At 37.3% G+C, this 64,058-nt stretch overlaps 2 protein-coding genes across 2 annotated transcripts; both read left to right on the top strand.

The window, feature by feature from the left end:
- Positions 1–13,985: 13,985 nt before the first annotated feature.
- LOC129281895 (phosphatidylinositol 3,4,5-trisphosphate 3-phosphatase and dual-specificity protein phosphatase PTEN-like) lies at positions 13,986–45,332 on the top strand. The gene is made up of 8 exons (XM_054917825.2): positions 13,986–14,088; positions 25,513–25,557; positions 29,036–29,210; positions 33,263–33,370; positions 34,916–35,116; positions 37,593–37,697; positions 41,113–41,340; positions 42,793–45,332. The coding sequence occupies exons 1-8, from the start codon at positions 14,027–14,029 to the stop codon at positions 42,961–42,963; spliced, it is 1,095 nt and encodes a 364-aa protein (XP_054773800.1). The 5' UTR covers positions 13,986–14,026; the 3' UTR covers positions 42,964–45,332.
- Positions 17,953–18,846, top strand: LOC129284040 (uncharacterized). The gene has a single exon (XM_064113597.1). It carries the CDS (start codon positions 17,953–17,955, stop codon positions 18,844–18,846), a length of 894 nt encoding a protein of 297 aa, XP_063969667.1.
- Positions 45,333–64,058: the final 18,726 nt, after the last annotated feature.

Below are 64,058 nucleotides of genomic sequence, written 5' to 3'. Positions count from 1 at the left end.
ATTTAAATCAAGTTTTATTTTACAAAACCGTCTTTTTGTGCCTGGAAACACTATGAGGTACCGATCAATGTACAGATGTAATGTGTAGTCCTATATTGCACAAGTACTTGTACCTGTATGTAAAATCACATTATGGCATGCACATGTGTTTTTACAACAAGGTGTATGTTGTACACATGTTGGGCATGCCAAGTGTGCAACCATAAAAAGTGAAATTTAGCATGGCAGGCCTGGGTGGACCCTTATACATTATATTACGTCACAGAAATTTTAAGCTTGTTGACAGCTAGTAACTACATGTAGCTACATGATTCAAATTCAATTCGGTTTTATTCAACAATACTCATCAAAAAGTCTGGAGACTAACAATGTGAGTTTACAATTAAAACAAAACACATAACAGAGAAAATAAATAAATATAACCAATTACAAAAGGGGGAGAAAAATCGCATATATTATTTGTGTGTAAAACTGCAATACCAGTATAACAAGATCTACTGATCTTCCTGTAGCTAGTGACATGTAAGCCTGTAATATATTAGCATGTAATAGGCATGCAGGGAAGTTTTCAAGCAGTCTTTTAGCAAGCGTGTTTGCTGGCTTTAAATTGCTTGTCAATCACCCATTAAGTCAGCCACTGGCTAGTGGCTAATCAATTTGCTGGTTACGTACTTGTAGCTTGCAGCATGGTTAAATTTTAGTATAACTATAAGTACACTGCAAAATCTCCGGTGTTGATTTAACACCAGCCTGGAATCTACATGTATATGTCCACACCAGAGAAGTGTTAAACAACACCAGTTTCGTTTTGGTCTAACACCAGATAGGTGTTTATACGACACCAATTGGTATTAAAACAGCATCGGTTTGATTCCAAACTGGTGTTGTTTCAATACTTCTCTGGTGTGGACATATATAGATTCCTGGGGGGAGGGTACTCGACCAAAACAATAGTGGGTATGTGCCGCGGGCGAGACAAAAAACAAGGGCCTTGGAGCGGGCTTATTGTAAAAAGGAGGGTCCTCGGAACGGGCTTCGGAACTACAATGTTTTTGAAAACGGGGGTCCTTGGAACGGGTCGCCTGCATGTGAGTGCGTATGCATCCCTATGGAACGTGCATGCAGCTAGCCCGGGGGTGCCGGGTGCGCTAGCGCAGAGGCGATGGTCGGACAGCGCTCTGCGACCGCTTTTCACCAAAATTGTGGCTCATTGTAGCAGATCAATGCGACCGTAACGGCGTAACAGAAAATATGCGAAGCTTTGGAGCGGATTTCTTCTTTTTTCTCGATAAGAAGAAAATGCTATGCTTTGGAGCGGCTTTCTTTGTTCTTTTGCTCAATAAGACAAAAATGCTATGCCTTGGAACGGAAATTTGAGTATAAAAATAGGGGTCCCCTCCACGGCACATACCCACTATGCATTATATACTGAGTGCCCCCCTCCCCCCCCCCCCCCCCCCCCCCGGTATAGATTCCGGGCTGGTGTTAACACTGGAGTTTTTGCAGTGTACATACATGTAATTGTATTGATTGCAAACCTTGTAAAAAATATATAGGTCTACAATCAATTGTAAATATTAATTGTATCTCAATTTAATACCAGGTAGGCTTAATCTTGATATTTTACATCCCTGGGGGCCGTTTCATAAAGCTGTTCGTAAGTTAAGAGCCACTTTAAGAACGACTGGTGAACCCTTCTTACGCGCTAAACCATCGCCAATTCAATATACCATTTACCACAAGAAAGGATCACCAGTCGTTCTTAAAGTAGCTCTTAACTTACGAACAGCTTTATGAAACACCCACCAGGTACACTAAGGGTGTGTTCAATATCGATTTTCAAATTTAAACAGTAACATGAATCATGATTGAAAACTCAATTCGAAAGTATCAAACACGATCAGCGGTGCACCGTTCAGTGTCAAAAACATAAAGCCGTTTATATGTTGATTGTCTTAAATTTCACGCTTTTGTTAGCGCAGCTTTAGTGCTCAATTTGACCCATCACAAAAAAAGGTCAGTTTTGGCACCTGTTTGTCTAGGCTTCTACTGCGAGAGCACATTTAAAGACGTTTCAAAATGCAATTGTGTTCAATGCCGCATTCGCAATGCTCAAAACGCATCTTTTTTTACTTTTAGGTTTTCCTAGGAATCATGATTTGAAAGATGTTTATTTTAACGACCGGGAATGGAGGACATTGAACACATCCTTTGTTTCTCATTTTACCCGCGTTTTGTAATCACGTTTTCAATCATGTTTCATGTTGCCGTTTAAATTTTGAAACTGCCATTGAACACACCCTAAAACTACATAGCTGAACAGATGCAAAATCATACAGTATGCTTTAGGTCGAGGTGTCTATAAACTAAAGTGTACACTTCAACAACAAATATGAGATTCCCGTAATTAAAGTACAGTGTAGGTAGATGCATTATGTTTTCTCAAACACCCTTAGTATTCCATGATAATAAACTTGGTTTGTGGGAAAGCTAAATGCCTAGTTGCTTATCAGTGAAAACATTGTCAAGCAATTTATTTATTTATCTGTTGAGATAATCTTGACTTCTTTATCTTGCACATTAATACAGTAAGTAAACTTCACTTTACAAGTACATGTACACCCCTTTCCCATCTACAGCCTTTCGGCTATAAACCCAAATATTATTATGGCAAGGCGAAAAGGTGATTCAGGTGGGTGTTTCATAAAGCTGTTTGTAAGTTCAGAGCGACTTTAAGAATGACTGGTGATCTTTTCTTGTGGTAAATGGTATATTCATTGGCGATGGTTTAGCGCGTAAGAAATGTTCTTAAAGTCGTTCTTAAAGTCGCTCTTAACTTACAAACAGCTTTATGAAATGGCTTCTGGGTTTGACCAGAGCTGGCCGAAAACTGGTAAAGGGTACGAAGCTTTTGGCCTGCCAAAATCCAAAGTCACACATTCATACATGTATGTGTTGGCAGTTGCTATGGGTTTTGGCTGGCAGTATTTTGTTTGTAGCCACTTGGTTGATTAGCACTTCATCACCATTTCGCATCATAACCAGTTGGTCTAATATTCATTTCAATTTCATTCATTATTATTGTTATTAAAACTTAGAACCAATTAGAGTTTAGACCAAATGGTATATGGACTAAATGGCTATTGGACCAACTGGATATTAGATGAAATGGTTAGTGGACGAATTGGAAATAAACCGATGAAGTACATTAGCCAGTGAGTACATGTAGGATGGGTGAGACCAAAAGGTATTAGACAAATTGGGTTTAGAGATCAAGTGGCAATGAACTCCCCCCAAAATTGCAATGGTGCAAAGTTCCTGGCCGGTCTAGATCTTTTTGGCGGGCCAAAGTCTTGAGCTCAATGAGAAAGGGGTATCTGATGGTTCTGACTGTCAGTCATTGAAACTTGTTGTATCTTGCTTGAAAGCAAAATGATTAGACACTGTTAGCCAACCTCTGAAGAAAAATTGCTCTTATCATACTATCTACTTTGTGGGTCAGTACAGCTTGGGGCCACAATCACTCATCTTTCTTCCTACTATAGGCGGTTTGAAACCGCCTCGATCACAAGAATCCCCGTTAAATTACGAGAACATTTTTAGGCTAAAAAATACCCATTAATTATTCCTGCATTCACACCGCCCCAAAACATACCCTTCGGGTTAAATTCCTGAAGTTAGGAGCATGCGCAGTATGGTCTAATAAGCAGGCAAGGCGAGAGATTCAAAACCACTAGCCCAGCAGCCACCCACGGCGCCCGCGCCCAACAACACGCTGGGCTAAAAGTTCCCGTAAATTGCTTTCACATTGCCAAAATACCTGCGACCTTGGGAAAATCCCCGCGAAAGTTCTCGTAATTTCGCCAAGTACCTACTATTTAGCGGGTATTTTCTTTCGGGGAAATTACGCGTAGTTTGCTTTCACATTACCAAAATACCTGGTATTTTCTGATCGGGGTAAATTTCCCGATCAGAGAATACCTGGAACTGATGAACTTCGAGGCGGTCTGAAACCACCTTATGTATCTCTCTCTTTTCATCAGGCAGTTCTATTTCTTTTAATAGCAGTAATTACATATTCGCAAATTATGTACATCATAATCATATGTATTTTCTGTTCAATGCATGCTTTAGAAAGTTAGAACTTACAATGTAGGAGTGTTCTAACGTACATTGTTGCTTGGAGTTGGAGGTTAAAGTAATCAACAATATATTTTTATCTCTTTGAAAATGTTAGAAAAGTAACTTGTCAAAGTTGTACAATTTACATGTATTGTAGTGTTACCAGTGTTGTGGGAGACAAAGTGGAATTTTTTTGTGAACTATCATCAAACTTTCCCATCGAATTTGACATATTTTTGTGGGAAAATACTTGTGACCATCATCACCAGATTCTTTGGATTATGGTTCTCTGCACTGCACTGGATATAAACAGCCAAGATGAATACGAAAGTGATAGAGAGGACGGACAATATCAAGGCATTGGAAGTAAACATTAAAGGTCAAGTCCACCCAAGAAAAACGATGATTTGAATAAATAGAGAAAAATCAAACTAGCATAATGCTGAAAATTTCATCAAAATCGGATGTAAAATAAGAAAGTTATGAAATATTAAAGTTTCGCTCATTTTTCACAAAATAGTTACATGCTACATGTACATGCACAATTTAGTCACATGCGAATGAGAGAATCGATGATGTCACTCACTCACTATTTCTTTTGTTTTTTATTGTTTGAATTATACAATATTTCAATTTTTACAGATTTGACAATAAGGACGAACTTGACTGAACCATGAAATATTGATAAACAATGGTAATTCCACATGATAAGGGAGAAATGAAACTTTGTTTCACAGGATAATGATGAGAAAAAATTAGAATATTTAGTATTTCATTTAATACAATACAAAAGAAATAGTGAGTGAGTGATGTCATCAGTTCCCTCATTTGCATACCGACCGGGATGTGCATATAACTGTTTTGTGAAATCAAGCAAAATTTTAAAATGTCATAACTTTCTTATTTTACATCCGATTTTGGTGAAATTTTCAGTGTTATGCTTGTTGGATTTTTCTCTTTTTATTCAAATCAACTTTTTGTTGGGGTGGACTTGGAATTGGTCATGGATGGAGGATAAAGATTACTGGAGATTTTTGCCCCTGCCCGCAAAAATTCATGTTTTTTGGAGGACACTTAGTGGCATCCCTGTATGTAATGGCATCAAAATAAAAAGCTTAACCAATGGTTTTAAATGATTTTGAATATTGAGCTTATTTTGGAATTGTAAATTGATATTCTATGAAACTTTGGCAAACAGTAAAATACTTTATCAGATTTCTCTGATCAGATGCTTTCAAATTTCAGGTCACTGGGTCATTTCAGGTCATTTGTCTTCGATAAATTTAGATGTATAAAAATTGATGATTGTTTTGATTGGATAAAGCTGAAATTTGATCAGGTCATATTTACGAAATAAGACTGTCTTTCCTTCAATATGATGCTCATGCAGTGACATTTTTTTTTTGGTGGGGGGGGGGGTGGGGGAAATGGAGATAGTTTGATGGCTCAAAATACAGAAGATTTCTAAAGTATAGGTTCTTACCATATAATTTAAAAGGAGGAAGTCAATTCATCCCATCTTTATTTATGTTTTTAATCTACATTTGTGCACATTTGTTATAAATTAGTCAAATGCACGTTGTAGACTGATGTTTCGAGATTAGAAATTCTATTCTATCCCATTATAGAAATGAACAGTGTACATATATACAAACCTGCAATAAATGTAGGTCAGAGTTTGTATATAGATGTTCATATTGCTGGTTCAGTGTTCATTGACATGCCAATTCCTTTTTGTGCACTAGTACAAAGGTATTTTTGTACAGTAATTATTGATGTGTGGGTTTGACTTTTGTCCACGATGCTCTCGGGAACGATGGTCATAGAAATAGACTTATCAAGAGACCCCCAATGAGAGTGAATTTCCTATTCTGATGGAAGAAGGACGAGATGACATCTTCAGTACTGACGCTCGCTCCATGAATCTCAACAATTGATCGGGGTAAATTTAGCACACTGGGATGAGTGACTACGTCATTGGTGTCGTGGGTCCTTACGTGAACGCTTCCGCGTCACCGAGCAGTGCATGGCTGACAACCCAAAGTTGAGAGGACATGTTCCTTTGACTGCCTGAAATTATATCTCGCTCTCCCCCATCCAACACTCCCTTGTTCTCACTTTCCCTTCTTTACCCCTTTTTCCCTTTCCCTCACTTTGAACGCCTCCTCTCTCTCCTGCCCATTCCCCTACTCTTCCATCTGTTCTTCTCTCCCTCCCCATCTTACTCCCTTTTCTTTCTCCTTTATTACTCCCTTTCCATCTCTCATACATGTATATGTACCCCCCCTACCTTCCCCTTTCACTTACCCCCCCCCCCCCTTCTCTCTGTTTACCCTTCTCTGTTCTTTTCTTTTGTCTGTTTCTCTCTTTCTCTCTATCATCATTTCCTTTCAGGCCTTACTACCTTTTCCCATCATTTTCCCACTACATTTTAAATACAATGTATTAAATAAATAGTGTACCATTTTCCCCTTCCTGTACCATTTTCCTCTGTATACACATGTATGTAGAGTACCGGTACTGTACATGTGTACCTGTATGTACATTCTCTCTTCATGATCCTCTCTACGGGTCACTCACCATATTTGTAGCATTCACTTGTCAATAGGTCAGGAATCCAAATTCAAAATTATTTCTTTCAAATAATTTTGCTTTTGGTGAACATTCAAAGAACCATTGTCAATATGTACATGTACAGTGTGAGTGTGGGACCAGGATTTGTATGTCGGGCTGAAAAAAACCATGGGAGTGAAATTCAATTAGGGTGGAAATGGGTCCTATTACTTTCAAGCGCTAGCGTGACTTACACTCATGAACCTACATGTACATGGAAGTTATTCATGCGTGTATTACATGTACTTGTTCCCCATTTATTCATTGTCCCTTTGTGCCGTTTCGAGATTAGAGAGGCAGTGGAGACTGGTATAAAAGTAAATAATTTATGATATTAAATAGTAGCATATCTGTTTTTATAATTGATGTTCCTTCTTGCATATTATACATGTAGCTACATGTACACTACAGGCCTATGTACCTGTTGAAGACCAATTTTACCATTTGGCCTTTTTGTTTCTGCTCATCTCCTTTTTTTTTTGGGGGGGGGAGAGTTACACACATGTATGGAAATTAATGGGTTTGTTTTACCCCAAAGGAAGAGCAAGCACGGTATACTGTAGTTTTGAAACAGACATCTGACATTGGGGGGGGGGGGGGGCGGGGTTGATCCATTAAAAACCACTAAAAATTGTTTGAAGTACATAACGTGTATCTATGTGTGAACCAATAAAAATTTGTTCAATTGATTCTAGCTCAATTATTTTTTTACTTATTTGTTTTAATAGTCATAGGTGTTTGAATTGTGATCATTGGAGATAAGCAGCAAAGTTTTATTGAGTGATGGCTTTTGATCCCACTTACACATTTTAAATTCTTTTTTTTTTAAATATATAATCCGTGTTACACCAGAGTGCAATAAAACTATGCAAATATATGGAACATTGAAAAGACCCTTTTACACCAGCTCAAACAGTATTCGAAAACCTACTGTATGTGTATTTTACTGACAGTGACTGAATGTTGGCATTTATTTCAATATGTGGTGAATAAAATGCATGACTATATTACTTTATATGTCACAGCATGAAAATAATGAAATTCACATTACTGTACATGTACAATCAGAATTAAATGATCAAAATACCGTATGTAAAAAAGTTTTTTTTTTAGTGGGCTCTGACACAGCACAAATCTGTGAAGTTAGTGCGAACATTTCTATATTCGCACTAACTTATCATCTTCTCAGTGATCTTGTTTGACAAATTTGCTCTCAGCCAATCATATGCAAGGATTTCAGTGGCTTATAACAACACTCCCCCTGGAAGGTCAAGCATAATGCTCACATGATATAAAGCATGTCCAGACTTGTTTCATTTGGATTGAGTGGCATAAACCTGTACATATTTCAATATGAGGAGCAATATATGAAGACCTCTCTCTATTAAAGAAGATTATGTAAAAGATGTTTAAGATATCTAATATTAAATTTAATATCAAGGCCATTATTCAAATTCGAAATCACTTTATTGTGATTCAATCTCTCCATCAGAATTATGTAACACAAAATTGCAATTCTAAAATGAGTAGGAGAAGGCGGGATAAGTTGTGACACTTTTTGCGTTTTGCATGTTAGAATTGATATGATTAATAATCTTTTAGAAATAAGTACCTTGCCTTAAAATTTAATTCTTCTGAATATTTTTCACTTATATATAACTTTCTACCCCCACACTCAAAGTCATTGTCACCTTTGAAAAAAGCGATATGGCTCAACTTGCCCTACTGGGGGGTAAGTTGAGCCACCTTCTGGGGTAAGTTTAGCCACAAAAAATATGTACAAAATGTATGGGGGAAGAACCAGAATGTCTTTTCACCTGCTGATTCTCTATAAGTACTAACATCCTCTAAGAGGAGAAGAACAGTCAGGTAAATTTGCTCCTTTCTGCCTGCATATCAATGGCTTTTTGAGGTTTGTTTGTTTTTTATGCTCAAAGTACCCCGCCTTCCCCTACATGTAGGCCTACATTTCAGTCCCGGGGGGGGGGGGGGGGGGGCATTCAGTATATAATGCATAGTGGGTATGTGCCGCGGAGGGGACCCCCATTTTTACACTCAAATTTCCGTTCCAAGGCATAGCATTTTTGTCTTATTGAGAAAAAGAACAAAGAAAGCCGCTCCAAGGCATAGCATTTCCTTCTTATCGAGAAAAAAGAAGAAAGAAATCCGCTCCAAAGCTTCGCATATTTTTCGTTACGCCGTTCCGGTCGCATTGATCTGCTACAATTTTGGTGAAAAGCGGCCGTAGAGCGCTTTTCGACCATCGCCTAAGTGCGAGCGCACCCGGCTGAGGCCGCGCTAGCTGCGTCATGCACGATTGCCCGTTCCATAGGGATGCATACACACTCACACGCTGGCGATCCGTTCCGAGGACCCCCGTTTTCACAAACATTTGTAGTTCCGAAGCCCGTTCCGAGGACCCTCCTTTTTACAATAAGCCCGCTCCAAGGCCCCCGTTTTTTGCCTCGCCCGCGGCACACCCCTACCACTATTTTGGTCGAGTGCCCCCCCCCCCCCGGGATTTCAGTCCTGGCAGTGAGCCTTCAAGTAGGCAAAGATTGTTTTTAATTGCCTTAGAACCACTGTCAGCAAGGGGGGGGGGGATCTTGATGGTACTGTAGCAAGGCAGATGAGATGGGCACCAAAGCAATCGTCTTCATCGCCTTGGCCCTTGGGTTATAAATGCCACTGCCGTACAACCGTATAGGATGCTATTCATGGGGGGGGGGTGTACATGTATTGCAGAGCGATGCCCCCTTCCCCCCATGAATAGAATGTTGGAGTGGATCTACATGTATGCCAGGAGTTAAAAGATAAATACCAGGGGGCCGTTGCATAAAGCTGTTCGTAGGTTAAGAGCGACTTTAAGAACGACTGGTGATCCTTTCTTACGCGCTAAACCATCGCCAAATGTATATACATTTACCACAAGAAAGGATCACCAGTCGTTCTTTACGTCGCTCTTAACTTACGAACAGCTTTATGAAACACCAACCAGTTGTGGTAAACTACATGTATCTCAAAATGAGTTTGAATAGAATCAAATGAAATGACCACCCAAGTGTTTGTATGTATGAATAAAAAATATATGCCAAATGACTCTGGAAAAAATGTGAAAGTGCTGAGAAATGAGCAAAATAAGCAAGGAATTTCCCATAAAATATTGGGTATTTTTCCAAACAATATTAATATAATACACTGTCCCACATATGCCTTTTTGTGTTAGTGATCATCAGAATTAAATTTTCCACTGAGATATCATGTTTTCACAAAGAAGTTTATTTCAATGTATGGGATTTGAGATCTATGATTAAATGGTTGCAATTGAACTTGACTTTAAAGGACAAGTCCACCCCAACAAAAAGTTGATTTTAATAAAAAGAGAAAAATCCAACAAGCATATCACTGAAAATTTCATCAAAATCGGATGTAAAATAAGAAAGTTATGACGTTTTAAAGTTTCGCTTAATTTCACAAAACAGTTATATGCACATACTTGCTGGTATGAAAATGAGGAGACTATGATGTCATCCACTCACTATTTCTTTTGTATTTTATTATATGAAATATGAAATATTCTAATTTTCTCCTAATTGTCAAGTGATACAATGATTAATTCCTCCCTGAAAATGTGGTACATGTATTAGCATTGTTTAATACTATATGGTTCAGTCAAGTTGGTCCTTATTATCAAATCTATAAAAAATGAAATATTGTATAATTCAAACAATAAAAAACAAAAGAAATAGTGAGTGATGGACATCATCAACTGACTCAGCTAGTTGTGCATATCACTGTTTTGTAAAAATAAGCGAAACTTTAAAATGTCATAACTTTCTTATTTTACATCCGATTTTGATGAAATTTTCAGCACTAGACTAGTTTGATTTTTCTCTATGTATTCAAGTCAGCATTTTCCTGGGGTGGACTTAACCTTTAAAGACTTTCTCACAAAATAATTGTTTGCTGCAACTACCTTCTATACCTTTAACGCTAGCAATGATACAGTACATTCCATGGACATACATGTAATATTGAACCTGTATGCAGTACATTGAACAACATAAAGAACTGATGATGGATCTGCATTGGACATATCTGTATAAAAAAAAGGGTTTTGTCAGGACAGCTTCCCTTTTGTGCTATGATTTGTTTACTTTATTAACAGGAAACAATACATGTAGTAGAGTATAGGTGGTGGTTTAAAACCACCTCGATCACAAAAACCACCTCGATCACAATAATCCCTGTTAAAGGAGAATGAAACCTTTGGAACAAGATAGCTTGTGTGAAAACAGAAAAATCAAAGAAACAGCTCAACAAAAGTTTGAGGAAAATCGGACAAATAATGAGAAAGTTAGGAGCATTTTAATATTGCGATCACTAATGCAATGGAGATCCTCAAATTGGCAATGCGACAAAGATGTGTGATGTCACTTGTGAACAACTTTCCCTTTGATGGACTATAAAATACCCTTGAATTGTCTCTCTCTGCTTTTTCTTGTGGTGATGCAAACTCTTTATCCATGATGTACAACAACTCTCCCCATTACTTTAGTATATATATTTCACTTAAATTGCCTCTTTTATCACATCTATCAGTAGATCATGTGTTCTTTCTATAGGAGGGCATGTAATACAGATTTTTAAAGAATACATCATGGATAAAGAGTTTGCATCACCACAAGAAAAAGCAGAGAGAGACATTTCGAGGGTATTTTATAGTCCATCAAAGGGAAAGTTGTTCACATGTGACATCACACATCCTTATCGCATTGCCAATGGGAGGATCTCCATAGCATTAGTGATTGCAATATTAAAATGCTCAGAACTTTCTCATTATTTGTCCGATTTTTCTCAAACTTTCTTTGTTCTTATTCTTTGATTTTTCTGTTTTCGACACAAGCCTACTTATTCCAAAGGTTTCATTACCCTTTGATTATTATTATTATCACATTTACTCCGCCCCAAAAACACCCTTCGGGATAAGTTCCTGAAGTTACTAGCATGCGCCGTAATGTCTGATAAGCAAGCGAGACACAAGATTCAAAATCGCCAGCTCAGCAGCCACCCACGGCGCCCGAGCCCAACTATACGCTTGGCTAAAAGGTCCGTAATTTGCTTTCACACTGCCAAAACACCTGCAACCTTGGAAAAATCCCTGAAAGAGTTCTTGTGGTTATTTTCTGTTTGGGAGGTTTCGCATCATTTGCTTTCACACTGCCAAAATTACCTGGTGTTTTCTGATTGGGGTAAATTTCCCGATCAGAAAATACCTAGAACTGACGAACTTTGAGGCGGTCTGAAACCACCTTATGAGGAACTGAATGTGGAACCACCACACACATGTATCCAGAGTTCATCATTATTATACCAGTTAAAGGGAAAAGGGGGAAGTAAATAAAGAAAGGAGAGGATACATCTGGTGCAAGGCACATTCAAGAAAGAACATGCTATTCATAAAATTGTTGGGGTCTCTATTCGTTGGGATTGTAAATCATGTGCCTTGTCTCCTACATTGTAGGTACTCTACTCAGACCACGCTGCTCACGCTCATGACTTTTATGCTTTTCACACTGTAATTCCTTATAAACCCCATACTATTTTTTTTTCGATTCACACTGTCTTTCTTAACCCCATACTATTTGCTTAGCCGGGGTTAACGCCTATCACACAGCTCATGAATATTGATGATTTTACCATACAGAGTACGTGCAATTTCGACTTCTGTGATTGGCTAATGCCCCACTTTTCCTTAGCCCTGTTTCGTTTCACACTGCATCTCTTAGCACCGCAATAAGTAGGCTAACCCTGCTTTTTTGCAGGGCCAGTACCGTACTATTTACCGTGCTAGCCCACTTTGCTAAAATGTAGTGTGAAAACGAAGTGGGCTAAGCTTAACCCCGGGAAATTGGTGGGGCTAAGACCTCCCCCCCTTAGCCTCACCAATTTCCCGGGGTTAAGGAAAAAAAGTGCAGTGTGAAAAGCATATTAGAGAACCTACCCAGGAAGGGTCTTTTGGGGCGGATATGATTGCAGAATATAGTAATTGGGTATTTTTGTAAGGCCTGAACAAGATCTTTTAAATTTACAGGTGCTTTGGTGATGGACTTGTTCTGAAAACACCCTTTACATGTGGTATGTTATTTAAAAAAAAACACTAATAAACTACGCAAAGTCGTGTTAATTCTGATCTTTCTGTGTATCCCTATTCTGATCCTATGGTAAAGTAAATCCAAATTTATATACCTGTTGAAATGGCAAAGTATGAATTAAGAAAATTTCCTAAATTTGAAGGATAACATGAAACATTTTTTGTACACGTAATTGACACTCTTTTCGTGAACACTTTGAATATTAAAGGTTTTAAACAGCAATAAAGGACAAGTATTGAATTGCATATGTGTCAGGGGATTGTTTTTAATATTGTGGGGATGTCTTTGCCATCAGCCCAGGGAATTGTTACATCGATCAATGAGACTATACATGTGTGTAGATCATACATTTCTTTTCGTAGGCTTATTGCATCACTGTACTGGCACTAGGTCACTTCAAGGGTGACTCACAGAGCACTAGCCACTTACTAATATTGCCTTATTTCCCAGGTAATAGACAGACTTCTCTTCTTTGTCTTCTTATTCACACTATAGAACGCACAATGGCAACTTTTTTTTCAGTTCACACTAGGCCTGAGTCATTACGCTTTAAATGTTTTATGCTATTGATAAACGGGTGGTTAGGGTTTGGCGGGCGGTGTTTAAAAAAAATCCTTCCCCAAAGTTACTGAACTGGAATGCCAGTACATTTCAGTCCCATATGTAGACATTCATGTTAGTAGATCACAGAAAAGGGAATATTCTTCATTTTCTTGATAGTTTCCAAATAAATCTAAACATTCAAGGAAATGTATGGGAAAGTGGTAGCCATATCATGGATGTAAAAATGTGAAATGTGAAATTTCAGCAACTCTTTAGAAAGGTTTTTATTTTGATTATTATTCTTTTCATCCATTCAAACCGTAAGAATACGGGAATAAAAAGTTTATGCTTTTAATAGTTGTTTGAAGAGACCTAGTGCAGACCTAGAAATTAATTATGGTGATAACTAGTGGGCAAAATTTACAGGAAATAATATTGTATGTGGGCTGGTTGAGAGTGGGAGTAGTACATGTACATGCAGGTCATTATGAAATGTTGAGTAATAAATGTTTTTTTTATTGTATGTAAATTATATCATTACATTTTCCTGAACTGGAGATTTTCTCACAGATATTTATCCCAATATTATAGCCATGGGTTTTCCTGCAGAGAATCTGGAAGGAGTCTACAGGAACAAATTAGAAGATGTCGTTAAGTAAGTATCGATTTTAAAAGCAACTCCATTCTTTATCTTTTTTTAAATATAGGCCTACTCTGTAAATTACAGGTTAGTTCTGATCTTGTGATATAAATTTTTTTCTAAGACAATCATAAAAGTTCCATTACATGTACACTGTAGTTGAATATACAACAGGTTTGAAATGTGCACATTTGATATTATCTCTTATCACATTGATATTAAAGTTCATTCATCCCTACCTCATGCCTACTGGGGGAAGGGAGGGGAGTGGGTTCATGTAGATGGGACCATTAAGAAAATCTGGCATGAATGTTTCGCCTTAAACTTTTCAGATACAGTATACATACATGGTATTCACAAATCGGGCGTGAAAGTTTTAGCCCAAATTTTCAGATAAAGTATACATGTATCTAGTGCTGTAACGCACAAGGAAAAACCCGACTCGTACCGTCCCGTATAATCCAATGATTTGCAGGCGGGACCCGCTGACCCGTCGGGTTTGAACCCGGGGTTTGAATTGCATAATATAGGTCTACCACGTGTGCTCACTCAAGGAAAGAAGAAGATGTCAGTGATTTTTAATTCCTTATAAAAATTGTTATAAGCCAATCAGCTCCAAGGATTTCAGCGGCTTGTAACAGTGTCAGTGAAAGCAACTGCTTGTTCCATTTAAGGCTCTCCTGTTCACCTAAAATGTACATTGTTGTGATCTCGATCAATATCAACAGTACATGGAACCCTCCCTATATTGCACTGACCATTCACATATGATATTGTATTTTGTATTATCATTGCATGGTTAACCTCCATGTATATAGAGAAGGGATTGCTGTCTTTGAGGTGTCATAAACCTGCCTTTTGAAGAAATCCTACACCCTGCTCATGCTATTATCATTAATGTTTCACTTTCGATATAACAGCCATAAGTACATTTACAACCAAGGACCCGTGTCATAAAGACTGCCAACCATTGTAACTTTGCCATTATTGTAACTACCATGGATACCTGGATTGTGATTGGCTGCTGAACCCAACTACCATGGTAGTTACCGTATTACAGCAAAGTAACTCTTGTGAAAACGGCCCCTGGCTGATCCAAAATTTAAAGGATGCAGTCAGTAGGATTTACACAAGATGGTCGTAATTAGCTATCTCATTATTCTGCTGTGCACTGTATGTAGAATATTGATTTTTTTTAAAATATAAAGTTCTTGTTCGTGGCAGATTTAGGGGCAACTGTTGAAAAGATTGTCATCCTAAAGCATTCCATTTTGCAAATTTTAGGGGTAATTTTGGCTGTCATGAGGGCAAAATCATCCTTTGCTCTCATTCGGCATGTGAATGTGAATTTATTTATTTACATTTTCTCATCTATCAAGAGTATTTGAAAGTTATCACGCTAGTATTTTTTTTCATCTCTTTCACATCTTGAATATACATGTAACATTATTTCACTGCATATGAACAGGCTACAATATCGTTGTAACCGTTTCTGGATCATGAATGGAATTGCTAAAGGGAATCCTAGGGGAATGATTTTTTTAAAATTTATTTTAAATTTTTTTTATCTAATGTAACATCCCAGAATTAAATAGTGTAATACTGCCAATGTATTGTAATTTTGGTTATAACTTGTAATATGTATTGCATGTAGTTTGGTATAATCTACACTGGGCAGTATCTGAATAGAGTTTTCTTAGAATAATCCATGACTAATTCCCTCTGTCCAGTGCAGAGATTGTTCTGTACACTTCGCTATTGGAAAGAGAAAGTATAAAGTCTTAAAGTCATCTCATAGGAATGTTGTGGTCACCTGTGGAAGGGTGGAGGCAGAGAGAATCTGAATGAAGAAGATTGTATCCTATTCATTCCATCTCACACCACCTTTGAGACAACATCTAGAGAGAAGACATCTTAATATATTTTCAACACTTGATTTTTCCATGTCGAATCCAATCCATTAGGGGTAAGTTGAATCCCAATTCACATTTTAAATAATGATATTTATAAATGTTTTACTTTGATCATTGTTGTTTAATATGGATCAAGAATAGCATAATATATTTTTGTTCTCTAAATATTTAGGATAAGTTAGTACTTTTTCTGTGAGATATATCTATGTTCAATTTCGTTTTGATCCTTTAAATGTGTTTTCTATTTCTTTTGTTATGAATGTTCCTTAATGTAGTATTTGATATACATGTGCTACATTTGATTTGATTTCATATGTTGTGTTAAGACAAAGGTCTAGAAGTATTTTATCGAACATGATTCGCGTGGATATTTTGTATTAATTACTCTAATTGAGGTTTACATAATTCCGTTGATTTAAATAATCCAATCATGCTTCATAAACTTCTTTGTTCGTATTTCTTGGAGGAGAAATGGTATTATTGTTGTGTTTTACTAAAAGTAACATTTGTTATTTTATCGGTATTATTGTGCTAAATAATATTAGTTTCATCTAATAATTTCTGTAGGGTCAGAAATTGACTTTATTTGCTTAGCATTATATTTATATCCAAAATGATTATGTTAGATTCATCTGTAGATATTCATACTTTGCATTGATGTTTGCGTAGTTTAAGTTTATAAGAAACTTAGTACCTTTAAGGCTGTTGCTAGGCGACAGACAGCATTCTGATACATATTGGGGCTGTTGGCCAGTTGCATCATTCATAGTAGTTGGCAGTGTGACGTCATGAATCACGGCACATGCTGCAGAAGTTCTGTGGAGCTTCATGGTCATTGTTTAGGTTAGGGGTGATAGGGTCACTCAGGAATGTAGTTTTATTGTCTAGGGACTAGCCCTGTTCACACTGAAACAACTTGTTTTTTAGTTGCACTGTACTTTGAGGAGTACTAGGGTCTGTTCATATTGTAGATTTAATCTGATTTAATTATTAATCCGATTTAACTTTAGTCTGGTTTAACTTTAATCTTTTACTTGTATTTCAAGTTAGGGTTTTGTTTTTCATAATTCATTATTGATATCAGCTTGAAGTATTTGAGTTCATTTTAATGAAATTCTTTTTGACAATCATCATGTTCTATTTATCATTACATATATTCATTTAATCATTCATGTTATCTTATAACTTAATATATAATTTCTTTGATGTTTATTCTTTGTATCTCTTTCCTTCTTCTCATTTTCTCTCTATTCTATTATACGTTTATATAACGCCTTATTTTGTCGTGTTATTGCATATTGGTTGAGTGAAACATGTAATGTGATGATAGTAGAGTCGAGCTACCAGCTTACTACTTTTATTACTGATTGTTGTATTGAAACTCTTGATGTATATGACAATTTATGATTCTTTATTTTCTATTGTTTTCCAGGGTTTTTGTTATTCTTCTAAATAAAGTATGACATCAAAAGAACCTGGACCGCAAATTCTGAGTCGTTCTTAATCTCAATTTTGTGTGTCACATTAATGGCGTAGTCGGCAGGATGTCTACGTAACCCCCTATGGAGTAAGACGAAGAGGATGCTGATCATCATTTGAGAGACCGTATCCGATCTTGGAGAGGCTGGACTCTTGAGGACTCTGAAGGACAGAACAGGATGTGTGCTAGCAGCTACCCCCAGGATCAGAACTGACGGACCAAGCGGATTAACGTTAGAGCAAGTGACTGATCAGAAGCAAGTCAGGAGACGTGTGAAATATACCGAGAGCGGACATTGGAAAAACAACGAACGGACAATGAACATTAATGAAGAAGACTATTATATGGGACTATGAATAGTGCATCAACGTGATCATTGTGATTTATGTCATACGTGTAAACTCTCAGCTTACCTGATCTATTAATGTGATATATATAGCTGTATTTTTCGATAGATCTCCCTTCTGTGCATCACAGGGTTTAGGTATGGATGTGCAGGAGCTCAAAGAGGAAATTGAGGCGCTGAAGGCGGCACTGAAGGCCAGAGAGGTGAAGGCGGATGAGACTGGGAAGGTGGAAGCTGCCAGGCCAGTCTACGTAGCTCCAGGAAGGCGCCTGGAGGTCTTCGCGGGTAGGCCTACTCGCCAATCTGACCAGGGAGTCCATGATTGGGTAGCCAGTGTCAGGGCCCAGCTAGAGCTCAGAGGCATCAAGGGGAAGGAAGCAGCGGCTTTCATCCGAGAATACCTTGAAGGTGATGCCAGGAGGGAGGTAAGCGGGAGGGGAGAATATATAAAAGATGACCCTGAATCGATCTTCTCTGTATTAACCAAAGTCTTTGGTGACGGAAATTCACTGCTAAGGCTCCAACAGAGCTTTTACTCATTCGAACAGGGACCTTCTTTTGACCTTCTGAGCTGCTCACTACAGTTGGTAGACCTGTTCGACAGAATGGTTCAGCTGGATCCTACTCTCAAGGTCCAGCGCGAGCCATCTCTGAAGAGCAGGTTTGCCGAGGCAGTGAGGGATGAGGCTCTAAGGAGGGAGCTGAGGAGGCTTAATATAGAGTCTCCGCAGCTTTCTTTCTTTGAGCTTCGAGATAGGGCTCTGGAGTGGCTAGGACCAGTCCAGACAAAACGGAAGGACGCTTCGGTGAGGACCATGGTTGTGGACCCGGAAGTGATGGAGCTGCTGAAGAAACAGGCCGAGCAGATGGAGCAGCAGCAGAAACAACTGGACAAGATTAATGCGATCTTGTCCAGGCGTCAACCCCGGAAGACTCCACCTGGTGATGGGAAATGTTTCAATTGCGGCGAAAAGGGGCATTTCCAGAAGGACTGTAGAAAGCCAAAGAAGGAGAACCCAGATTTAAACGGGTAACTCCCACCGTCAAGAGCCTGACGGTGGGTTGGTCAGTTGACGGCTCAATTCTCTTACAGAGAGCAGTAGGAGATTGTCCCGAGGTCATCCTCGACCTTGGATCCGCAAGATGTGTCAGGTGCTTGATAGACACAGGAGCACAGGTATCGACTGTGACTGAGGCATTTTTCAGGAAATACCTCAGCCACGAGTCGATGGTAGATGTGTCTAGCATCCTCAGCATCAGCGGGGCCCAAGGACTTACAATCCCCTACTGTGGATACGTCGAACTGACAGTTCGGGTGCTTGGAAGGAGCTTTCACAACATGGGCTTCCTTGTTGTGAGGGACCCTCCCAAAGCATTGAGTGATAGAAAGAGGCGAGTCCCTGGAGTGATCGGTTCGAATGTCTTGAGAGACATGCGGCATGAACTGCGCAACGAGCTTGGGGAGGATTTCCTAGATAAGTTCAAGGGTGAGAGAGACGCTACTTGGGCTAGTGTCTTGGCCTTGTATGAGGAAATCTCCTGCGTGAACCTCACGACCAAGCTTGGTGGGCTGGGTAGAGTTGCCGGGACGGGACCAGTATTGCTCCAGGGAAGGTCTCTGCAGACATTGCAGGTTTCGGTAAGGCCTGCAAGGAGGGGGGAGATTCGTACTGTGATTGTCGAGGAAATCCAAGGAGAACATCTCCAGCCTGGCATCAAGGTAATATCTTCCTTCCTCCAGGTGTCCGAGAATGGCCTAGTGAATGTCCCTGTGTTGAATCTATCAAACAGAGACATTTACATTCATCCAAGGACACCAATAGGGATCGTCAGCGATGCTTCTGAAGTCAACCGACAGGCAAGGCAATCAGCAGTCTGGGTTGAAGAGCATCGACAATCCTCATCTCCTGTGGTCGAACAAATACTTCAGAGGATGCAGCTAGGAGACATCTCCAAGGAGCAGCATAGAGCTCTTGAGGAGCTCATAGGGAAGTATCTGGACGTCTTCAGTCAAGATGAGGATGACATCGGCCTATGTACAGACGTGGAACATAGAATCTATACAATGGATGATGTTCCCGTCAAGGTCCCACATAGGCGGATCCCACCGCATCATTGGCAAGAGGTAAGGGACTACCTGAAACAATATCTTGACAAGGGTGTCATCAGGGAATCGTCAAGCCCTTATGCAGCCCCGGTGGTTCTGGTGAGGAAAAAGGATGGCAAGCTGAGGTTATGCGTTGACTATCGCGCTCTTAACACTAAGACGCATAAAGACGCGTATCCTCTGCCAAGGATCGAAGAGGCATTAGAAGCATTGAGAGGAGCTCGCTTCTTCTGCAGCTTGGATCTTGCCCATGGATTCCATCAGATCCCGGTAGCTGAGAGGGATATCCAGAAGACGGCTTTCCGTGTTGGTACTGGTGGGTTGTATGAATTCGTAAGGATGCCTTTCGGTTTATGCAATGCACCAGCTACCTTCATGAGGCTAATGGATAAGGGGTTCGGTGACCAGAACTTCCAGACGATTCTGACTTACCTGGATGACATTCTTGTGTTCGGACGAGACTTCGATGAAACCCTTCGAAGGCTCGAGATGGTCCTTGGACGTCTTCGAAAGATGAACCTGAAAGTCAAGGTCGAGAAATGTCACCTCTTCAAAAGGAAACTCAAATATTTGGGTCATATGGTTGAAGAGGGGGGCATCTCTCCTGATCCAGACAAGGTAAGGTCCATCCAGGAGTGGAAGACTCCCGAGAACGAAACCGAACTCCGGTCATTCCTTGGACTGGCCGGGTATTATCGGAGGTTCGTTCCCCGATTTGCGACTATTGCGGCACCCCTTCATAATCTGGTAGGAGGAGTGCAACAGAAGAAGAATAGTCGCAATGGCAAAAAAGGGAAGGAATCCAACACTAGGAAAGTGGTCAACAAGAAGTCAGTTGCAGAGGCTTGGGATGACAGCTGTACCAAAGCGTTCCAGGAACTCAAGGACCAGTTGACATCCGCGCCCTTGCTAGGTCATCCTGACTTCAAGAAGCCGCTTATCCTAGAGACTGACGCTAGCTTCAATGGACTTGGAGCTGTACTATCGCAGAAGCAAGATGGTCGGCTTGTTGTTCTTGGGTATGCCAGCAGAGGACTACGGCCCCATGAAAAGAACATGAACAACTACAGTAGTATGAAATTGGAACTTCTTGCTCTTTATTGGGCAATAACAGAGAAATTTCGTGATGTACTACTGGGGGCAGAGTTTGTTGTTTTCACAGACAACAATCCTCTAAGCTACCTGCAGACAACAGCCAAACTTGGCGCGACAGAGATGAGATGGCAAGCAGATCTTGCTCAGTTTAATTTCAAAATCGAGTTCAGATCTGGCAGGCAGAATGCTAATGCAGATGCCTTGAGCAGAAAGACTGAGCATGGGATCGAGCAAGGGAGACTTGAAGAAGTTGAAGTGAGTCTCCAAAGCCAACCTGCATCAATGTCAACTCCAATACCATCAATGCTTGCTGCGAGAGTAGAAGAAGTCCTTGAGGTTAGAGACACAAACCAACCTGAGGAAGGAGCAGCTTTATCTACCCTTCCTACCCTGCCAAGGGAAGAATTGGCAGCTCTGCAAAGGAATGACTTAGTCATTAAGAGAGTGCTAGCCTACATGCAGAAAGGAGATAGCCCGACCCCGAAACAGATGGCTAGAGAGGGTAAGCCAGTTCGGAAACTGTTGAGGCAGTGGGAGCGTCTCTTGCTTGTAGATGGCATTCTGCACCGCAGAGTTACGCTGATGGGGCATCCAATCAAGCAACTTCTGGTTCCAGAAGCCTTGAAGGAAAGGATCTTAAGTGCCCTCCATGACGAAGTTGGCCACCAAGCTTCTGAGAAAACAACGAAGTTAGCAGTTCAACGCTGCTATTGGCCAGGAATGGAAGCCGAGATCCGTGCCTACTGTGAGAAGTGCCAGCGTTGCCTACTTTCCAAAACAGGCAAGAAACTTCACCCTAAGATGGGATCACTGATTGCGAGAGAACCTCTGGAAGTACTCGCGATGGACTTCACAGTGCTAGAGTCCAGCTCTAGTAGAGTGGAGAATGTCCTTGTACTAACCGATGTCTTTACGAAATACACACAAGCAATTCCTACTAGAGACCAGAAAGCTAGTACAGTTGCAAAGGTGCTCGTCAATAATTGGTTTGTAAGGTTTGGCGTACCTAAGCGACTGCACAGCGACCAAGGTCGTAATTTTGAGAGTAGTTTGGTAAAGGAACTTTGCCGAGTGTATGGAGTACATAAGACGAGGACCACCCCTTATCACCCAGAGGGCAATGCGCAGTGTGAACGGTTCAATCGAACTATGCACGACAGACTGCGTGCTCTTCCACCAGAGAAGAAGAAAAGATGGCCAGAATATCTCCCGGAGCTGGTGTATGCTTACAACTGTACACCACATTCTTCCACAGGATATTCCCCATATTACCTCTTCTTTGGTAGAGAGCCGGTGTTGCCCATCGATCACCAGCTAGGACTTCAAGACTCAGACTCGGACTCAGACTGGTTAGAAGGTCATCATGGACGCCTGCGAGTTGCATTTGATATGGCAAGGCAGATGACCGAGAAGGAAGCGTTGAGAAGAAGGGAGAGGGTAAACCGAACCGCCGAAGACACAAGCCTTACTATTGGGGCTAGAGTGTTCACCAAGAATCGCATCCTCGGGCGAAATAAAATTCAGGATGCCTGGAGTGACACTCCGTACAAGGTGGTAGCACGGCCCAATCCCGAGGGGAATGTGTATGTCATCGAACCGCTTAGAGGTGATGGTTCGCAAAAGACAGTCCATCGTCGAGACCTATTAGATGGACGTGGACTGGTAAAAGACATCAATCCTGATCGTTTCAATGATGTTACACATAAACCTCAAGAAACTACCCTTCCTTCCGACAACCGATCTGACGAAGAAGATGAGCTGAGAGAGGTACTCTTTCGAAGTAAGACTCCACCACCTGTAGGTAATACTGACCCTACAGATCACATTCCAGTGGGTACTTCCGAAAGAGTAGGGGAGCACCAAGCTCCTCCGGTTGAACCAGATGCCAGGCAGCAGGTAGCAGAAGAGGATGGTTCCTCAGCTACAGAACCTGATAAAACTGAAGTTACCGGTTCAGACCACGAGGTCGAGCCTGTAGTTCCAGTCAGGAGGTCTGCAAGGTTGCAAGGTAGACCGCCTACTCTTTCATCAGAAATTGTTGCGGATATTACTAGATCTCATTTGTTGTTTATGCAAATGATGTCTCATCCGAATCCATGATTTTATATTGATCACTGTGTTGTAGTTGTTTAAGTATCATATTTTTTTTATTGTGTAAATGTTGTCAGAGACGACAACATCAAGTAGGGGAGAATGTAACATCCCAGAATTAAATAGTGTAATACTGCCAATGTATTGTAATTTTGGTTATAACTTGTAATATGTATTGCATGTAGTTTGGTATAATCTACACTGGGCAGTATCTGAATAGAGTTTTCTTAGAATAATCCATGACTAATTCCCTCTGTCCAGTGCAGAGATTGTTCTGTACACTTCGCTATTGGAAAGAGAAAGTATAAAGTCTTAAAGTCATCTCATAGGAATGTTGTGGTCACCTGTGGAAGGGTGGAGGCAGAGAGAATCTGAATGAAGAAGATTGTATCCTATTCATTCCATCTCACACCACCTTTGAGACAACATCTAGAGAGAAGACATCTTAATATATTTTCAACACTTGATTTTTCCATGTCGAATCCAATCCATTAGGGGTAAGTTGAATCCCAATTCACATTTTAAATAATGATATTTATAAATGTTTTACTTTGATCATTGTTGTTTAATATGGATCAAGAATAGCATAATATATTTTTGTTCTCTAAATATTTAGGATAAGTTAGTACTTTTTCTGTGAGATATATCTATGTTCAATTTCGTTTTGATCCTTTAAATGTGTTTTCTATTTCTTTTGTTATGAATGTTCCTTAATGTAGTATTTGATATACATGTGCTACATTTGATTTGATTTCATATGTTGTGTTAAGACAAAGGTCTAGAAGTATTTTATCGAACATGATTCGCGTGGATATTTTGTATTAATTACTCTAATTGAGGTTTACATAATTCCGTTGATTTAAATAATCCAATCATGCTTCATAAACTTCTTTGTTCGTATTTCTTGGAGGAGAAATGGTATTATTGTTGTGTTTTACTAAAAGTAACATTTGTTATTTTATCGGTATTATTGTGCTAAATAATATTAGTTTCATCTAATAATTTCTGTAGGGTCAGAAATTGACTTTATTTGCTTAGCATTATATTTATATCCAAAATGATTATGTTAGATTCATCTGTAGATATTCATACTTTGCATTGATGTTTGCGTAGTTTAAGTTTATAAGAAACTTAGTACCTTTAAGGCTGTTGCTAGGCGACAGACAGCATTCTGATACATATTGGGGCTGTTGGCCAGTTGCATCATTCATAGTAGTTGGCAGTGTGACGTCATGAATCACGGCACATGCTGCAGAAGTTCTGTGGAGCTTCATGGTCATTGTTTAGGTTAGGGGTGATAGGGTCACTCAGGAATGTAGTTTTATTGTCTAGGGACTAGCCCTGTTCACACTGAAACAACTTGTTTTTTAGTTGCACTGTACTTTGAGGAGTACTAGGGTCTGTTCATATTGTAGATTTAATCTGATTTAATTATTAATCCGATTTAACTTTAGTCTGGTTTAACTTTAATCTTTTACTTGTATTTCAAGTTAGGGTTTTGTTTTTCATAATTCATTATTGATATCAGCTTGAAGTATTTGAGTTCATTTTAATGAAATTCTTTTTGACAATCATCATGTTCTATTTATCATTACATATATTCATTTAATCATTCATGTTATCTTATAACTTAATATATAATTTCTTTGATGTTTATTCTTTGTATCTCTTTCCTTCTTCTCATTTTCTCTCTATTCTATTATACGTTTATATAACGCCTTATTTTGTCGTGTTATTGCATATTGGTTGAGTGAAACATGTAATGTGATGATAGTAGAGTCGAGCTACCAGCTTACTACTTTTATTACTGATTGTTGTATTGAAACTCTTGATGTATATGACAATTTATGATTCTTTATTTTCTATTGTTTTCCAGGGTTTTTGTTATTCTTCTAAATAAAGTATGACATCAAAAGAACCTGGACCGCAAATTCTGAGTCGTTCTTAATCTCAATTTTGTGTGTCACACTACCAATCGTGGGATGGAACACCCTATCAGCAAATGCTGTTTTTCGTAGGGGTCGATAATGATCCAGATACTTCTGGGATTCACTTATATTGAGTTTCAGAAATGATATTAAGATATTTAACAAGGACAAGACTGCCACTTTTGATAATCTTAAAATCTCGAAATACGGTAAAATTCTTTCAAGATATATTTGATTTACCGGTAGTGATTTATAGTTAATACCACTTTCAGTTGCTAGTATACATGTAGTTCATATAGATATTTTTTTAAACAGAGGTGAAAGGGAATTTGTTACTTGTAACCATGGCACTTGTATATGTAGATTGAATACTTCATTTAAGCTACATGTAATTAATAGTTCGTATGGGTATTGATTGGTGTCATAGATTTTTATATTGACTTTTTATAAATTGCCTTTTGACTTATCTTTGTTTACAGATTTTTCAATGAAAAACATGGGGAAAGGTACAAGGTGTACAACTTGTAAGTATCCGGGGAAAATATTCGATTATTTCTACTTTTTTAAAGGAAAAAATGGTGGTTGATTAGATTGATAGAGGAATACCATTGTATGGTTTGACTATGCTATTGTACTGCAAAGCTTTACTAGGTATTTCTTTATAGAAGATGCTTTATTCTTTAAGCTGAAAAGGATCTCTGATTATGGAAGATCCGTCATTTACAACGTACATGTATGCTATTAATAGAATATGATGTAATGCACTATGAGGAGCCAACCGCCATCTCCTGAAAGAATTTAACTCTTTTATTTGGGTATTTACATGTATTAGGCAAAACCCAAAAATGGAATGATGGAAAGAAAGCTGGTATTTATAGATTTGTTAATTCGATATTCATAGCTATGATTTTGAAACTATTTTGAAAGCTGGGCAATTCCATAAAATATGTACGTCCGACCCCCATATATGTGGGACCTTCATGAATTTTTTTGTCTCTGATTTTTCGTTCTTTCAACAGTCTGTAATGTTCTCTAATACCCCTTTCATAAACCCAATTATGCGGCTAATAGCAGCATAATTTGGTCGTAAAATCGGAGGAGGACCAGAGTTATCCGCATTATTTTGATGCTGCAATTATCCGCATAATAGCAGCATCGAGACAAGATTTTGAGTTTATGAACGTATTTCCAAATAATGCGGATAATTGCCATGGTGCAGTCACAAGGTCACCCTTTTCCAACACAACCGCATCGGAGGGGGCGTGTCCAGTTGTCATGACGATTATCCGCCTTTTTCAGGACGGGCGCTCGTAAAAATAATGTGGATAATTTTCGGAGTTTGTGAACGCAATTTTTATTGAATTATCCGCATTACTATTAGGCGGCTAATTGGAGGATAGGTTTATGAAAGGGGTACAATTGACCATGACTTGGTCATTTATGAAGTGAAGTAAGACTTGAGAAAATTGGGGGTCGGACGTACATTGTAGAATAAGGTTGATCATTTTATGGAATTGCCCAGCTTGATCTAACAACCATTTTCAAAGCATTTTCACCTCCTCTCTTTTTAACGATTGAGATTATGGGTAAGCAGCATGGATAGATGGAAGGGATAAAAGACAAAAGGCATAGATAATGAGGGATTCATAATATGCCATTGGCTATTAAGGAAACATGATGTCATGTACAAATGAAGCGCATATCCCTTCCAAGTTAATGTGTCTGGCATAAAGAAAAAAAGCAGTCTCTTTAAAATTTAATGAGATTCAAAAGAAGGCAGATCATTATTGCCGCTTTCTTAGCCACCCCCTAAAAAATAATTCTTAATTCCAGATTTCCAGTAGATTCTTATGAGTGGGATATTTAATTCATGATTAGAATAAAGAAATGTACATAATGCCCATGTCCTTGTCATTGCAGGGGAGACAGACCTTTTTTCATATTTTGAAGAGGTGAAAAAAAAACATGGCCACTATAAAAGTGCATCTCTTCTTCACTTCAAATATGGCATATCAGCTTCAGATAGAAATTTGAGATTTTTGCAGGGTATTGGGTGATAGTTTTATATATCTTGTCATTGGATGAAAAAAACTTGATTTTCCAGACAATGTAAAGGTCCCGTTACCTCAGAGGCTATGTGTGGTTTGTGTATATATATATAGAACATTTAATGATTTTTGCATGGGTGCATGCATGTATAATCAAGAGTTTTCCTCAGAGAATAAAGGAACATAGAGCCCCCAGAGTGGCATAACATTTTTTATCTTTCATGACTTGTTCTCTTACTGTCTTGTTACTTTGACTTACCCCATTGCCACGACTTGTTTAGCCCATTCTTATAACTTTAAACTCTTTCCCTTGACCGACCTAAAGCCCCAGTCACATATAGACCCCGGACCACCCCGGACCATCCCGGATCTGATCCGGGGTGGTCCGGGGAGAGATCCGTGTTGGCGCCTTGGGCATCCTTGGAGGTCCGGGGTGGTCCGTGTTGGTCCTTGAACGTCCGGGAGGCCAACACGGCAGTTTTTGACTGTCAAAAACATCCGGCGTCGTCCGTGGACTGCCGGGTTCGCAAAGCCATCCGGGATGGTCCGTGTAGCTGCCGTGTAGGTCCGTGTGGCTGCCGTGTAGGTCCGTGTAGATGCCGTGTAAGTCCGTGTGGCTGCCTGGAGTATCCTTGGCAGTCCGTGTTCTTTTTTCCCATCAAATATTTACAACGCTATTTACTTTATGAACTTTTCAGTAGTTGTTAAACAGTTGACACAAACATGCTCAATTTATTTATGATTAAATGGATGATTAAATGATTCAGGATATTTTCTTACGCTTTGGATATTGGCCCCAACCTAATATTTGTAAACTTAGTGCATGTATGAATATTTTTTTTTCTTTTTTTTTTCTAATATTTACCCCAACTTTGTCTGTTATTATTATTTCACATTTCATTTTTGTTTAAATATGTTATATGTATATAATTTATGTAATGTACCTTTTACATCGAAATTGTACATTAAGTGTTATACTACTGCCCTGCATCGACAGTTATGCGTCATGACCTGGGCCTATCTTAATTTTTATTATGTTTTCTATTGACTTTGTAAATTTCTTTCCTTTATTGTGATTTCAATAAAGTGATATCAAATCAAATCGATATTAAATTTATCGTTCAAGATTTAAAGGACTTAACAACTACTTTTAAAACAGTAAACTGTGTTGTATAAAAAAAAAACTGCGTTTTTACTGGTTAAGGAAGTTTTGAGTTTTGATATATTTTTTAAAAACAACATAATATAATGTTGCGACAAGGATGAGAAAAAATAAATAAATAGATAAATAAATAAATAAAAAATTAAATAAATAAATATCAGCTCATTATTATGAACAGATTTTCATTTGCCGTGCTGGTCAATATAGCTGCCGTGTTGGTCCTTGAGCTGACGTGTTGGTCCGTGTAGCTGACGTGTTGATCCGTGTAGCTGACGTGATGGTCCGTGTTGCTGACGCATTGGTCCGTGTTGGTCCTTGTAGCTGACGTGTTGGTCCGTGTTGCTGACGTGTTGGTCCGTGTAGCTGACGTGATGGTCCGTGTTGCTGACGTGTTGCTGACGTGTTGGTCCGTGTAGCTGACGTGTAGATCCGTGTTGCTGACGTGTCGGTCCGTGTTGACGACGTGCTCTGCCGGCATGGTCCGTGTAGATCCGTGTGAAGCTGCCGTGTTGATGCCGTGTTTACAGTCATCCGGGGCAAAGCTATCCCGGACCTCCCCGGATCATGCCGGCGTTGCCGTGTTGATCCGTGAGGATCCGTGTCTATATGTGACTGGGGCTTTACTAGTTCCTTTGAGATTTGATTCAAGATACACGTCGTGAGAACGAGTTTGATAATAAGTTGAGGGAACAAATCAAAATTAAATCATGCTATGTCTTCATAGGGGGCTTCGTAAATTTTATATTGTGTTTGCTTTAAACTGAGCTGTACGATGTTTTCCCCAACATGCAGATGCAGTGAGAGGAATTACGATACGACCAAATTCTACAACCGGGTTGCACATTATCCTTTTGATGACCACAACCCACCGAGATTAGAACTCATCAGACCGTTTTGCGAAGATCTGGACAACTGGCTTGGGGCCGACGGTCAGAACGTGGCTGCAATACACTGTAAAGCTGGCAAGGTTTGTATGGAACTGCCCAGCCATTGGGGGGGGGGATGCATAGGAGTATTGGGCTTCAGGTTAACAGGGTTCTCTGGGCTGAAAATGAAGAGTAGAAAATAGAATTCAACTGTCAACTTTTACTGCTTTTTTTGTCAAATCACATTATTTTCAGCATGGTATCCCCCTATCAGCCTTCTGTAATGTTCAACTTCTTAAATTTGCGCAATAGTTCTGTGAATTTCCATCGGATACGATGTGAAAAAAAGTTTGATCTTTGAATGTACAGAAGTAGGAACAATAACCTCTGTATAACCACTGAAGATAACCACTGGAGGTGCGATAGCTCAGTAGGTAGAGCGGGGGTTTTGGATTCCGGTGACCCGGGTTCGATTCCCACTTGGTGTGCTATTGCCCTTTGTTGAGGCATTAATCCTCATTACCAGGTCCCTCGGAGAAGATCTTAAGCCATCGGTCCTCTTGTCGCTTACTTACAAGCATTCATGCTTTCTTATCAATCGGGTAAAAAATCATCACCAAATGTTACATTTTCCCTGGACCCATTATCGTAAAGAGTAGGATCTATCTCAAATATGGAAAGCAAGGAACTTTATCAAGTAATATATAATATTGGCATACGTATAGCGTCATCTATCTCGAAATGTCTATTCCGAGGTGCACTATTATTACTTTGATTTTAGCTCGAGCTGCCGCTTGCAGTGCTCTTGCATTCAAGGAACTAATCCAGCTGGGTACCCTTTCTCCTCACCCGGGTTGAGTGCAGCACAATGTGGCGATATTTCTTCGCTGAAAGAAAACATGCCATGGCTGTATGTAAATTGTGAATATGTGTTAGCATTGTATTTACAAGAGATGACTTAACGCTCACACTTTTGTCATTAATTTGAGCCATCAGCGTTGCTCCTTTTTATCATAAATTGATAATAAACACCAGTGCCCCATTGCATAAAAGTTATCATTATGGTAACTTTGCCATCCGATGGTAACTACCATGCTAACGCTAGTCATCAGCCAATCAAAATTAAAGATTCAATGCAAGTTACCATTGCATGACAAAGTTACCATAATGGTAACTTTTGTTACCATAATGGTAACTTTTGTGCAACGGGGCCCAGGGTACTAATGACTTTAACGCACTACTATTGATCCCTTCTTTAACACTTTGCACGTAAGAAAATGTTCCAGTTATGTGTGACTTAAAGGGGAACGAAACCTTTGGAACAAGTTGGCTTTTGTGGAAACAGAAAAATCAAAGAATAAGATCAAACAAGATTGAGAAAACTCGGACAAATAATGAGAAAGTTTAATATGAGCATTTGAATATTGCGATCACTAATGCTATGGAGATCCTCCCAGTGGCACTGCGACAAGTATTTGTGATGTCACATGTGAACAACTCTCCCTTTGATGAACTATAAAATACCCCCAAAAATGTCTCTTTTTTGCTCTTTCTTAGGATGATTCAAACTCTTTATCCGTAATTCATTATTTTGAAATCTGTATTACATGCCTCCTATAGAAAGAATACATCTACTGATAGATGTGATAAAAGAGGCATTCGAAGTGAAATACATAGAAAAGTGTTCACATGTGACATCACACATCTTTGTCGCATTGCCAATGAGAGGATCTACATTACGGTAATGATCTAAACTTCTAATGCTCATAACTTATTATTCATGCAATTTTTTTCTCATGTTTACTTTTGTTTATCTGTTTCTTTGATTTTTCTGTCTTTTGCACAAGCTATCCTATTTCAAGGGTTTCATTTTCCTTTTAATGTTTGACTTTACAAATGGTTTTATAACCAAAACCACCCACTTCTTCATTCCAAGCGATTGATTTTGCTTGCTCTTCATTTTTGACATTGATGTGAAGTGATCGCAGTTATGCATGCTTTATGTGTAGGCAATAATATGTTCTCATGCATTCGTCCTTCCAGTATCTAATACTTATTCAAGATTAATGGGATTCCTCCAATTAAAGTGTTTCGAGAGTCCATTAAACTTTCAATATGCGATGGTATTGGCGGTTTGAATTTTGTTCATGTGTGGAGTTTCAGTTTCTCATCCTGCCATTGTTTCCTTGTCTCTTTATAATACAATGGTTTGGTTACTGAAATATTAATTACTCAAGATTCAATAATATATTATTATATACACCTGCAGATCATTAGAAACAGTACTGTATTCACTTTGTATGTGAGATCTACAGTCAATTTTTTTTTTTTCAACGTCAGTTTGGGAGGGGGGGGGGGAATCATGAGAATTACCCTTGCAAATGTATTGAAAGCAACAAAATATCTTTTTTTGTTGTTGCAAGTTTACTAGATTTAGATTTAGATTTATTCATTTTCCGTTCACAAAGCACAACAAAATCAAACAATACATAGTCAAATTTGAAGTACAACATCAATCGGAGTAAGGTATAAACAATGAGAACTAATGCGAACTAAAGTAACTTTGACTATAATGACTATATAAAACAGAACGGAGGGGCTTGCCAAGAAAAGCAAAGCTTGTATGAGAGGCAAGCCCCCGTAACTTAGTTTCAGTACGTATATTACTAATGATTGACCTCTCCTGTGATGTCTGTATAAAGAGGTTTTATTGTCTCTCCTGCATAGCAGAGCGAGACTACGTGTATAGGTGCCACTTTTTAGGGTCAATGAACTTTGGGCGTGTTTGGGATATTTTTTGATTTGCCACCTTACCTTTGAAAGTTTTTGGATCTGGTTCATGAAACATGGAAGGGTAATAGTGTATCACTTGCACGAGTCCTAGGTCACATGATCAAGGTCAACGGTCATTTCAGGTCAATGAGCATATTATTTTATTATCATATGAATGGTGTTATTTGTGAATAATTATTCAGTAGTTGTTTCGAAGTCAGCACTGCTGCTATATTTAATCGTGTAATGGAGGCGTTCCACTTGTTCAACCAATTCATGGAGAACATTTTTAATGGTTTATCAGACAGTTAGGGTGCTTCTCAACCAATACAAATCAAGGATAGTTGTAAAATCTGACAACTTGTCAGGCAAAAAAAAAACGGTGATGAAATTCTCACCAGATGAATTGTTTGGTGCAATAATTTTTGATGCAGAGCACAAGTAATCATACTCTTTTCTAAAATCAGAGCAAAAAACAAACTCATACTTCACCTTTTCAAATTGCATTAGTAATAATATTCTTGGGATGACAATATACATATTTTTTAGACATATCTACAACATTTGTGCATGAATGAAGAAAAACTCTTCTAAGAGTTGTCATTTTGAAGAAAAATAACTGATCGAATAAGGCTCACATTTATTCTTATGAATTCATCAGAACTTTGTATATCTTGTATAGGTTTTCCTATTATTATTTTTTTTTACATTGTACTTGAATATATTTTTTTATAATGGACTTTAATATTAAAGGACAAGTCCACCCCAACAAAAGGTTTATTTGAATAAAAAGAGAAAAATCCAACAAGCACAACACTGAAAATTTCATCAAAATTGGTTGTAAAATAAGAAAGTTATGACATTTTAAAGTTTCGCTTAATTTCACAAAACAGTTATATGTACATCCTGGCTGGTATGCAAATGAGGAGATTATGACGTCATCCACTCACTATTTCTTTTGTATTTTATTGTATGAAATATGAAATATTCTAATTTTCTCCTCATTGTCAAGTGATACAACGATTAATTCCTCCCTGAACATGTGGAATTAGCATTGTTTAATACTATATGGTTCAGTCAAGTTGGTCCTTATTGTCAAATCTATAAAAAAATGAAATATTGTATAATTCAAACAATAAAAAACAAAAGAAATAGTGAGTGATGGACATCATCGACTGACTCACCTAGTTGTGCATATCACTGTTTTTTGAAAAATAAGCGAAACTTTAAAATGTCATAACTTTCTTATTTTACATCCGATTCTTATGAAATTTTCAGCACTATGCTAGTTTGATTTTTCTCTATTTATTCAAGTCAGCATTTTCCTGGGGTGGACTTGACCTTTAAAGAGCTGTATTTTCTATGAATCGTATTCTGGCAGGGTCGGACTGGTGTGATGATCTGTGCGTATATGTTACATAGGAGACTGTATCAGACGGCGAACGAGGCATTAGATTTCTATGCATCAAAGCGGACGAAGAACAGGAAGGTAACTATTTCAAACCTACTGCAGTTGGTTGCAACCACTGCTGGTGGGGGGGGGGGTGGAGGTTGAAGTGTTCCATAAAGACTTATATAGAAGATCTACATCTTCTATATCTTACATCATCCAACATTCACTGAAAAGGGATACAACTGACTCATTAACCAACCTAGAATCCTATTTCGATTCATATTCCATGGTCTACTGCAGTTGGGGGGGGGGGGGGTGGAGGTTGAAGTGTTCCATGAAGACTTCAGTATGACAGTCATACTTTAATCCTCAGATGCTATCAGTGTGCAAACGTATCACCGTGTTGGTCAGATAATTATGCTATGGGAATGTGCTCTACTGTGCAGTCATCAATGTAAAAAATGATCCCATGACACTCGCTCCAATGGTGAATCTGCACATTAAAGCAAAACATAAAATCTAACCTCCAATGCTAAATAAACCCTTATCTTTTCATTTTCCTGAAACAAAAGCTGTGTTGGTACATGATTCAAATAGAAAATGTAAAATTACTGACAATAAATAGCAAAATAAGTATGGCATTCCAGCAAGGTATTGGTTCTTTGTCCAAGCCATAAATATCACACAACCCCACATGTGCTTATCTGTGTGGGCAGTCACCAGTGTAATTGATTTTCAGCTTAGATTTCACAAAGGTGGATTATGTAAGATATAAAAGATGTCGACCTATGATGATAGGGTGAGGATGGTCCTTGATTTTGAAGACTTTCTCGTGAAGTAATTGATTGCTGCAACTACATTAGTTTAGCTTTAGTTGTACCTTTCACCTACATGTACATGTACAGTATAAAAGATAGAAAGTGAAAGACTAATGTAGACTTTGATAAATGCCAGCTTGTGTGACCCAGACTAGGGTCCTGTGACACAAAGCTTAACAATTGATCTTGGGGCTTGTTTCTACGATTGATTGCATTGGTTATTGTGTAGAATCAGTCGTAGAAATCAGCCTCACAATCCATTGCTAAGATTTATGTTACCGGGTCCTGGCGTCCTCTATTCCGAGGTATACATGGATTCAAATCAGTTTTACATGAGTAGAGCATTCAAGCCTGTCTCTACCATTTACATGCTCTAATTATTAACAGTTTCATATTAACAGATAACAGTTAAACTTGTGTAGTTGCAGTATACAATGGTTTTATGAGAAAATCTTTAAAGTCAAAGTTGATTGTCAACATATCATCTTGACCCTTCAAGATTATGATGTAATGATAAACTTACAGCGGTGCTCAAAAGTTACTGTAACCCACCAGAAAATAAACATATTTATAAAGTGTTCAAGTTCTGCCAGAATTTAGATGTTTAATTGTGAATTTAGGAGATAAAATAGTACATTCAATAAAGTTTGTTTCTCTGGGCTTGCCGAACCTTGTACTGTTGTCGTCTACATTCAACACTCGGCATGAAGGAGTGCATTTTGTGGCGGGGTTCACTAACTTTCGAGCACAACCATATCTTGTTGATTTGTGCACTTTATGATAACCCATAACATCATTTATTGATCTCTTTGCTCGCTTTTAGGGAGTAACGATACCGTCACAACGGCGGTACGTAGAATACTACGGCGATCTGATAATTAGAGAACTGGACTACAAACCCACGACGCTTCTCCTGACCCGCATTGATCTGGAGACGGTGCCTATGTTTAACGGCGGTTCATGCGCCCCAGCGTTCGTCATTTACCAACAAAAAGTCAAGATCTTCTCATCGCAACCGTACGAGGTATGGAGATCTTGTGATGCATGATGATGATGATTATGATGTTCCATGACCTTTGCTCCGGCGACAATTGCTCAGGCAACAATTGCTCTGCTCTAAATTCCACACACTAATCGATTGACCAACTTCAACCCTGGGTTTAACACTATACCCTACCACAAACCTAGCCCTAAACCTGACATAAAACCCTATTGCAACCCTAACCCCACATCTTAAACGAAATTAAGCCCGGAGCAATTGTGGGAGGAGAAAATGTTGTGTCACGAATTACGTTGATTGTCACAGGGTGTTTAGATTTTAGAATCTGATAATAAACATCAAAGAAGAACAAAATATCTTGTGAAGTTAATCATATCTAAATGCCAACAGAATCCTGAGATGTAGTATCTTCCTTAGTTGGCTAATGTTCTCTTATTTTTTTCATAACAAAACTTTGTCACTGCCAAACTAGCCCGGGTGTTATTCCAAACATAATCTTTTCTCAATATTTAATTTTTTTCTCAACATTTTATTTTTATTTTTTTCTCAGAGATATGACAGAATCGGTATTCTGGTGGAGGTCATATCTATCATCGATCAAAATTGTCATAATTTATTTCTCTCCTCTATAGCCTGCACTGAAAATATGCATTTTCATAAACTTGCATAATCCTATTACAAGCAAAAGATATGATGAAATTTATAACAGGGTCTAGATGTCATAAATACCGACATAATATGGAATCGCCCATATGCTAATGATAATAATAAGGACAAGATTAATTATGAATGATGATGATATGTTCTTTTAAAGGGGAATTTCACCCTGACAAAAAGTTCATTGTAAAGAAAACAGAAAAAATACTAAAATAAATTACCAAAGATCTGAGAAAAATCCATCAAAGAATAAAAGATATTAATTATTTGATTTGTGATGTCATATGCGAACATCTTACCTACATATGATTAAAAAAATCAATAAAATGTCATTTTCTCAGAAAATTTAAAATGGTTTTTACTGTACCTTCAGTATATCAATAGACAAATCATTTCACACCTATTTTTACAAAGAAAACAAAAATAATTCATCACGAACCATTAAAAAAAAATTGGAATTGTTTTATATTACATAACATATGGGGTAGCTTCTCGTTTATGACATCAAAAATCCAAAATTTAAAATGCTAATAACTTTTTTAATCTTTAATGGATTTTCCTCAAACCTACACCAATATTTTTTATAATTTTTTTCTGCTATTTTCACAACAAACTTTTTTATTCAGGGTGAACTTCCCCTTTAAATGCGAGACATGTCACTTCAAGAAATGATGCGCTGCTTGAAGACAAGGCCTCTCTTTCGTTTGACAACCAGCCTTATCCTTTGTTTACCGACTAGCTTTTTACTATAAATAAATAAAGTTGAATGATCCCATTACAAGCAAGAGATATAATAAAATTCATAATAGTTTCTAAATATCATAAATACCGACATAATATGGAATCGCCCATATGTTAATGATGATAATAAGCACAGGATTAATGTGAATGATGATGATATGTTCTTTTAAATATGAAACGTGTCACTGAAAGAAATGATATGTCGAAGACAAGGCCTCTCATTCCTTTGACGACCACTCTTATCCTTCGATTACTGACTAGCTTTTCAACCTTTCTTTAAATATCAGCCTTACTTTTGCTTTATTATATGATACCAGTAACTGTAATTTACTATCCGTGAAATGAGTGGGGGGATCGTCTTTGATTAGGCTCTGTTATTGGCAGTGGATGGAACTTTTTATGGCCTCAAAACTTGAATTAATGTCTTTCAATTTAGATGCTCTCTCCTTCCCTCGATGAATTTAATGTTAAATTTATGTGCTGGTACAGTATATTCTTAACAGGTTTGAATCTAGACCAAACAAGAATTGATTTTCTACAGAATGCAAGATTCCAATCCATCTTCTCATTTATGACAAAAATCATTTACCCGCGTATTAAATGTCAATGAACGTTATATCTTTTTGTTCTCATTTCATCGCAAACTTTCATTAAAGGGGAAGACACTTATCACTGTGACATTAGAATAATCTGTATAATAATAATCATATATAAGTAGTAGTAATAATGATGATGATGATAATAATAATAATGTCAATAATAATAATAACAATATTTGAATGATAATAATCATAAGTATTCTGGACGACTCAAACTTTTGTAAATGTTTTATTGTATCTGCTTCATACCTGGGTAACTTATTTGTTTCTTTGTTTTATTTTGTTCATGCATGTCTAATGTAATATTACACCAGTGGAAAACAACTTTCTTTGTCATCATCATGTTTGCGAAGACAAAATAAATATCTTGTATCTTGTATCTGGAGAGTGAGTTGGCGACAGGCATAAGCATGATACATGTATATGAGTTAATCTAGGGGTGATTCAATTATTGCTATGATCAAATACCAACCGTAGTCTTTACACGATCTTTTGATTTTTAGGTGGCGAAAAAGGAGAGGAGCGTGAGGTGCGAGTTCCCGCTGCCCGTGCCAATCTGTGGGGACATCAAGATAGAGTTCTTTAACAAACCAAATAAACTCAAAAAGGTAAGTCTCAGAGCGTGAAAGGAGAGTGCTTTAACGAACAAACCAAATACATTGATGCAGATGCAGACATTGTTCATTGCCCCGTTGCGTATAAGTTACCATTATGGTAACTTTGCCGTCCGATGGCAACTACCAAGGTAACGCTGATCAACAGCCAATCAAAATCAAGGATTCCATTCAAGTTACCATAATGGTAACTTTTATGGAACGGGGCCGTGATGTGATGAACAGTAAAAAAAACAAAAAAAAAACAGAAATTTTATCACCTAATATATTTGAATAAATTACATCTTTATTCAGATCAATTAAATGAACACAGAACAGAAAAATTTACTAGAAACTCAGGTCGACAACACGATGTAGTATACTGAAACAGAACAAACTGGCATTCGGCCATCAGATGGTAAAATGGTCTCGAAAATTTGACTTATTATTTTGGGGGGTGTGTTTGTGATTGAATACAATCACAATCATAACCCCTCTAACTTTTCTTGTCAGGTCGAAGTTACTGTCGACTCCCCACGCCTTGGTTTTTATTCGCACCTCACCATTATATTGTAAATGAATAGTCTTCGTTCACTGCGGCAAACATGCACTGTCACTCTGCAAACACATTGCACAGCGCTGTAGCTCTATAACAAGCTGCTCCTTGGAAGAGCCTAGTCTGCAGGCACAGACCTTTGGTTTTCGCAATTCGCATCTAGTGCATAATGCAGAGTCTGAAGTAGTGAGACTAGATTAATCCAAATTCAAATTGTTTTATTCTCTCAATAAAACCTTTACATAAAAACAAATATAATACAAAGTTAAAATACATGTATATCAGATCAGTGTACAAGTCAGTCTAAAAATTGCATTATGGTTCAGAATCGTACTGAGGGGTACCAGCCAAAAAGGAAAAAAAATCCTTATATTCAGGCCGACCCATTAATAAACGAAAAGGTGACATAGAAAATGTAATAATAACATGGATATAGCAAAAATATTTTAAAAATAACTTAAAAATGCACATAAACAATGAACCAAGACATCAAAAAGTGCCATGCCTTAACATATTTACAATAATTATAATAAAATACAAGTGCTATACATAGTTCATACATCATACATAACTGTGTACTTTGTCTGGCTCTTTGACACAGACAGAGTCTTTGAAGTCTAGTCTTTACTCTAGACCTGTTATTGGTTAAAGTGTCAAATATAAGTCTGTGCTTGCAGACTAGGAAGAGCCATGGTGTAGTGGTTCTGACTCTAACCTTGAAATCAGAGGGCTGCGTGTTCGAATCCCTCCGCAGCCTGGCGTCCTTTGGCAAGGCGTCGATCCTGACATTGCAACTCTCCACCCAGGTGCTTGATAGGTACCCGGTAGGATGTGAAAGTCATTGCAGCTTGTCAAGTATTGTATGCGCCTCACAGAGCTGCCAAATAGTACGATTTTGTCGTATTCCGTACGATTTTTCACTTAAAATACGACACTAGGATTTTTATAGATAAAATACGATTTTTTGAAAATATAGCTATGGCAAGGCTCGACATTACAGAAATCCACCTCGGGCAATCATTATTGAAAAATGTTAAGTTTTGGTGGCCCGAATCGGGCAACCAATAATTTTCAAAGTAGCGCAATTTTTCTCCCGATTTTTCACGCATTTATCAACTTTATACAGTTCAAATTGCAACCAATTTATCATGCGCTCTTTTTGTTGATCTACACACAAAACCACACACACATGACAGTACATAGGCTTACCGCTATAGCATACAGTAGCTATTATCCTGCCGGCCGGCTGGCGTGAGCTTTGCATGAAACCACAGCAGCTATACATGTAGCTATCTGTGCGCTAGCAGCCTATTCAGATTCGGGGAGCTACGTACGATACGAAATGTTGCTGCTAAGAAATCTTCCACAGAACTTTGAAAATCTATGTCAAAGTCACATTTTACACCAATGAAATGCCCTTCTACAGTCCAGATTACTCAAATCTGGTGTAAACTGATTATTTGCAAGCATTAAAAACAGGAATTATGACCTCTCTTTTGACTCAAAAAGACCGATTTCCAAATGTATTAATACACATACAAACACATAGGTGAGTACATCACAGTCCCACATGTGCATTTGTATGTATGTTGATACTTGGTTTCTTTCGAAGCTGTGTCTTTTCTAGCAAAAAATAAGCAGACAGTTTCTTTCTTTTTTGTTTATAAATGACTTCTTAAATCACTCTTCATAAGGAAAATACTTTGGGAAGGCATTTCATTGATATGAAATGTGAATTTTTCAAACATTTTGGCAAACAAAGTAAAGGACTTTTCTCACACCTTTTTTCCAGATATAACTTTTACCGTTTTCTTATTTTTTTATTTTTTTTTTGACAGTGGTTAAACCATATACCCCTTCCCATTGAATACCGGTATGCCTGATTAAAGAATAATACTGAAAAAATAATAATACAAACGAAATTAAGGTTATAAAAATAGAAATATGCGCCATCCCCAAGAGGTGAGTGAAAATTATTTGCTCAATTGGCTAAAACTGTTGCTACGTACAGCTGTTAAAAAATATTTGTAATGGCTTCTCATTTTTTCCCCCATCCCCATTTTTTTTTAATTTTTTTTAAATTTTCTTTTGTTTCTTTTTTTTCTTTAATTTTTCTTTTTTACTTTTTTTCCTGTTCTGTTTTTTGGGGGCCACCAAACTTTAATATTGGGCCACCAAAAAAAATAATTTGAAGGTTTTGGTGGCCCGAACGGGCCACCACCAAAAGAGTTTATGTGGAACCTTGCCTGTCGGATGTAAAAATTACAGTGAGCACAACAAAATAATGAGATGTATAGTAGGAAAGTACACGACGGGTATGAATAGGATTTTTTGCCTAAAAATAGGATTTTTGGGGTGAAATAATAGGATTTTTGGTCAAGTGTGGTTGGCAGCTCTGGCCTCAATGGTGACTGACTTGAATACTCCCTAGGGAGTGGTGGATGTGCATACGTTGTGTGCAGGAATGACTGATTGAATCTACTAACCGGGATAATAAAGAGTTACAATTGATCCAATCATCTCAACTGTATGGAAATTCATCAATGTCATAAAAAAATTTGTAGGAATTGTATACAATATCCATTTTAAACAAAGAGAAACTTCATGAATATTCAAGAAAAGGATTTGAATACTCATCATATCTACAAAATATTGTGAACAAACATGTGTTTTAGATGTTTATGTTGCTGGCCGTCCATAGATGCGATTCATCAGATCAATCGTAACTCTTTGTAAGACGGGACCCAGTAAGCTCTTAGAAACGTTCAGTGTATATCTTAGCGCATTATGAATAACCAGATTATTATATCACTTTTTATCAGGATTATTTTCATATAGCGTAAGGAATCTTGTTTGTTTTTCCCTTCCCGCCAGGACCGGATGTTCCATTTCTGGTTCAATACCTTCTTTGTGGCCAACTCCAACCTCCTCAACTCAAGCAGCCAGCACGATCTTGCCAACAACGGTTCCGACAACTCATCGCACTGCAGTGAAGACGTCGAGGCTTTAGACGCAGACTGTACGGTCCTGAGGTTACGGAAAGACCAGTTAGACCGTGCTAACAAAGACAAAACAAACAAGTGGTATTCCCCTAATTTCAAGGTAATTGGTTCTTCCTGTGTGTGGACATGCTTAGTCAGCTTCTTAATTGATAATAGTAATGTCCAGCGTTAAGTACACTCTTCATTGTATTAACTTTAATTAAATAGCGTCTACTGAATTAAATGCAACTTCCATTTTTTTCAATGATAAAAAAGGATGATTATTATTACTTATTACTCATACTGTGCCTTTCCTATTAGGCTCAAAGCACTTTAAATGGAATTATATAATCTTAAACTACAAACTGCAATTAGGTTTTTACTGCCTTTCTGAAAATTGCTAATGATGGAGACTGTGTAATTACAAGTGGCAAATCATTCCAGTATTTTAAAGCTGACACAGTAAAAGTTATCACTGGATACCGCACGGTATAATGAATATGTGAGACAGAGGGTTACTGGCTGACTTAAATGCTCTAGTTGATGTATACTGTGGAGCGTTGTGGCCCAGTGGATTAGTCTTTTGACTTTGAAACAGAGGGTCGTGGGTTCGAATCCCAGCCATGGCTTAATTTCCTTCAGCAAGAAATTTATCCACATTGTGCTGCACTCAACCCAGGTGAGGTGAATGGGTACCCGGCAGGATCAGTTCCTTGAATGCACTGAGCGCTGAAAGGCAGCTCGAGCTAAAGCCGGGGTAATAATAATAATATTTAAAAGATGCGCCTCGGAATAGATTTTTTCTAGATAGATTGTGCAATATAAATGCCTATTATTATTATTACTGTCAAAACACTTTTCCTTAAATACTCTTGAGCCTACTTATTCAATGTCTTCTAGACAATATTGAAAGAGGATCAAACAAAAACAATAAAAGGTTCATATCCATCAGTAAAACATGTGTGCAAAATCTAGTAGAAAATTGCGGATTTGCTTTGTAATAAGCAAACAAGCTTAGAATTCTCCGGGGTGGATGGGCCTTCTTTTTGAAGCAATGAAAATACATATGTCGACGTATTCTTGTTTTTGTAGGTGATTTTAGGCGAGTTTCAGTCTAGATCCCATTGCTTCATAGCATTTTAATGATTTTGAAATTTCGTATTTATATCCTGTTTTTTTTTAAAGGTTGAAATTGTTGGCAATATATTTCAGATCATAAGCAACATGAAATTAATTGTATCTTATCAATAAAAATGATAATGATGCATAAAATGTTTTTGCGAAGAAACAGAATTTGCATTGGATTTGAACATGTGATGACATTGCATAATTTTGTTACTCCATACCCTTGCATCAGAAACTTGATCTGAAAAGCTGCATGAGGCTTGAAAATGAAATAACCAATTGGACCCTTGTCTGAAGATGCAGAAGGCTTGGTAATAATGTAACATGGACTGTGTTTTAAGTTTACGTGTGATCTTGTAAGGTTTCGTGAGATAATGAAGAATGAATTAATTCAGAATTTCAATTTTTTTCAAAAATGAAAATCGGTTTCTAAACTTCTTTTTCTCAGGTCATCTGTTACTTCAAACAGGTGGAGAACGAGAAGCCCAGGAGACCGTCGGGGGACAGCAACGACCACTCATCGGGTACGAGTAGCGACCACGAGAACAGCGACGGAGGAGACATCTCGGAAACAGACTCAGAATCAGAATGGGATGTGACGGAGATCACCCATGTATGACAGCGGCAGATCAAAGGTCTGCTGCTCGGACAGTATCTCCAGAGGCTGCAGAAGCCTCCAGTAGATTAGTAGACGAGATGCAAGCGCTGTCTGGCTGTATGCAAGCAGTGGATAGGGCATGCTCCATCTGCGCTCCTCCTCGACGAGGTTAGACGCATCGTCTAGATATTAAGAAGGACTGCATGTATTGAAGAGAGTGTCATTCGCTTATTTACCTCAGTGGGTTGATGGAGAGAGGGAGAGACGAAGCCATACTGTCGCCTCTTCAACTTAATTTGTTTCATCGGTTGGTTGGTCTCCCAACTGAAACCGCACACTAGAGGGCGACATTTTCAGCTCACATCGTCGGTTGGCACGTGCGGAGATATACGACGTGGAAGACTCACCGGTCAAAGTTCTTCCAGCTTCCATAGTGGATGTATCTGTAAAAAGAGGTAAAGACATTGCTGATGTCAAAGCAACATTTATAAAACATAATGTTATTAATTGCATACACAGAAACTCATCATTCGACTACAATTTTGTTCGGTATCCACACCTGATTATATTTCATCACTTTCAATAAAATGGTGTCCTCATTTGTTGCTAATTCTGTATCAACTCCGGAACCATAATTCTATTGATCCTGCATGATACAACCTAAGGGAACTGGGTACGCCTTGTCCATAATCCTCATGACAGACTCTGCCCTTAGGCTGTGGCTTATTACGATCAATGCGTTTATGGGAATGTCATCATTGTACATGGTAAGCCTTGGATGTCTGTAGCCCAAGAAGACTATAACAAGGTTTAGCAAGGCAAGGATGGATGATTTTGTAGCCAATCCTACAAAATCGCATGAGACCGTGATCGTTTGTATTACCAAAGCATTCAGTGGAATTGAAATTGTATATTTATAAGTTTTAGATAGGGAAAGTCTTATAGGCTTGAAATGCAATTACCGTTCTCCTTACACGATGGATTGAAGTTGTCCCACCGGCGAGCACTTCAAGCATATGCGATGCCAAATGTTTTGCTCTGTGAGATGTTTAGAGGTGTAATGTTCTTGCCAAGTGTGCCCCTCACCACCCACACACACACACACACACATCACGGGAGGCTATCTTGTAGGTCTGCCCCATCTCTGATGTGAGGAAAACGAGTGGGGCAAAACTACTCCGATGCGCAACCTGTGGGCTCAGTGACATATGGCTTAGCGGTTAATGGTATGACAAACATTCAGGATTGATTGCATTTACCACAATGTACATCGATGACAAATCATACATTTTAGCGCTAAGCAATGTGTTATTGGACAAAGATGTACGGTCAAACCTGCCCTAGTGGCCTCCAGTATAGAAAGGCCACCTGTCTGTAAAGACTGCTGTTTTGGTTTCCCTTCGATAATTTTCTCCATGGAAACATGTATTACAGGAAATCTGTCCACAGGGGAACCTGCTCATAAAGTCTGCTTTTCTTGTCTCTCATCGGTGGTCATTATAGGCAGGTTTGACTGTTCGTAGCCAGCTAAGTGACAGTTGAACCCAGATGTTAAAGGACAAGTCCACCCCAACAAAAAGTTGATTTGAATAAAAAGAGAAAAATCCAACAAGTATAACACTGAAAATTTCATGTAAAATAAGAAAGTTATGACATTTTTAGGTTTCGCTTAATTTCACAAAACAGTTATATGCATATCCTGGTCAGTATGCAAATGAAGAGACTGATGACATCATCCACTCACTATTTCTTTTGTAATTTATTATATGAAATATTCTTTATATTTTCTCCTCATTGCCAAAAGCCACATCAATTAAACCTTGAATATGTGGAATTAGCAATATTTGATACTATATGGTTCAGTCAAGTTGGTCCTTATTGTCAAATCTGTAAAAAAATTAAATATTGTATAATTCAAACAATAAAAAACAAAAGAAATTGTGAGCGAGGGGACATTATCATCTGTCTCATTTGCATGTCACTGAGGTGTGCATATCACTGTTTCGTGAAAAATAAGCGGAACTTAAAAAGTCATAACTTTCTTATTTTATTCTAAATTGTCAGCTTTATGCTAGTTTTATTTTTCTCTATTTATTCAAATCAACATTTATCTGGGGTGGACTTGACCTTGAATTTGACTAACTGGGGGTGTGTTTCACAAAGTGTAAAGTGTGTTATTTAACACGTAATTCGATTGATGGATACGTGGTAATGTGCATTCCATTCACATGATCCGACCAATGTGGTGATGCGTTTTAAAGCGCACACAACTGCACTTTCAGTGCGACTCTAATTTACACTGATCTCGTGCTACACCCTCAAGTTGTTGTGGAGACCATTTTGGATAGGACCAAACAGAAATGAGACAAAATGGAATTAAGTCAAAGAGCAAATTCAGAATTAAAGGAAACCAAAACCCAAGAAGAGAAGCAATCTTATTGGAAAGAGTAAAATGAGAGGAACAATTTGTAAAAGTTTCACCAAAATCGGTTATGAAATACAAGTTATGGACGTTTCAAAAGTCTTGTTGTACTTTCAATGGGGATCCTCAAATTTGCAAACGTCCTTCAAAATGGCTGATTTTGTGGACAACTCTCCATTTGTTTTGTACACAAATTTTCAGATTTTCCTTATTTTTCAAATTGCATCTTGCCTCCTGATGAGCACAACATATGTCATGGAAAAATATAATCACACCACATATGTCAAGGTCAGGAGGAGGTAATGTGAAATATGTAAAATAAAGGAGAAAATCTGAAAATTTGTGTACAAAACAAATGGAGAGTTGTCCACAAAATCAGCCATTTTGAAGCATGTTTGCCAATTTGAGGATCCCCATAGAAAGTACAACAAGACTTTTTAAATGACCATAACTTGCTTCTCTTCTTGGGTTTTGGTTTCCTTTAAAGGACAAGTCTACCCCAACAACAAGTTGATTTGAATAAAAAGAGAAAAATCCAAGAAGCATAACGCTGAAAATTTCATCAAAATCGGATGTAAAATAAAAAAGGTATGACATTTTTAAATTTCGCTTAATTTCACAAAACAGTTATATGCACATCCCGGTCGGTATACAAGTGAGGAAACTGATGACATCACACACTCACTATTTCTTTTGAAATGAATTATATTAAATATGAAATATGCTAATTTTCTCCTCATTGTCCTGTGGAACAAGGTTTTATTTCTCCCTGAACATGAGGAATTACCCTTGTTTAAGATGTTATGGTTCAGTCAGGTTGGTCCTTATTGTCAAATCTGTAAAAAGTGAAATTTTGTATAATTCAAACAATAAAAAACAAAGGAAATAGTGAGGGACATCATTGCTTCTCTCAATTGCATGTGACTAAATTGTGCATATAACTATTTAAAGAAAAATAAGCGAAACTTTAAAGTGTCATGACTTTCTTATTTTACATCCAATTTTGATGAAATTTTCAGCATTATACTTGTCTGATTTTTCTCTTGATTCAAATCAACATTTTTCTGAGGTGGACTTGACCTTTTAGAATATGAATATAAGAACGACCCAAGTCCCGTCTCTCTGCCAAACTGAATGTAAGCATGGGAGATTTTTGCTTATGCATGAGCCCATCTTGTGTTATAACTCATAATTCTGTCCAGAAAAGCCGGTCATGAATGAAAAGGTTACTAAAATCCTCATTGGATGTACGCAAAAATGATCTTGTTTGTCTTGATTTACTTGAAATGAACTATCATGGACTTGGGTCTTTCATATTTCCATACTCTCAGTTTGTTATTCCAATGAAATCCACATTTTGCAGGGCCCCCAAGAAAAACAGTGTTTTTTCGGTCCACCGACGGGGTTTACCGGGTAAACAAACCAAATAAATAAATTGTGATAGAGCCAATCTGTAACCTGGGTAAGCAGTATGTCCCCAATATCTCAAGTGAGTGACTGTGTTCAATGGTAAGACAAAAAAATAATGGGAAGTTATGAACAAAGTTTGAATGTGTTCTTGCCTTTTTGCCAGAGGTATTGGATAATCTCTTTGGCCCGTATGGTAAAGTCCAGTTCAACTTTATATGTCATGGTCAAACTCTGTCCTGAAATTGTTGGAAGCCAAAAATATAAAAATGTTGTTAACATTGTATATTTTTTTATGCCCGCTGTACTCTTTGATCATATTATATTTATGGCAAAGAATACAAATCCAGTCAATATTCTCAGAGAGTTATGAATGATCTGAGTAAAAGATGAGCTGATTAAATCGAACCTATACTGTTAGAAATTTTGTGTCACAAAAACTTGCAATCTACTATCAATAGGTAAACCAAAAATTTCAGACTGGAGTTTGAATTAAACTCAGTCTGAATATTGGCTTTTGGCTCTCCATACTAAAAATTTTTTTTATAGATAAGTTGATAGGAGTTTTAGATATTCCAATACTACGTTTGGTACATGAGCTATTGGGAACCTACCAGGGCCCCGTTGCATAAAAGTTACGTATGCAATCCAATGGTAGCTTGCATGGAATCCTTGATTCTGATTGGCTGTTGATCATCGTTACCATGGTACATTGTAGGTACAATTGGATGGCAAAGTTACTATAACAGTAACTTTTATGCTATGAGGCCCTGGTCAGCATTGCATGGAGAAAAAAAGTTTGTTACTTGCTGCTGGGCAGTGTAGTAAATATATATTTTTTACCAGCTGTGGTTCTGTTTCCATGCCAACTGCTGTGTTTTTTCGTTATTTGTACTCCTTTTTCCTCCCAAAATATGTTTGGTTCCACGACAAGAACAGTTTGATCCAAATTTATTTTATTATAGTTGTATATCTATTGCAGTAAAGATGGAAATACTGCTTCCCCACCCCACCCCACCCCCCCAAAACCTTTTAGGCCTCGGAATAATGCAATTTTTAACAAATAAAATTGGTTTACTAGTAATTTTAGAAATGTCATATTTTGTACATATTACATACCCATGCCTACCGATGGCATCTCGGTCGAACACAAGCTTTATACAGAATTTCCTGTACCTGTATGTATTGTATCGATTGGCAATGCATACAGAATGTATAGATATTTAGCTGAAACTTTTTGCATGTTTGTAGGAATAATTATAATGTCTTTTTTTTATGATGTTGATGATGATTAAGATGATAATTTGTGAGTCGCATTGAATTATCTATCATGATAATGGTTATGCTGCTGCTGCTGATGATGATGATGTTGATGATGATGTTGATGATGGTGATGTTGATGATGTTGATGATGGTGATGGTGATGCTGATGATGGTGATATTACATCCAATAGTGCAATTTTATGAAAAAAATACATCTGCCATTTTTTTCTTTTTCATTTTATAACATTTTTTCACAAGTACCATGTAATTTGTTTCTATCATGATGTGTGGCATGGATGTTGAATTTATATGCATCATTGAATGAGTGTTTATCGAATCCATGCCACGAAAAGGGAGGTTTTATAAGGAGGAATGCTCAGAGACGTTAACCAAAGTCTATGTTTATGTTAAACTGTCCTATACAAACAACGTATTGGGTATTCATATGAAATTGATTGATATTATAAAGCACATCATACTTTGCACTTGGAATTTATACTTGAATTATAATGAGGTGTTGTTTCATGAAACTTGTTGTAATGACAAATTTTTTATAATAGTTTAAAGCTACTGAAATCATTGGATATGATTGGCTGATGGTTAACTTGTCATTATAACAAGTCTTTGTAAAACAGGCCCCAGAACCTGTGCTTGATGACGTAAATGACAATCTCCAATATATGCAACTCATGCTTGAAACACCGGGCCCCGTCTTAAAAAGAGTTACGATTTATCCGATCAACCACCACTATGGAAAGCCAGGTACGTCAACATCTGAAATGCATGTTTGTTCAAAATATTTTCTAGATATGATGTACGATCATACATTCACCTTTTTCTTGAAAGTTCAGTGTGCTTCTCTTTCTCTTTGTTTACAAAGGACATTATGCAAATTTCCTGGAGGAAAAAATTATGACATCGTTGGATTTCCATAGAGTTTAGGTTGATCGGATCAATCGTAACTCTTTGTAAGACGGGTCCCTGGTCAGAAGTCTTTATTTTTTGTGTATTTCAAAGCAGTTTAATAAGGGCATTGTTTTAATATATATGGTTTTGAAAATCCTCTTAATTTTAATTCAATGTGCGCATGGCAATTTTGAGGATTGAAAACTCAAAAGGCCTGAATTCACAAAGGTGGTTTTGAAAACCATCGCTTTAACCCACGGTTTATGCAGATTTCCTTTATAAATTATGCTTATTTACCGCATATGTTTATAAAAAATGCAATGCTGATGCGCGCATTTGCCAGAGTGCGCCAAATTGATGCCTGTTGCCATGGTTTAAGTCCACTTTTTGATTCATGAGTCCACTGTTTGAAGAGTGGACTCATTAATTCAAAACAGTGGATTTGTGAATAAAGTAGTATGGACAACCACTGCACCAGGCATCAATTTGGCGCACTGACAAGAGCGCGCATCAGCATTGGACATTTTTAAATATGTACGTGGTAATAAGCGTTATTTATTCAGGAAATCTGCATAAACCATGGGTTCAACCGATGGTTCACCTCCTTTGTGAATTCGGGCCAAACTGTTATATGGTGAATGGCATTTGGTGCAATGTTAGGCAAGAACTTTTCCATTTTCTATTGAGGCCTTTGAATGAACAAATGAGTTCATAGGTCTTGTCATTGATGGAAAGCCAGTAAGGTATAGTTTAATCGTCCAGTAGTCCTGTCAATGTAGATCTTTCCTTTTTAGACAATAAGCAATGGACAAATAGTTCATGGGAGTTGTCTATCAATGTCAGATATGGAAAGCTGGAGATGGCTTAATTGATCATCTAATAAGGCCTGTGGATTGTTCATTTTAAGTATTGACTGCAGGTTGCTTTGTATCATTGCTTCAAGTATTTATAAAGTGAATTTAACATGAAGATATGTATTGCATGCCAGCAAAAGTTGACACGTTGTGCTTCCAAATTTGACAGAGTTCAATTCTGGCTTTGAAAAGCCTGAAGAAGTCAATAGCCATTCTGTAAGGTATTGATGCTGCTATTACACTTGCACGATTTTGGGGCCCGAATAGTTAATGACTAGTTCATGCATCGAATCATGCCACATCGTTTCATGTCGTGAAGTGTGCGGGCCAGTGCGGAACAGTGCTTGAAGTGCCAAAATGTTTGAATTTCTAAAATCCTAGCACAACAAATTTCAGGGATTAATGGTGTGAACTTTTCATAAACTGTGTACAACCCCATTGGGCCAAGTCAGGCCATGGCATGAGTGGCATGCATTTCAAGACTAGTTCACGAGAAGCTCACGAATAGGTTACGCATACTTGCCGCAAATCTCAGAATTGCTCACCTAAAAGGCAAATGCATGCTCAGTTTGGCTATAATGAATGGCAATTTCATGGAGTTCGATTTTATGCTCCAGTGAATGACGATGAATGGAATAACGTGACAATGCGTGAACTACTTGTAATTACTACATGCATGAACATGTTATGAACTAGTCGGGTTCATGGCACAAACCATTGACTCATTTCGTGCCCTGCATTGTCACGAACTGGCACGATAAAATTATGGCACTGCGGGAACCCAAAATAATCCAAGTGTAAAAGCAACATAAGACATCAAGCTCAATGGCTAGTTGATTTGTTTTCATACCACTAAAACTTTAGTTTAATTTTTTTTTAAATACTAACAGTATGCTTCAAGCATTTTTTTTTGGGGGGGGTTAATAAAGATTGAATGGCCATCATATTTGTGTTTTAACAAAAGTTTAAAATATTTTAGAAAAATTTATATATCTAGATAATCCTAAATAATATGGGCATGTGGCAGGAGATTCACTTTGAAGTTTGGTCCCCCTTGAAATGATATTTTTAAATAATTATTGAAATTAGTTATTGCTGAGGAGTAAATTTACGAATGCATTACCTTAATCTATGCTATCATTCAAACATATCATATTTGGGCAACAGATAACATAGTAACGGTTCCAACCAAAGGAACTACGTTATTAAAAAAAATGTACTGAAGCTTTTCATTTTGATATGCCTTTCTTAAAGCTTGTCTTATATCATCCAAACTAATAAGAATCAGTTTTCAAGTGCTATGTTGACTATAATCATCCAGTAATGTGGTTTCGTTTCTTTTTTAATTCATTGTACAATGTACGCTTAACAGTATGAGGAACCATTCCATAACTTAAAAGGACCCAAAATATTTGTTCACTCCAGTAAGATATTTTTTGTGTGATAGAATAGTATACAGACGACCGCACTCTTATCATACTGTATGTATGCATTTTCTTTTATTCGTGCTTATTTTCAAGTCAAGCATTTCCGTCTTTTTTAATGAATGAAGCATGCAAACTTTGTGTAATGAATGGTGCTGAACGTCTCATGTAAGGTTGTGTTAAAAACAGAGATCATAGGAATGTCTCTGTATTTTTAAGTTATTTTTAAATTAAGAGTAGTCCTTAAAACTATATTTTGATATCAAAGAGTTGATAAACAGATTATAAAACTAAGAAAAAGGATTACATAATGCTTTGTGAAACGGATAGGTGTAGGTTGATTGAGAAGACTTGTTCAGAATACAGCAATCAATGACTCTTAGCAACAAACTGCACCATATTTGTGTACAAAGACAATCGGAATACTTAACAATCCCAAAATTGCCAAGGGAAGAAACATATTTCCAGTCTTGCTACAAAAATGGTGAACCAATCTAATTCTTAACATGTTACTATGATATAAAATGAATGGGGTGGGGATGATCAGAAAAACCATAACCCCCCCCCCATTACCTAATCCTGGAACCAGTAAGCTTACCGATTGATCATATATTTGTATGCTTGATTGCAATGGAAAAGAAAAGTGGGAACGTGACCTCATCAGCTTTCTCGGTCTTTTTTCATAGAGGCATGTATAAAACCGTTTCACTGAAATAATGCAAAACTTGATTTCGATAACTTCCTTATTCATCGGTTGTGAATTTTTTTTTTATTTCACTTGATTTATTCAAATCGTGTTATTTTTGCCCGGAGTATCCATGTTAGTGTAACCCTTAAAATCTTGCTCTAAAGTGCTTCCAGATTCCAGACCCTGCTAGTGTAGCTAATGGTGATCATCATTTAATTGGCTCTTTTGTTGCTTTAAGAATGGTCTGCTCACCTTATATTCTACAAATTATCAGCAGGAATCACATTTTCATCTAAAAAATGAAGAAAAAAAATAAGAAAGCGAGGAAGAGACATGAAGTCTTTGTTGAGAAATATCTTTTAAGTCATACCATCAGGATTTATTTTTCTTTAACTCTTGATAATATGACTTTGATTTTTGTTGAATTTTACTTGTTTATTTGTGTTTATTTATTCCCTCCCATCAATGCAATTTATATCATTTTGTTAACTGTCTATGCTTGTTCTTTTGTTATGAATTTCTATTCTAAATTTTTGATTTATTTGCAAATCTATCGAGCTAAAGCCTAAATACCGGTAAGTGTAATTCATTTTTATCAGATTAGTTTTTTACTTCAAAGATTTTTCTCAGTCTCCTCTCTCAGATCTCTCTGACTCCACAGAGTTTTTGTTGGAATTCACTTATATTGTTATTAATATGTATTTATAAGTTTTCACACAACTATCCCAAGCCTTAGAATTCCATGTGTTATACAGTCATTGTAAGTGCAACAATATGTGGTATTGTAATGTTGCATATATGCCAATTTGATGTTCCTATATATCATTGTGTATATGATACTATACAGGAAAAAATAGAGAGATGAAATAAACAGATTTATTTTCAATGCATATTTTAGGCACCGGCCAGCATTTATTTATTCATGTATTTATATGGTAAGGTGTGCTTTGGGGATGTTTTAGAATTCATAAGATCAAATTACAATTAAATGTAATATTAAAATTGTGATGATGCTGATGATGTTGATGATGATGGTGATTACTAGTATGATTATAAGGGTGATGGTGATTATTACCTTCGTGAAGATGATGTTGGTCCTGGCGATGACGATGGTGATTATGATGTTAATGATGATGGTGGTGATGATGATGATGTTGGTGTCAGTGATGATGATGGTGATGATATTAATGGTGGTGGTGATGATGATATTAATGGTGGTGGTGGTGGTGATGATGTTTATGATGATTATGATGATAATGATGATGATGAGATGATGATGATGATAATGATGATGATGATGATGATGATGATGATGAGATGATGATGATGATAATGATGATGATAATGATGATAATGATGATGATAATGATGATAATGATGATAATGATGATAATGATGATAATGATGATAATGATGATAATGATGATAATGATGATGATAATGATGATGGTGGTGATGATGAAGATGATGATGTTGGTTTCGGTGATAATGATGGTGATGATATTAATGGTGGTGGTGGTGATGATATTAATGGTGGTGGTGATGATGATGATGATGATGATGATAAAGACGATGGTGATTCACAGCTTTTATATCTGCGTAAATGTTGAAAGGTTAACATTAGGAGTTTCTGTAATTGTATAGAGAAATGACAACTGTAAATCAGCCCTACATTATTTTTTCTTAAAAATTTGTACGCCTATATCTCTCTTTGGCATTTTTGAATGACTTAAAATATCACTGTTTAGTACAGATTCGCTCTATCCACACAGTCATTGACACCAACACTCATTCATTTTAAAACTTTGGTTTACATATATTTTTGATAGATCCTGTGAATTTGATACTTTGAAACATTTTGATTGGTGTATTCACACAATAAGCCTTATGTTTAGCCCATTTCCAAGACACAGAATGAGAATCTTTAAAAAACAGAACAAAGTGAAGCGATCACTTTAATATTCCACTTCTCATATAGCTCTTTATAGCTCGTTCAACATCCACTATGTTAACTATACTTGATTAACATCAACATGATCAAGGTTTTGGAGATATATAAGTTACAATTAACAGTTATGTGTAGCGGAGTTAATTTTAATGAGGTGTTGCAAGAAACTTGCGATCAATTGCAAGTCAATTTTTGGTCCCTAAATCAATCATATGTCTTGCAGTTAATTGCAAATTAGTGATTGATTGCTAATTTACTCCTTGAAACAAGAAGTTTAATCTGATTTGCTACAGCTAACGTTGATCTATCAGTTGTAAAATTGCAACAGAATATTTGCAATTGATCGCAAATATTTTCTTGCAACACCCCCTAAGTCTACATTTGATGAAAAGTGGGTTGTTGATAACAGAATTTGTTTCTCCAGCAGGTGCGTGTCTGTTTAAACTCATTTTTTTTTTCAAACCAAGAGAAAATGAACGTTTCAATCGATGCATGCAAAATGAGATAGAAAATGGCAACAAATGCATTTTCTCTATAAATCAGCATAAATTGGTTGACCGATTTCGAACCGGGTCTTTATGATAATAACTCTTGCGAAAATGTACAGGTTATTATTTATTTTATCATTACTTCTTCCGATTACTTATTTCTCAATCTCATGTTAATTTTTTTCTTTTGAGGGGGTGGATCGATTTCTTTCGTAATCTTCAAGACCGACTTAACCCCTTCCGCTGTTATATTTATCCCTATCCTCAATATCTTTAGCTATTCGTCTCAAGTGATCTCGTCGTCATGGCGCAAATTGCCTCTTGATTTTTTAAACAATGGTGTTAACCATTTCTACCATTTCTAAGAAATCTAATAAAACCTCTATAATTAGTGAAAAGTCGATTGGTTTCTTTGTATCCCAGGGAAGTCGATCATTGTGTGTATACGAGATGGATCTCCTTGTAATTCCACTTTTAACCTCTCTCTTAGCGCTGGGTTGTGCCTTCATCTCATCTCTGACGTCATTGAAAATACGTCATTTTGTGCAAACTCGTCTGGTCATCGATGTGCGATCGGAAATCGCTTCCTCGATACCGATGACCTAGAAATATTTGATGGAAAATCGGACAAGACAAAGAACGCAGACCAGAATATGGTTAAAGAGCAAATGAAAAGAGATGGATTCTATATATGGAAGAAAATTTGACGGCTCTTTTATATGAATAAAATTTCAGAGATCAGAAATAAATTTAAAATATAGATTGTACTAAAGATGAATTAAAATTGGATTTTGCTTCGGCTAGATATGCCAATTATTCTGTAGGTAGTACAAGACAGTGTTGGATCAATAATAATGATAAATCAAGGTTGACACGTTCATGCTTTGTTCCAGCATGTAATGTTATGTTCTGACATTTAAGTTTATTTGTTTTATTCCAAATTACAAGTTTATTTTAGTCACTTGAGAAAGACGATGGGACATGGTCGAAAATGTTGTGCATCATATATAGGCCTATGTTGGAATAAAGCATGAACGTGTCAACCTTGTTTTTATCATCATTAGGCCAATGCATAGATTTATATAATGAATATAGTTTGAGTTTACCCAAGGCCATATAACCAATATCCATTAGCACAAGTCCCCCCCCCCCCCCTCTCCTAGAGTGATCTTTGGTTTAAATTATGCAATTAGTTCAAATGATTTTATTTCTTGTAACTCTGTATATCGATGTTTTTAAGATTTAGATTTACGATTAAGGGAATTCAACATTTCATGTAATTTTCTAGCATAGGCCTATTATACAAAATGGAAGTGCATTTCAATATGGGCGGTACCAGGGTAATTTGATAGGGCGCAAGATCACAGGACCTTCGGCAATTGTTTTCTTCCTTTTCCATTTTCTCTCATTTTTACTACTCACCCTTGCCACTTGTAACATAGCCCATGCATTAAGTTGTTCCTTATTTATTCTTATCTTATTCGAATAAATATTATTTTGTCAGTATAACAATATTATGTTGAATTCCGATACAATTATTTTAACGGTTCCAGTTAATTTATTCCCTTCTCTCTGCGTTCTTAAACTAGTTCATATTATACCTCAACATTGGCGCCACGGAGGGGGGTGATAAGGTGATAACCCGGTCGCTATGATTTTTTTTCAAGTAGTGAGAATATATACAAGAAAATGGAGGAATAAAAAGAGGAAGAAATGAGGTGGACATAGTAGGCAAACACTTCACATATACAAGTCATCATTGCTTTTCAACAAAAAAATTTCTGAGAAGGATGTTCCATAGATGAAAATATACGTTGGAAAAGATAGGGACAAAGTAACGGACCGAATCATTAAAAAAGGATGCCTACTGACAAGAATCATAACTTGCGAATGGGGTTAGCGTTATGACCCACCTTTAGAAATGTGGGTCATATATATATGGAAAGAGATATGTCTCAAAGCTATGGGCCGGGGGCATAATATATATAGGCAAACCTCTCCAAGTCCAGTATATTTTTATTCTGAGTGTGACCGTTATTGTATAATCATGGACTTACAAGTCCATGGTATAATTTATGTGTCGACTTCATATACATATACGTCATTCCATTCTTTTTTTCCCTTCTTTATTCTTTGTCATCGAAAGCCCGGTGGTCGTTAATTTTTAAGTTCTTCCCTTTCTGTTCCCTTTCTTCCTTAATCTGATTCATGAAGCTTTTCTCCTAGGCCATTCTCATCATATACCCCACCTCCTCTTTATTCTATTCAATTCTCTCTTCTCCATTCCTCCCTTTCCCCATTCCATGTTGCCATCCTTTAATTTCTCTCCCTCATTTAGTAGTATTCCGGAATGATTTGTTCATGCATGTCCTTCTTTCCGCCCCTTTCCCTCTTTCCATCCATTTCCAGTTTATCTTCTTTCTGTTTTTCTTTCCCTTTGTGTTTTTTGTTCCCCTCTTTCCTCTATTATTTCCCTTTTCTTTCCCTCTCTTCCTTTTTCCCGTTTTTTTAATTTACGTTTTATTTTGCCCCTGAGCCATCTTGTCGACGTTCCTTTTATATACTAGTAGTCAATTAGACATTCCTATATAGTCCTTCCTTTTGTGTTTTGCTTGCCGCATCTCTATACATCATGTTGTATTTGATATTTTGTAATAATTTATGATGAAGTTTACAAAATTCATTTCGGCTATTGTCGGCTATTGAATCTGACAAAGTATGTTTTAGCCATAAGTTATACCATAGAAAAAATAGGAATTGTACACTTTGTAGCCATTCATAATCAGCATGATCAGTTCAAAGTTGTCAGATCTGACAACTGCCCAGAGCTGACAACTGTCCTATGCTCGTCTGATACGATAACGCACATTATGTAACTCCTCGAATTACATTATTGTCCTCTTTATGATGGCAATCCGTCACAGATAGAGTTGATTACCAATTAAAAATATGAATTATAAAGTGATGCACAATAAAACCCCAAAATATATTCAGGATATGTGCGCCATAGAACAATACATTCCATACTAGATATTCGATTTAAGGTCAAGACCACCTCAAAAAATGTTGATTTTAATCAATAGTGAAAAATCAAACAATGAAGCAATATGCTGAAAATTTCATCAAAATCGGATGTGAAATAAAAAGTTATGCTATTTTAAAGTTTCGCTTATTTTTCACAAAATAGTTATATGCACAATTTAGTCACACGCAAAGGAGAGAATAGATGATGTCCTTCACTCACTATTTATTTTGTTTTTTATTGATTGAATTTTACATTATTTCAATTTTTACCGATTTGACAATAAGGACAAACTTGATTGTCCCATAAAATGTTAAACAATGGAAATTCCACATGTTCAGGGAGAAATAAACTTTGCCTCACATGACAATTGGGAGAAAATTCGAATATTTCATATTTCCTATAATAAAATACAAAAGAAATAGTGAGTGAGTGATGTCATCAGTTCCCTCATTTGCATACCCACCGGAATGTGCATAGAACTGTTTAAAACAGTTTGTTTTGTGAAATTAAGCGAAACTTAAAAATGTCATAACTTTCTTAGTTTACATCCGATTTTTGATGAAATTTTCAGCATTATACTTTTTGGGTTTTTGTCTCACCTGCATAGCAGAGTGAGACTATAGGCGCCGCTTTTCCGACGGCGACGGCGGCGGCGACGGCGACGGCGACGGCGACGGCGGCGTCAACACCAAATCTTAACCTGAGGTTAAGTTTTTGAAATGACAGCATAACTTAGAAAGTATATGGACCTAGTTCATGAAACTTGGCCATAAGGTTAATCAAGTATTACTGAACATCCTGTCTGAGTTTCATGTCACATGACCAAGGTCAAAGGTCATTTAGGGTCAATGAACTTAGACCATGTTGGGGGAATCAACATCAAAATCTTAACCTAAGGTTAAGTTTTTGAAATGTCATCATAACTTAGAAAATATATGGACCTAGTTCATGAAACTTATACATAAGGTTAATCAAGTATCACTGAACATCCTGCATGAGTTTCACGTCACATGACCAAGGTCAAAGGTCATTTAGGGTCAATGAACTTTGGCCGAATTGGGGGTATCTGTTGAATTACCATCATAACTTTGACAGTTTATGGATCTGATTCATGAAACTTAGACATAATAATAATCAAGTATTACTGAACATCCTGTGCAAGTTTCAGGTCACATGATCAAGGTCAAAGGTCATTTAGGGTCAATGAACTTTGGCCAAATTGGGGTATTTGTTGAATTACAGCCATAAATTTGAAAGTGTGTTGGTCTAGTTCATAAAACTTGGACATAATAGTAATCAAGTATCACTGAACATCCTGTGCGAGTTTCAGGTCACATGATCAAGGTCAAAGGTCATGTAAGGTCAAAGAACTTTGGCCACGTTGGGGGTATTTGTTGAATTGCCATCATATCTCTATAAGTGTATTGGTCTAGTTCATAAAACGTGGAAATAAGAGTAACCAAGTATCACTGAACATCTTGTGCGAGTTATAGTAGTTTTCAAAATCAGCACTGCTGCTATATTGAATCGCGTGATGCAGGTGAGACGGCCAGAGGCATTCCACTTGTTCTCTTTTTATTCAAATCAACTTTTTGTTGGGATGGACTTGTCCTATAACTGTCCCCTTTATATTGAAAAACCTCAAACCGAATACTATAAAAGATCATTTTGTTATCATGGCTCTAAAATATGGACTACGTTATCCCCTTCTCTCCGTTTAGCAGATTCACTTAATTCTTAAAAAAAAACAATGTAAATCGATATTCCTCACACAAATATGTTTTTAAGATTTCCATGAATACTTTCTGGTGCTCAGTCTGTTGTTATAAGTTTATTAGTGATTTTGATTTATTTTTACTTTTATGTATTACATTTTTTCTTTATCATTGATTATATTTTTATGTAATATTGTTTTGTTTTTAATCTATGTTGATACATGCCCCTTGGTCGAGCAGTTATTGTAACTGAAAGGGTTAAAATGTTAAACAATGTTAAACCCTGTTAAAATAAAACAACAAATAAAAAATAAAATGATTTTTTTTATTTGACGACAAGATGAAATGCTCTCCATGAGGCCTATATCCGCCTCTCTCTCCCCCTCTCTCTCTCTCTCTTTTTTTTATGGGGGGGGGGGTGTTGGGGGACGATATAATCTACCTCCCTAATAATGAATACATGAGATCATATCTATAGAAATCAGATCACGTGACAATGAATGTTGGTAGCAAATTTGTACAAAGTGAACACTGTCCAATTAAAAAAAAACCCGCACCATCAAAAAGAATAACGAAGTTATTCATTGACACCGGTCTACCCGTCATTAATGATTTTCTTACAGAGAAAAATTGAATTTGGTATGTTGTAGGCCTATACAGTGCGTTTCAGAAAAAAGGTAATCCAAATCTAGAGGGCCGATATTCGGATCATATTTAATTTTGTGACATTTTTCTGCATGGGTATAAAAGAAAAACTCTTCAGCTTTCCATTGATACCCTATTCGTTCCATTTGCGCCACGCATGACCGAACTAATTGATGTTGAAGATAACAGGTGCAGGTACCACTTTTTCCAAGTTTTGGTTAAGTGGGTAAAACGTGTGCTTGATAGAATAAAATGTAAAAAAGTAATTTTTGGAAAGAAGAGTCAAGGCATTCCTCTGAAATGATGATTTAAAGGTTATTGTCTTATTCACCCACACCTTCAACATGTCCTCTTCTCCTTTGCACACAAAACCAGTAGCGTGGAGGAATTTAAAGGGATGGTCCGGGCTGAAATATTTATATCTTAATACATAGAGTAGAATTCACTGAGCAAAATGCTGAAAATTTCATCAAAATCGGATAACAAATAATAAAGTTATTGAAGTTCAAAGTTTAGCAATATTTTGTGAAAACAGTCGTCATGAATATTCATTAGGTGGGCTGATGATGTCACATCCCCACTTTCCGTTTTCTTATGTTATTACATAAAATCGTAATTTTTTCATTATTTCATACTTGTGTGAATAATATGTCTCCCTTATAATGAAATAAGTTGCAACAATAAATATCTAATGCACTAAATTAGTTATCAATCCAATTTTTCTAGTTCTTGGAGGAAAAATTTGAATAAACCTAATTTCATATAATAAAATACAAAAGAACAAGTGGAGATGTGACATCATCAGCCCACCTAATGAATATTCATGACGACTGTTTTCACAAAATATTGCTAAACTTTAAAATTCAATAACTTAGTTATTTGTTATCCGATTTTGATGAAAATTTCGGCATTTTGCTCAGTGAATTCTACTCTATTTATTAAGCTATACATAATTTCAGCCCGGACCATTCCTTTAAAGGAGAATGAAACCCTTGAAACCAGCTGAATCCATATCAAAGAGAAAAATCAAAGAAACATATTGTTAAAAGTTTGAGGAAGATTGAATGAATAATAAGAAAGTTATGAGCATTCGAATATTGAGATCACTAGTGCCATGTAGATCCTCCCAACGGCAATGCGACCAAGATCTGTGATATCACACACGTACAACTCCCTCATTACTTTAGTACTTATTTCACTTATATTCTCACTTTTATAGAGTCTATCACAAGGTGAGGTGTTCTCTTTATGAGATGACAAGTACAGAGGTTTCACAACATTATATCATTGATGAATCGTTTGTCATATGATTAGAATGAGCAAAAAGAGATGTTTTGTGGTATATTTTCAGTGTCCAAATGGGAGAGTTGTACGTGTGTGACATCACAGATCTTGGTCGCATTGCCAATGGGAGGATCTCCATAGCATTAGTGATCTCGACATTCAAATGCTCATAACTCTTTTATTGCTAGTCCTATTTTACTCAAAGTTTTGTTGATCTTATTCTTTGATTTTTCTGCTTTCACAAAAGCTAACTTGCTCCAAGAGTTTCATTCTCCTTTAAGGATATCTTGGACAGCTCGTCTTACCATTGCCAGATCATTGCAAAAAAAAAGCATCCACCTCATGTCGAATTTGGCCCTGCAAATCATCAAGATCTTGAGAAGGAATTACAAATACCTTATTTTAAGTGTCTCCAAAGGAAATTATCACAGGGCGCGAGGTCAGGGGATCTTGGTGGCCATTCTACGTCATGGTTGAGGGCAACAACTTGATGTCCAAAGAGTTCTTTGAGTCTATCTCGAAAGATGCTGGATCTAAGGACAGGAGTGCTAGTCATGAATCCACCAAAGATGCAGGTACACTCCTCGAACCTGCCTCTCGGCAAAATGGGCTCAAAGTGTTGGTCCAACGACTGTGGTACGATCTCCTCGTTAATCTTGTGCAAGTACATTCGCCCACTTACACTCCTTTGGAATGAAAAGGTTCAATCAAGATTTTTACCAGCACAGGCATCGATGAAAATTAAGTATTCACATCGGCATCTGCCCTTTCATCAAGTTTTCGAAAACTTGGAAAAAGTGGTATCTGCACGTGTTGACTTCAACAGCACTTAATTCGGTCATGCGTGGCACAAATGGTACAAATAGGGTATCAATGCAAAGCCGATGAGTTTCTCTTTTACATCCAAACAGGACAATTTCACAAAATTAAATATAATTCGAATACCGACCCTCTAGATTGGGATTACCTTTTTTCTGAAACGCACTGTATATCCATTACCCCGGGCTATCGCCCCTTCTCTCCCACCCGCTCAACAGGTATGCCTAAGTGAATAAATAAATAATTAGTTTGTAATCTGAAAGAAAATTTATACCTAGACAGCAGGGCGGCGTCTGGAAGTTTAGATGGGGGGGGGGGGCAAGATGATCTAAATGATGGCATATTTTTTTCCTCAATCGAATAACAGGTGTGATGTAGACTCCGTACACATCTAATATTTTATGCTCTTCGCCATCTATGTTTCCCCTTCCTTTCCTATTTTCTACCACTTGAAAAATCAAAGAGGTTATTCGCCCCATGCAGCCCACCCCCTGTGGGGCTGCCCCTGTCCCCATGCCTAGCTGCATACAGGCTATAATGGCCCATAATAAGGCCTATGCAATCACTCTAAAGTTCAGAAGAATAGAGAAGAAAGCTTCTTGATTGTACTCGTCACTGATGTGTTTTTCTGACAGAGATTACATTTCATTGGTTCTGTAATTATTTCCACCCCAGTACCCCCCTCCCTTTCCAGATTTTTTTTTTTTTTTTAATGGTAATTATTTCGAACAAGGAAGTGTGTTGAAGAAGAAAAGGGTCATTGTGCGCGCGAGCTGAAACCACAGAATTCGTTGGCTGAAACACGTACGGGCACGTCGCACGCACAATAATGAATTTATTTGCATTTGACATGAGCTCATCTCGCGATCGCGTCTCGAATTTGCAAACAGCAATTTACACACAAAATATTGCACACACACGGAAAGACGCAGATGGGACTGCCCTGGATTTCAGACACATATTTTCATGTTGGATGTCATTTTTCTATACATCCTTGATATAATCAGCGATGACAATGTATTCGACGTTATTTTGGTATGTATACCGAAATTTTAATCCACTGTGAAGATGTTATTATTTCGACTAAAGCCGCGTATTTCTGAAAAACTGACCGGGATCTAATCGGGTTTTTACCGTTTTCGAGTTGTTGCTGGTCGTGGAGGAAGTTCATGTGGATTATACAGCTGTGCACTATTGAGCTACTGTACCTCCTCGGGTCGTCGATAGGCTGCAGACGGTAAGCTGCACTGCAGCTGGACCGAGCTCTCACTGTCTACTGGACATGGCAGGGAATAAGATCAAATCAATTGTTAGCAAAAACAAAATCAGGTTACGAGATGGAAACTTTGATCTTGATCTTACGTGTATCCTTTTTTGAACGTCAGTGTATTTGTTTGCTTGTGACTTGTCTTTGTTGTGTAGTCAGACTTTAATTTAAACTAATTTTAAACTTCTTTCTTGTCTTGCTCTGTCGTTTTCTGTCTCTGTTGTCTGTTATGCTTTCAGTAACGTTAGAAGTGAGAGATTGAGTAAAAGAAACAGAGATAGAAAATTTCAGTCTAAATTAAATGTACGACAATACGACCCAGTACGACAATACACCAGTGACCAGACGGTGGACTGTACTGTTTCCAGAAGAAGAAGAAGAAGAAATGTAGATCTAAGTTTTAGAGATCGAGAGTATAAACTAGAGAGAGGTCTATGACTATGTGAAAGTGATTACTAATTGATTTGGGAATGATTGCAGAATACCACCATGGCATCGGAAGTACATGTATACCACATGACAAACTCATTTTCAGAATGAGGCATACATCATGTTTCGAGCCAGAAAATTGTTGGATATTCAGCAATCTGCAATAAGCAGATGCTTTTTTGGTTTTGTACTGCTGTAAATTTTATTTGCTGATCTTTCAATTGTTACAATGCATTAATTTTTGTCAGTTTTGAATTTGAGATTATGTAAATTTACAATTTCTTGTAATAACTTCGAATAAGTAGCACTTTAATTTCTTCTTTGTTTTGGTTCTTCCTGCGACATTTGGGGATGAGCGGACTAGTGTATCTGTAGGACTCAATATAATGCTGATAATAATAACAATTTCATATACCGCAGCAAATTCGCAAATTGCCTCTAAGCGGTTAAGAGAAAGGAAATATGAAGTATAAAGGAAATAGAAATAGAAATACTTTGCACAACAAAATGTATAAAAACTAATATTACAATT

This window comes from Lytechinus pictus, chromosome 18 (genome assembly GCF_037042905.1).
Source record: "Lytechinus pictus isolate F3 Inbred chromosome 18, Lp3.0, whole genome shotgun sequence".
Lineage (NCBI taxonomy): Eukaryota > Metazoa > Echinodermata > Echinoidea > Temnopleuroida > Toxopneustidae > Lytechinus > Lytechinus pictus.
The sequence above is the reverse complement of the archived record's forward strand: the minus strand, read 5'-3'. Positions and strand labels throughout refer to the sequence as shown.

Coding starts and splice junctions, on each gene's coding strand:
- LOC129284040 (XM_064113597.1), top strand. CDS start 17,953: ATGGATGTGCAGGAGCTCAAAGAGGAAATTGAGGCGCTGAAGGCGGCA.
- LOC129281895 (XM_054917825.2), top strand. CDS start 14,027: ATGGGTTTTCCTGCAGAGAATCTGGAAGGAGTCTACAGGAACAAATTA. Junction 33,371..34,915: donor AGCGGACGAAGAACAGGAAG/GTAACTATTTCA, acceptor GCTCGCTTTTAG/GGAGTAACGATACCGTCACA. Junction 35,117..37,592: donor TCTCATCGCAACCGTACGAG/GTATGGAGATCT, acceptor TTTGATTTTTAG/GTGGCGAAAAAGGAGAGGAG.